The sequence below is a fragment of the Pithys albifrons genome, chromosome 1 (assembly GCF_047495875.1).
Source record: "Pithys albifrons albifrons isolate INPA30051 chromosome 1, PitAlb_v1, whole genome shotgun sequence".
In the NCBI taxonomy this organism is placed as follows: Eukaryota; Metazoa; Chordata; class Aves; order Passeriformes; family Thamnophilidae; genus Pithys; species Pithys albifrons.
The window spans coordinates 9,029,321-9,084,617 of NC_092458.1; the positions used below are offsets into that span (position 1 = coordinate 9,029,321).

The 55,297-nt window shown below is 40.8% G+C and overlaps 2 protein-coding genes across 4 annotated transcripts; one reads left to right on the top strand and one right to left on the bottom strand.

Moving 5' to 3' along the window:
* The first annotated feature begins 13,556 nt into the window (after window positions 1-13,556).
* Window positions 13,557-21,935, top strand: RBBP7 (RB binding protein 7, chromatin remodeling factor). Its single transcript, XM_071569509.1, has 12 exons — window positions 13,557-13,702; window positions 14,083-14,227; window positions 16,258-16,400; window positions 16,855-17,028; window positions 17,341-17,456; window positions 18,008-18,168; window positions 18,599-18,725; window positions 18,815-18,892; window positions 19,470-19,546; window positions 19,965-20,022; window positions 20,519-20,629; window positions 21,425-21,935. Exons 1-12 carry the CDS (start codon window positions 13,687-13,689, stop codon window positions 21,491-21,493), a joined length of 1,275 nt encoding a protein of 424 aa, XP_071425610.1. The 5' UTR covers window positions 13,557-13,686; the 3' UTR covers window positions 21,494-21,935.
* A 6,024-nt stretch (window positions 21,936-27,959) lies between these two features.
* TXLNG (taxilin gamma) lies at window positions 27,960-52,747 on the bottom strand. Of its 3 annotated transcripts, none has more exons than XM_071557113.1 (10): window positions 52,603-52,747; window positions 43,167-43,479; window positions 42,407-42,498; window positions 39,063-39,233; window positions 38,151-38,345; window positions 36,636-36,755; window positions 35,561-35,635; window positions 32,835-32,927; window positions 32,205-32,300; window positions 27,960-29,083 (listed from the first exon to the last, which is right to left on the bottom strand). In XM_071557113.1, exons 1-10 carry the CDS (start codon window positions 52,714-52,716, stop codon window positions 28,985-28,987), a joined length of 1,368 nt encoding a protein of 455 aa, XP_071413214.1. In that variant the 5' UTR covers window positions 52,717-52,747; the 3' UTR covers window positions 27,960-28,984. The 3 variants fall into 3 exon arrangements, with proteins under 3 accessions (XP_071413214.1, XP_071413046.1, XP_071413136.1); XM_071556945.1 differs by having other exon boundaries at window positions 28,995-31,214; XM_071557035.1 differs by lacking the exon at window positions 52,603-52,747 and adding an exon at window positions 47,713-47,734 and having other exon boundaries at window positions 28,995-31,214.
* Window positions 52,748-55,297: the final 2,550 nt, after the last annotated feature.

The window sequence follows — 55,297 nt, forward strand, 5'->3', positions numbered from 1 at the left end:
TATTAAAAAGAGAAATCTACTCTGTCCCAGCTAGGTATAAGAAGCAGAGCTGTTAAAACCTGGGAAGCTTTAGGCCAGCTTTAATGAGAGCCCTTCTATTTGCAGACACTTTTTGATGACAGTGCATCACTGCTGTTTTGAGTCAGCCTGAGACTGGTGCACTGGGAATATTGTTCACAGTGATTCAGCTGCAGCGCTGTTAGCAGCTTTAGCATGGACAGTGCTGCCAGCAGAAACCTCAGGAGCAAGGATAACTGGCATGACACTGAGAGCAATACAAAGCTGTTGACAAATACAGCTCTTAGCACCACTGACTGCGCTAAGCATGGATGGAACACCTCCTGCAGCTTGCTTGGTACAAGCATGAGTGCAGAGTCATTCTTTGGGTTTTCAGATTGTCTGGCTGAAGAAAAGAACACTCTGGGAGGTTGCTGACTGGTGCTGTCTGGCTGTGTTCCCATGCTAAAAATACAGTGGAAGATAACTGCTAGTCTTTTCAGTTTTCCTCAGTTTTCCGTGGCTTTTATGCTGTGCATGTGTAGTGCTGAACTGGCAATAGAGCACCTCAGTTTTTCACTCAACATCAAAATTTCTTTGGTCTGGTGCATTTTTGTTGGTGAATGTTTTTGCTCCTAGCTACATTTCTGTGAAGGTGTTTCATGGCCCTAGCAAGCTACAATTTATTTAATCCTAGGGAAGACTTTACACATTTTTTTTCTCTCTCATTGAAAACAATCAACTTTATGGGACAAAAAACCCCAACAAAACAAACCTGTTAAATTTTGGAATTAATAAACTTCTAGCTTTGCATTCTCCATGCAGACTTTCTAACTCCACATTTTGAAAGCTGCATTTCAAGGCAAAAATCAAATATTTAATCCTTTTCAATATGGTAGAAAAGTCAAACTTTTCCCTAAACTATCTCCTGAGTGACTAATGGCCATACTTCTGGAACAGATGTAAGTGAGCAGCATATCTATTCTGAACACTCTTATCAGCACTTTCAAGGGGTTTTGTTAAGATGACAAAAACCTATGGTACAGTAATTACTGTGATGGCAGATTAGAATTCCAAGAGTTATGTGCTTTTTCATCTCAGAAACAGTCGCAGTGATTTAAGAGGCTGCCAATCGTTACTCTCCTCACTGCCCAGATGCAGTTATGTTTTTCAAACCTCTTACAAGTAATGTCTATGTGATTCTAAGCCAATACCATATGAAATCTGGAAGCTCAGCATCAACTGCCTCTCACAGTAATTTGGGTTCCATTACTTAACTACTGGATTTCAAAACAAACTGGCTGAAAGACCATTTTGCTTTACTAATTCCACAAGGAAGGACATGGAAAATGCAGTTATGTTCACCTCTGGCAGAAGGAAAACAACAAAGATTTGTTGTCAATAACAATTTGTGTTGTCACAACTATTTCTTTACTGAGTGTGTATCTCAGACCTACAAGTTTTACTACAATTTTGCAAAACAAGTAAATAAATGCAGAGTTAAACTCTGCAGCTGATCATCAAGTTAGTTAATGCACAAACATTTTTTTAAGTGCTGCATAATTTTAGTGACTACTAACTGCTTGCAAGCCACTTAAATAAACAATCAAATAAACCAAACCTTTGTAAGAGTCATAAAAGAAAAACTACTCCCTTTGGCTCCACAGTCCTTCATTACTTGGCTAGATATATTTGAGAACAGAGCTCCATGAGACTGATTCAAGCCAGCATAACAAATTCCATATTCCAGATGACAAAACATTTTCCATCAAGTTATCTTTCAGAGGTAGTCCTCTTTCATATTGGCAATTCCTGTCTTGTGACTAAAATTTGTTAAATTCAAACTGAGTACTCTATTTTCAGAGATAATGAGTGTCAGTTTGAAATGGTCGATAACCTGTAATAACCAAGACAGTGTGAAAACCCAGTGTGCTTAATGTTAGGGGAAAATAATGAAGTATAGATTTTAAAAGATCATTATCAAAACTTTTTCATGTGCACTAAAAATGGAGAACTTGGAGAAAGGTATGAAAGGTTTAATTTTATTTTTCAACTGACGTAAGATAGCACATCTGCACCACTGATCATATGCAGCAAGAAGAAATAGCTTGGAATATGTATTTGAAAGCTTCCATTAGTCATTATTAAAGTATTTTTGTACCCTGAGTGACCTGCTGAAAGAACTCAGTTTGAATTGTTGTTTTTTGGGGGACTTGGCTTTTTTTTCAGTTTTGCCAATAAAGAGTATTGCTTCTTCATATAAGCTTTGTATCTTTATATAAGCTGAGAGACATTCACCCACCTTGTCCTTTGGGGTATCATGAGGAACACTGGTTAGAAAGCAGGATTAGTAGCCTCCGGGTCAAAGGCAAGCATCCAGGCATGTGAATAGACCTTCTGTTGACTTCATTGCAGGGTGATAACTAGTTGCACTCCAATGATGGCCCTTGAGGTAATGCACTTGAGAGCAACTCTGGCACACAGCACAGTTTTCTGGGGCCAAAGTCCTGGATCCTCAGTCTGGTACAGTCAAAGGTACTGTGAGTTTCTTTACAGCCAATGTCAGGAAAACTTTTTCTGCTATTACAGTGTATAAAGCGATGTAACAGAAACACTGGAATTGGTCTGGATGGAAATGTGCACACAAAAGCACCAGTAGAAACAATAGAGCAAAGCAGCAAAGCAGTAGCACAGTGGAAGAGCCCCTCCTCTTCCTGTTATCTCAGCATTGAGTCAGACCATAGTCATAAAGATACGTGAAATGAAGAAACAGAAGAGGCAGCAGTCTTCTTGAAGTCTTATGGAGGATAAAATAAACAAGGATGTGAGGCAAAAATATGGACCCATAATAACTGTTGATGCCTAGACAGTATAAAAACCTGTCCAAATCAAATTTATCATCACCAGTGAAGAAGAACCCAGGAGATGTAATGAGAACCTGAAAGCTATTTGCTGTTGCCATCCATGTGACATACAAGTGATCCTGGCAAAACTGTTCAGGCATGCACTTGTCTCAGTGCTTGCAAGTATTGTGGGCATGAGAGTGGAAATGAGTAGAGTCAACCTACTAAGGAGATTGTAAATTAAAATCATGTTCTACCTGTCTAAGGTACTGTACTATCTTTTGTTGTACTAACAAACTACAAGGACTGTGTATCTCCTGTGGCATAATATTTTGCCATAGGGCGGTCCTGTGGTGTAAAGGAGAGCACTCTGGACTCAGAATCCCAAGGTCCTGAGTTCCAGTCTCAGTGGGGACCGTCCCCTGGCAGTTCAGCCTCCCTGCCATCCCATCCCATCAGATCTCGGATGCTCAGCAGGGTCAGCCCCGGTTAGTACCGGGGGCTGTGACAGTCCCGAGGACTTCCCTGTCACTGTCCAAGCTCGCTCGGCCGTGGCAGATGGACCTCAGGACTTAAATGGTGGGGCCAGTTCTGTGCACGCTGTGCCTCACCTAAAAAATCCACTGCACAGGCTGGAAGGGCACGTGGGGAGAGCCCTGCCCAAATCTTGGCTCGCAAAGTCTGACCATACACATATATACAATATTTTGCCATGGACTTAACAGCTTTGCTGCTGTCTTGAGCTGAATGGTTCAGAAATTTGGATTCTGTTCTCACAACACTTCATCTATTTCATATTTCAGTAATTGTGGGCAAATAGAGGTTTTCCAATATAAATAGCAAGTCAAACTTAGTTAATGGTTCTAAAAGTGAAATCTGATGAGTTTGGGTGGAAATGTATGGCATGATTTCTTATGTATAATAAGAGTTGGCTCTGGTAACTCTGTTATCCCTTGCAAATCAATATCCTGAATTGGTGTGGTCAGTTCAGATGATACTACCATACAGCTGTGTATAGCAAAATGGCACAGAAATTATCTCACAGTACACCCTTCAGCAAACAAACTAAGCCAGGACATCACAAGAAACAGCATCATTTAGCTATGAGATATGGTTTTTTCACATTCTTTTGCTTGTTCTTTCCATATCTGCTTCTTTCTGGGGAGAAAAGGACAATTTTGGTGGAAAGCAATGCACATGCACACACAAACCCAGTTGTTTTCTATTTTTTAAAAATATCTGGACATATAGCCATTCTCCCATTTCCGCAGAACTCCATAGTATCAAACCAAATATTAATTGCTATGCAGTATATTCACTAACTTTTGTAAGGAGGCTTTTTTTCTCTTAGCTCAGCAGCAACAACTTTTAACATAATTTTTTTCTGTTAATAAGAATTTCTGAAGTGATCAAACATGATCCAGTCAGCAGACTGGTCAAAGACCCCTTGGAAGTTTGTGCCTTATGCAGAAAGATCACCTAGTAGGCATTATCAAGGTCCTGCTGCATTCTAAACACAAAAAAAAGAGAATCCTGAATAGCATTGCACCTTCCTGTACAGCACCAACTCCCAAACCAGCTCGCTGCCCAGCACTTGCAAGATTTCAATATCAGCAACTGATTGTTCACTCTCCTCTGAGACAGTGTGTACTGTGGCACTTCTTCAGGCTTCCTGCAAGCTGCTGTTATACCAGAAATAGGAGGGACAAGCTGATGTCTGAAAAAAAACAGGCATCATGGCATATTATGACACGCTGCCCTACTCCACTCGGAACAGGTCTTTACAAAGACTTAATTTTGTATTGTTATGTGAACAACACACAAATGCTATTATCAGTTACTTAGAAAAATATTACCTAAATATAATGTATTTTGAGGATTCTGTTATATTAAAATAGCTTTATTGTCTTCATAGCACATTTTAAGTCCTTCTAAGAATGAATTACAAGTGTTGTGTGACTCTTGTAACATGGGATTTAGTATTATCACTTCTTAAGAGGAGGGTTCTATGCTTTTATTTGTGGCATTACTTTTTTTTCCTACTAAATGTCCATGTTGCTACTATTTGTATTGTATTACAAAAGCTTTGTTGAATAAATGTGCCTGGGATTTGTGGTGAAAAGTGGTGAAATTTATTGCCCTTAATTCTTGTGGGAGTTCAGTCCCAATGAAACTGGGATTCTTCTGCGACCACACCCTCTGACCACTCCCTCCTACATTTATAAGCCTTAAGACACAGCACTAAAGAGAGGCTGTGGGTAGCTGTATCAGTCCAAGGAAAAGTCTGAGGGAAGAACTAGATTTCACCTCTCTGGAGCCCTCCTTTTCCTTGTGGTTTATTGTGAGAGTGTGCTACATTACCTTTTAACAACCTGTGGTAATTCTTCTCTTCCCTTTTCCTGAGTGTGTGGAGACAGGGGAATATTTCTACATTTCAGTCCACCAGTTCAACTCTTTGTGTTTCACATGTTACTGAATATTTCTCTTCTGAACTCTTCTGTGGGATCTGAGAGCGTGCTAGGCCTTAATAAAACACATACAAGATCAACAGTATACTACCCCTAGATACTTCCATTGTGGAGCCAAGTAAGTGCAGAGGAGAGATTGATGAATGACTCCATGGCCACACATAGGAAAGAAGGAAAAGTGTTTCCAAATGTTCTGTTAAAACCTGTAACATATATTTTTAACTCTCACATTTCAATTCAAAATCCCCCAAGACAGAATTTCTGACCTTCACTATCTTTAACTGTCTTTCCATATGTGCTACTGCCAAAATGCTGAGTAGACATTTGAGATATATATTTTCAGCTTACAAGATGCTTATTATGGGTCCAGAAATTTTGCCCTGGAATAGTTGCATTTCACTACAAATACTAAGCAAAGCATATAATTCTACCTGAGCAAATGCCACTGAGGCATTACAGATAATCAGATATCAACATGCTTAAGAAATAGAAGCAAAGAGCACTTGAAAATCTATCAAAAAGCTGTATTCCTGTCAAAAAATATATCAAAGAAACAAGGTAATTTATGTCTACCACTAGCAAGTAGTACCATGCAATAGCAGCATATCTCTACAGTAAAACAATTGTTTTTTAGGACCTTGACTCCATGCTAAATATGTTGGAGGCAGGGGAAGGGAGAGAGTGTTAATTATTTTAGATTATCTTTTGTATGGTTCTGTACATTTGCTCCCTTCACTGGCAGATGGGACATATTTCTGATTTAGTTTCACTCAAGAAGGATCCAATTCATCTGCTCTGTGACCAGTCTGCAGTGTAAACCAATGTGCTCTAAGTGGGGAGAATCAGAAGGTTTGCTTCAAAAGTTCACTTCTGGTACAAACGAAAATGTTAATGATAACCCCAAAAGACTTACACCCAGTGTTCTAAAACAACTCTTTTAGGAGGTAACCAATTTAAAAAAAAAAAGAAAGCCTTATCTGAAAAGTTATCATCCCTTTTTCCCCCCCCTACTTCCTTGCTTCACCTGGGCACAGGTATCCCATAAGCATTCAAAAAGCCACTTTGTGTCTCTTAAATTCAAATTTCAATTATCTTTCTATATTTTCTCTGAAGCCAGGGAGGTTGCAACCTGAGAATTGCTTATTTTGCTCACCAAGAATTGTCATCTTGCACAGTCCCATCTTCCTGTATCCAACTGTCTTATTCTCAAAATCTAAGAATAAGACAGACCTTCAGGTCAATAACTGGCATTTTCCTGAGGTGTCTGCAGGGCGCTGACAGACTGAGGTGCTGACCTGTGACTGTGGTATGCAGGTGTAACAGGAACAAATAACTACTAAGAGCCATTCTGACATCCAATGTCTGCATCTGCGTCACTCCTCCAAAAAAGAAATGGGGTTATTCACGCCCTCCTTAACCTCCCATGTGCAATGTGTTTTAAAGCCAGAGAGAGCCAAAAATTACTTCTCACATGGTATCATGTAGTGTGTACTTGTCTCTCTAAGCTTCAGCAAAAAAACACGTCCTTCTTTAGAAACAGGGCAAAGATGTTATGTTAAAAGTCAGTTCTGATTCCCTAAATTACTTTGGACAAGTTACTTAGGCCCTGTTTACATTAGATTTCCAGCTGTATGGAGAAATACTTCAAAATATGAAAGCTTAGATTTTTCTAAAGCCTCTAGTGTTAGGGATTTCCTCAGCTGATGGATGCTTAATCTCAGATACCTTTTAAAGAAGTTCTCTGCAGTATCTCAAATCACAAGGTGCTTTTAAAATTCAGGTTTTATTTCATTTGATCCAGTTGTACTGCCTCTCAGCAAAGGAGCAATTTTGTTAAAACCTTTTTCCTTTAAGAAAGTTCTTTGAAGAATATTTTAAATGCATGTTAAATAAGGTTTTAAGAGTGTCCCATGACACTGGGAGTTCCTTTACTCATATTTAGCTCACTTGTCTCCCCCTGAAGTCCTAATTATACATCCCACTTATAATAGGAACTAAGTAAAAATTTTCAAGCTTTCCTTCCATGCCAGTAAACAAAAGCATATGAATGGAGTTTTCACCTTCTTTTTTGGGGTTCTTCATCTGCAGGAGGCAGACAAGTGGCAGAGACTCAATAGTACTAGCTGGCTGTTCAGGGAACTGAACACTTCAGACACAGCAGTGAAACAGCAGTAGAGTGCAAACATGACATTGATTTGCATGGTCTGTGGTGCATTCTCACAACTGGTGCAAAGTAATCTGAAACCAGAACCTGAATGGAACCTGAATGGAGCTGGAAACACTGTTCTCACCCATGGCCATGTGTGCTCCTTGGTACACGTTTCAGACCAGGAAGACACACAATGAGTATGCTGAACGTGATCATCTATGGCTGAAAAACAAGTCTGCTAAAAAAAAATAAACCACCACTGGGGACCTGATTCATCTCCCCACTGACCTTGTGGATGTAGCACTGGGCAAGGCAGGGGCAGAAGAATGGTGAGCAAGAGGGGAGACCAGGTCTACTCCTTTTAACATTATTACAGCCTTTGGCTTAAACTGTTCATAAAAAACATACTCTGACACATACTGCAAAATGGCTTTGACAGCATTGAACTGGCCCCCAAGGGATATAAGACACTGTTAATTGCAAGATATGTTTAAGTACAGTACTGACTTGGCAGGGAAGTGCCACTATCTTTTTTTCTCTCACTTCTGAACACATGGCTATGCCACTTTATGTGCAGACACTGCCAGGAGTAACCAGCAGAAAGAGCAGCAAAGTTTATTTGCTGGATGCTGTAAGATGCTTGGATACCCACCAGTTTTAGAACCAACTGCAGAAATGTAAACAGGCACCTACCTGGTCTTGGCAGATCTTCTACCTGCCTGCTCCTTCTTTCCTTACATGTTATCCATAACAGGCTGGGAATCCACAGTTCATCTGGCCCTCGCCCCGCCTCCCAAAGTAAAAAGCTGCACAGACGTCTGATGCAATACTTGTCCAATAATACACACTCTGTGCAGGAATGTGGTTCTCAGTATTTAAAACCTTTGGAAAGAAGTCAACACATAAAAGTCAAGATCTCTAGAGCTTCCTAAGACTGCACATGAGGGTGTTCTGCCATAATGACTGAGTAAATCAAACAGCACAAACAAAAATCTTCATTACAACAGTAACAGATCAGTGAGCTGAAACAACTCGGCATATTCCTGTCTCAGTGGATTCACCTCTGAGATGTGCAGAACCTTGAAGATAATGCTGTTATTAATTGCTTCAATTCTCAAAAGAGTAGAAGTGAAAAACACAGAAGGAAGACATATGGTGACCTCAGAGAAGTCTCTGAAAGAGAAGGCTAAGGAGCTCAGGTTGGGAGAGACATTCCTGGAGATTAGAAGGCAAGAGCAGAGATCATTTTCCTTCATTGAATACTTGCAGAGGCTTTTAGGCCCTAGAGTGGAAGTTGAAGAGGAAATGGATTATAATAAACAACTCCCTTTCACCTTCTTTGGCACAGAAGGCTTAGGCTTTCCTGTGCTTCACGATGCTTCAGCACATCATTGAGAGCAGCAGTTTGCCTGTACTCCTTTCCATATAACTGAAAACAGCAGCTTCTTGATTACAGTCTCCTCTGATTACTGTGACCCAGACACGGGCTTGAACTACCCAATTCCTGCTCCCTAAGTTCCTGCAAGATCACAAGGAGGAAGGCTAGGGCAACAACTAATGAGGAAGTCCATTGAGCCAAATGCTGGAACCTTCAGAAGTCAGATGACTCCTTCCACTTTATTGACAATCTCCCTGCTGGCACTCACTTAAGTGTTTGTACTTCTAGGAAAATAGATTGTTTGTTGTACAAATTAGCACATCTGCTACTTCTATCTAAAAGCCAAAGTATTTTCTGCTGAGCAAATTATACTCTGCCATTTCTTTTAATATCCTTACAGGTCTACAAACTCCACATTGGGCAATAACCTGTCCAGGCCAGAGGCTGCAGAGCTACAGCAGACTATACAATGACAACACATTTTGGAAATACATAGTGCTCAAACCAGCACATATTGCAACACTGTTTCATAAGATGAGCTGTTGAAAACTACTCATGTATTTCCCTGCTCTTCTGTAATTCAACCAATTCCTCTACTCTGTGCAAAATTAGCAAAAGTGTCCCAAGACAGTTGCATAAATGTTGATATTTAATTCTCAAATAATTTATGGGCCATTCTTTGTGAAATTATTTTAAAAAAATCCAAAACAACATAGAAAATGCTAAGCAAATGCCATGCAGCACAGAAATACCCAGCAAGCCCTGTTGATGGAGCGTTGCCCTGTCCATGCAAACAACAAAAACAGTGTTCACCAGGGCTGGATTTATTAATCTTAGTTTAGTGTAGCTTTAACATTACTTTAGGATGGGAAGGAGGGGCTGGTTATGCAGAACAAGCTTAGTTTGTACCTTACAGCATAAACATTCAGCATCAAAGGTAAAACACTGTATATTCCTGAACACCAAAGGAAAGCACAAGACTGCCAGAGGATTTCTTCTCATTTGCAGAATGAATTTCGGTGCAATCTGCAGTGGTCAGCTGGAAGTGTGACAAATGGTGCTAGTCATCCAAACCTTGCAGCTCATGAGTTCCTGCTACAGCATTCTAATGGTGGGAACAGTCCCACCTACAAAGTGCAAGAGGAGTATTTGTCTACAATGCTGGATAAAATTCCAGGGAGTCATGCCTTTCCCTAAGTACTGATGTTCCTGCAAATGTACTTTATTCATTGCAAAGCAAAGCTGTCATTTGCACGTGGCCAAGCAGCATACAGATGTTGCACATCAGGATAAAATGCAGCCAGTGGCTATTTAGAAGTGAGCCACCAGAGATGTGCTGTCATTAGACAAATCCCAAACTGCACGTCACAGAGAACAAGTCCAAGATGCTGCTACAGCTCGAGATTTTTTGTGACAGCACAGTATTGGTTAGGTGTGATTGATACTGGGGACTTCAGGATTGCTGGGTAAATACAAAGAAATATTGGGAAATATTGGATGAGCAGTGGGGAAAGTAAACATGGTCACATTTCAAGAAGTTCTGAGTGGAGGTTTGCATCAATTAAACCAAGGTGTTCTTTTCTTATCTATGTTTGATGAAAATGATGCTTTATTTCAAACAGGGTACTGAGACTATGCAATGATAGCAGTTATATGAGAGAAAAATAAATGTTGAGGGTTCTACTTTTCCAATGGGCAATTTTGAGTTTTTGTGCAAACTTGATTTCCTTTATATACATTTCTGATTGAGACAGCCACTCTCAGTAATATCTACACCTACTTGCTGCGTTGTGCTATGAACATCTATCAGCTCTGCATAACGTGCAAGACACACACACAACAGTGAGCCAGCTGATCCTTTGCAGAGTAAGAAATCACCATACATATCTTCAAGCTGAAATTAACAAGTGCATATAATTCTTCATAAGTATATCTGGCAATTTGGAGCACTATGCAGCACATACAATTGAGGAAGCAGGAGATGGTGGTTTTTTACTGGCATGAAAATGCAATATTTCATGCTTAGGTTTGACAGAAGTATAGCTTAATAAAAATAAAGCTTATGATTCAAGTCACTCTTTCACTTCAAAACTAATTTGTGGTACATTTTACACATACTGCAAGTGATGAACAACAGGACTGGATAACTGCTTTCCTTACAAAGTGTGGGAATCAAAGGATGTGTTTTAAATGTGTGGTCACAGATGAGACCGTGCTGATGAATTGCAAATAACCAACATAAGAGTCAATGATGTGCTGTCTTTGATAGATGTAGTATTATAAATTACCTTTTCCATGACAATCTCAACAGAAGAGCGCTTAATATCAGGAGTTTTGGTGCACAGATTTAAATGAAAAGAAAATGTGGTTGTGTGCAAGTGTAATTGTTAACAAGGAGAAGAGAATTGTGCTGCTGGTCACTTACCAACTATTTTGACAGCTAGGCATGACAGGTTTTGTTCACCAAAGCTAGTACTAGTTCTGGAAGCCTACTACAATCCAACTCGATTTCCAGATCCTAAATAGTCTGCAAAAATTTGTGGAGGGTTGGGGAGTAGTTTTTCACTTACAGTTCAGCCAAGCCCTACATGACATCACTGAAGGAAAATTTTGTTGATCATTTTGCAAAACTAATTCACATTTTCCCCATCATAAGCCAGGTAAGCTGTGGCCACAAATGGTATTTACAGCAAAAGCACAAAGAGCATCCCATGCAAATGCTCATACAGGCTTCATCTTTCAAGGGGACCGTGTAATCACCCTTCAGTGAGAGCTAACAGAGGTCACTTGAAGCCAGGAAGGGTGACAGAGATTTTCTTTATGCAGTATCCGAGGTTTAAGTGATCAACACTCTTTAGCAACACACATGCTCTGAAAGGTTCAGTCCTCACTCTCAAATGTTTTAGGAAGGCCTCAGCACTTTGTAGGAGTAGACACATACTTGGCAGCAAATTCCAAAGCAACTAGTAAGCATTGCCAAAGGGAAGCTGGTGCCACATCTGGCTTGACCAAGGTCCTGTGTCTGCATTAACACACTCACTCATCTATTCCTATGGAGCTGATTATAGTACAGCTTCCAAGTAATTTAACAGGATTCTCATTTTAAGTAAGTTATGCATGGGTTTATTTCCAGTTTGTGCAGGTTAAGGATAAGATTAATATATCGTTATTTAACTTCACCGAGAGATTTCTGGTTTTAATATACTGGCCAGAAAAGCAAAGTTCATTGGGGAATGCTTCCTCTTGGAGGACCTGGCTGCCTTCCTCAGCCTTCTTCCACAATTCCCAAGCTACAGCCTTTGGCTGCTATTACCAGCCTTGGATTCTCCTACACACAAACATTTTCCGTAACTAGATTCCTTGTTTGAAAAACTGGAGACTAGACCATAGAAGGCTCATCCCATGAAGAGTGTTCTCACAGAGGGGAAATTAAAATTTATTGCCAGCTATTATTTGTTTGTTTCCCTCTCTCTCCTGCCACTATCTGTAGCTGAGCACAGTAAGCTCCACTACAGAGCTGAATTCCTCCCCCTCTGGGACTGCAAGCATATGAGCCTCAGTGATACAGGATTCATCTCCATCAAATTAATACTGAAGCAAGAATTCATCTGAAGACTCTAAGTCACAACATGGCAAGAAAACACATACAATTTGGAGACAAAAAGTTCCTTAGAATCTTTAGGGACATTTGGGAGAATCTAACCTGATTCCTAACTGCCTCTATTTCCATTGCTATGCTGGAAAGTGTAATTAGCTGCCAGAAAGATCTACCCTGGTTAAGGCAAACACTGTTCGCTTAAGCTGAATTGAAATCAGTTAAAGTAAATCATAGAACCAGAGAATGATAGAATAGTTTGGGTTGGAAGGTACCTTAGGGATCATCCAGTTCCAATCCCCTGCCATGGGCAGAGACACCTCCCACTAGACCAGTTTGCTCAGAGCCCCATCCAACCTGACCTTGAACACCAGGTCTTTTGTTTGTGATGGGTGAAAGGAGAGATCAGCAGGACTGGGCAAGGGATTTAAGCCTGTATGTTTGATTTGTACGGGGGTAAGGCTTTGTGTTTGATTTGTACAGGGTAAGGCTGGGTATTTGATTTGTACAGGGTAAGGCTGTATGTTTGATTTGTATGTGGCTGCTCAAACGAAGCCATTGTCACTTGCCAGAGGATGACACCACCACTGATGCTGTTAGAGAGCAATAGAGTCAAGTAACATTGACATTGCATAACTGGTGGTTCAGTATTTCAGTTCAGTGCCTCCCATGCTGCAACTGCAACTAAAACATAGTTCAAACCAACATTTCTTCCTGAAAATTAAGCAACACTCAGCATCACTGCTGAACAGCAGCACCTGCTGAGCTGTGGCCTCTGTAACCACTTCTACTGGCAGAGTTATTTACCCGCCCGTGACTGGGGGGCTGGAACGAGCTGATCTTTAGAGTCCCTTCCAACGCAAACCATTCTATGATAAAATGTTTCCATAATTTCTAGTTGCGAAGTGGGATTAATATCTAAGTTTTTCATATGATTTAGGGCGTGTTACCTCAGACAGTTAACACCAGTGGCCTAGGCCGCGCTGCTTTACCTACAGCCCCACCTCGCGGCCACAACGCGGCAAGGCCGGACCGCCCTCTCCGCCTTCTTCTTCCCCTTCTCCTCCTTCTCGACCGCTCCGCTCCGCCCCAACCCGGCTCCCGCCCGGCCCCGGCCCCGGCGCCGGCGCCGGCGCCTCCTTCCGTCCCGCCCGCGTTTCCAGCGGCTCGTCCCGCGCTCTTCCCTTCCCGCCTCCTGCGCTCTTGGCTTCCCGCCGCTTCCTCCGCTCCCCTGGCGGCGCCGGGTCTCGGTCGACATGGCGAGCAGGGACGGTAGGAGAGCCGCTTGCTGTCACCGGCCGGGCGGGGGGTGAGGGTGTGTATGCCCGGGGATGGCGGGGCTGGGGCGCTCCGGTTCCTCCCCGGGGAGCGGGGCTAGAGCGGCCGCGCTTTCCCTCCCTCCCTCTCTCTCTCTCTCCCTCCCTCTCTCTCTCTCTCCCTCCCTCCCTCTCTCTCTCCCTCCCTCTCTCTCTCCCTCTCTCACAGCCTCTCTTTCAACCTCTCTCCCTCCCTCTCTCCATCACCCCCTCCGGCCGCCCCCGGTGGCCCTGCGGGACCCCCGCCCCCCGCCTCCTACCCCGGCATGTCCTTGGCCGTGACGGTGCCCCCTTCTCCCCCCTCCATGCCGCGGTTCATCCCTTCCCTTCCCGCAGTGCTGGAGGACACGGTGGAGGAGCGCGTCATCAGCGAGGAGTACAAGATCTGGAAGAAAAACACCCCTTTCTTGTACGACCTGGTGATGACACACGCGCTGGAGTGGCCGAGCCTCACTGTGCAGTGGCTGCCTGATGTGACCAGGTGAGAGAGGGGACGGGGACGGAGGACGGGCATGGGCAGGGGCCGGGCAGGGGTCAGGCAAGGGACCGGGCAGGTGTCGGGCAGGGACCGGGCAGGTGTCGGGCAGGGACCGGGCAGGTGTCGGGCAGGGGCCGGGCAGGTGTCGGGCAGGGGCCGGGAAGGAGCCGGGCAGGGGCAGCGCTCGGCCAGGGTTGAGTCTGCAGCGCCCCGTTCCACTGCGCCTTTCCTGTTAACCATCTCTGCTCAGCAACCTGGGGGTGAACACCACGCCGGACGAGAATTACTCGGGTTAGCCTACTCTTCGTGAGCTTCTAGCACCTTATTTTGCTTACTGCTTTAAAAGCCCCTTGGGTATGCAGAGGCATTGAGGAAAAAAAGTCTCAAGCTGATGCTTGACAGAACCCTAGGTTAGCCTAGCAGAAGTTGTTGTGAGGTGTGAACAGAGAAATCTTTCTCAATTTATTGCTAAATAAGAGATCTAGCACTCATCAATAGTTAATTCTGATGAGATAAATCTACCTACTACATTAGCTTGTTCTTGGAAGACTGTTTTTCCTCATGTGCTCAACAGATTACTGTTCTGTCCAAGCAACACTGTCTCTGGTGTTTTTTGTTTTTTTTTTTAAAGTTTCAACGATAAGTCTATTATTCTAAAAGTGGTTTTTCATGTCCTGGTTCATTGTTGATTTCTCACATCTTAAGTTTCCCATTCTTTCACTTTCCCCTGAAAATTGTGGGCTCGGTGGTTAATTTCTTTAAAGAATCATGAACATGGGGATAGAATCTCTTATGTGCCAGCTACTACAGGACTTAATTTGTTGCAGTAACTACTTGGGGCTCCACTGAGGTAGTGGGCAAGGACTGAGTCCTGTATATTGTTATAGACTGGATTGGAGCTAGGTTTTAAGGTATCTTACATGTAAACTTCTTGTTCTTATCAGAGGATGTTCTCTTTCTTCTATAAAATTCCACCTTACATATGTGATGTGTGACTTGGTGGTGAGATGATCACTTAATTTGATATACCAGAATGTTTGGAGGCAGTGCTTTGATGTGAGCTAACTATTCATGGCATGGAGAAAATGAAGTGGGGAGTTGAGGCTGTGGAGCCCTTATGAGGAACACTTTTGCTTGCCTCATGTTTTGTAGATTGGCTTAATATTCAGTTTAAAACCTGACATTCCCAATTATCCAGTGTCAAAATATGTAAGCCATTTAAGGCAAGGACTGCCTCTTTGTACAGCACCTGACATGATGGGAGACCTGTTCCTAATGCAAGTGCATGTGCATTGTGTGTTTCTTGTTTTTTGTATTTTTTCCCCCTCTTAACATGGAAGTGGTGTAGTAATACTTATTGTGGTTTATGATTGCCCAAATGTTTCCTGATTGCTTGGATTCAGGCAATATAATTAGTTTGCTGCTTTCAAGATGGCAGAAGTTGCTTGGTTTTGACTGCTCAAATTTTTCCTTTCAGAGATAAATGGTACTGACCATGCAGCCTTTCACTTTTAACTAAATGTTGCATTTAAGCACTGGAAGAGAAATTTGATTCTGGTTAACTAGGATTTGTACAGTATTAAAAAATGAGTATCTGAAATAAAAACTGGTAAAAGCTTCTAAGAGAAGTAACTAAAATGGGTTGTCACTTGTCCCCTCAGTATTTGTGTTTTATGGAAAGTAGACCTGATTGTTTTCTAAATCAATACTGTGAGACTGCTAGGGAAGTTAGATAGAAGTAGGTATTGGCGTCACCTTCAACTGTTGTGCAAACTGTAACTGTCCCTTTCAAGGCACAGTGGCAATGTTTACTGGCTTGTTTTTTTCACTATAGCCTTGCTGTTTGTATCTCTGGCTTGCTCATGTCAGAGTCTAATTTGCTGTATTGCACGAGTCTTTGCAACAAAGGTAAGGATTTCTTACACAAGTGTCTCCTGAAGAGATTTGGATCTTCAGGGTTGTTGATGCTATGGTTATGAAGCTTCTGGAACTGAGCATGTGATTTTATTCCTTGCATTTATTATTCTAAACAGGCCAGAAGGAAAGGATTATGCTGTCCACTGGCTGGTTTTGGGAACGCACACGTCCGATGAACAGAACCACCTGGTTGTTGCCAGAGTCCAGATTCCCAATGATGATCGGTTTGATACTTTGCAGTGTGACAGTGAGAAAGGAGGTGGGAATGCAGCATTCTTAGATTCTGCTTTAGCAGTATGATTACTAGTTGTTCTCATAACGATGTTCTAATTTTCTGTTAAATACTAGAGTGGACATATCCTGACCAGTCCACACTAATCATTAATTGTGACTGAAGAGAGGAAACTTTTTGTTTCAGAAGAATTTAAGTGACATTGTGATACACAATCTCTACTAGCATTTCTTACCAGCTCTGTCAGTTGTGAAAATTGCTACATTTCTACCTTAAATAGAGACTAAAGCTCTGAAAGAGGATTTCAAATATCAGAAGTGTTTGTGCTGTTGTGTTGCATGCCAAGAGTCTTTCCTGGTCTTTCTTGCATTTGATAAGATGCTTACCTCTGTTTCTTGAAGTGGGGAAGATTCTCTGAAATGCTGCTTCAGCAGTCTAAAACAATTGATGTGGTAAACTGCCATTTTTCTGACAAATGTAGAGTTTGGTGGCTTTGGATCTGTGACTGGCAAAATTGAAATGGAGATTAAAATTAACCATGAAGGTGAAGTGAACCGTGCTCGTTACATGCCACAGAATTCCTGCATCATTGCAACAAAAACGCCGTCTGCTGATGTGTTGGTATTTGATTACACTAAACATCCTTCAAAACCAGGTGGGTTAGACTCCTCAAAGTAAATCAAAATGCCTCTTGTCATCAAGGGGTAAACTTTTGTGTAACTGTGACTGGGAGGAGGGTTGATGGTCTCTGGAACCCAAATGAGAAGGCTTGCATCTTCAATAACTTTAACTGCCTGGTTATGCTCAATATCATGAGAGCATCATGATAGAAAGCAGCACTCTCTGAAGAGCTTCAAGTATAAAATATAATTATTGCAACAGAAACAAAGTTCTTGGGTGGTAATGATGCTCTTTTGGATTGATGTGCAAGGTGATGCTAAATGGAAGGCATATTTTCCTCTTTCAGACTCAAATGGAGAGTGTAATCCTGACCTTAGATTAAGAGGACACCAGAAGGAAGGCTATGGCTTATCATGGAACTCAAATTTGAGTGGACATCTTCTCAGTGCATCAGATGATCATGTAAAAACCACATCTTTTTCCTTACTTAAAAAACCCCAAATCCTCTTAATTTATGCTATAATAGATAATTAGAGAAAGTCTGGTGCAGCTGTGTATTGTTATGTGGGAAAGCTCTCACCCATTCTGTAATTCTGTTTCTAAAGATTGTCAGTTGGCTTTAGGCTGTAATCAGCAGGTTCTTTGTAAGGTTCTTAATGAAGTAAGAACAGTGTTTTTGTAGTTGTCTGCTGGAAGAAGCCCTTTAAACTTGGTTGGGTGGAGACCATAAATTAGTAAGACTCAAAGATCAATTGAACTAATTGCTTATAAATTTCTTTGTGGACTTTTAAAGTGTAAATTGTTTTTGTGATTTTGTAAGTAATCATTGGACCTCATATTTACAGAAAACTGATTGATAACTTAGCTCTCTTCCCACTTACAGCATATTAAGTTTTCAAAAACACAGAAGTGCTTCAGTTTATCTATCTGCTTATGTGTAGAGTGTGATTGATTATTTGTTTGAAAGATGATCAGTCAGAGTTTGCATTTCATCAAATGTAACTTATTTACAGACAGTGTGTTTATGGGATATAAGTGCTGGACCAAAAGAAGGCAAGATTGTTGATGCAAAAGCCATCTTTACTGGGCACTCTGCAGTAGTAGAAGACGTGGCGTGGCATCTGCTCCATGAATCTCTCTTTGGATCCGTGGCGGATGATCAGAAGCTTATGATGTAAGTTGGGTTAGGTGGTTTCTGGATAGTGACTGCAGTTTGCTGCCAGTGGACGTAGTCCAGAGCACTGGGATAAAAAACCCCAGAATTTTGGAATGGTTTCATGTAGCTCTTTTAGGCAATTAACTGCAATAATGGTGCAGAATCACTTAAATCTTCTAGCCATTTACGTATTCACATCATTTGAAAAGAAGCTGTAACTGATACATATGTCAGCTTCCTGGTGGGACCTGCTCATGTACAACAGACACAAAGTACTCAAGATTTGGGAATGAAAACTGTAGCTGCAGAGTCAGGTTTAGTAATAGTGTAGTCTACTTAAGTAAACTAAGGTGTAGTGAAGGAGTACCTACTGTAAAAACTTACATTTCTTTGCTCTCCCTCTTTCCTCCTTGTCCCTAACCCTCCCCCAAACCCTTCATTGCAACAGTTGGGACACAAGATCTAATGCCACGTCCAAGCCAAGTCATTCAGTAGATGCTCATACAGCTGAGGTCAACTGTCTGTCCTTCAATCCTTACAGCGAGTTCATTCTGGCAACTGGTTCTGCTGACAAGGTTTTTATTTGTGTATACTTTAAATTCTTATGTATTCTAGATGAAAGCCATTGTAATAAAAACTATTTCTTGTTTTTTCTGTGTCCCAGACGGTGGCTCTGTGGGATCTTCGAAACTTAAAGTTGAAACTCCATTCTTTTGAGTCTCATAAAGATGAGATTTTTCAGGTGTGTAAACTTCTCACAACCTGTGGGAAAAAAAACAAACAAGAAGAGTACTGACTTGGAAAAGAACATGCAGTTTTGTGTTCTTGTAACACAAATAGATCTGTTGAACCAAAATTCCCTCTTTTATGTTAAACAATTACACACAGTACCACATAGTCTTTTTCTGCCTTTCCCCACCTGACTTTGAGGCAAGTAATCAACAACATACTGCTAAAAAAATATTGGGCATTCACAAGTACCTTTGATCCAGGTAGAAGGTTTCTCTAAAAGGATGTGCTATAGAGAGGACTTGGGTTCAGAACTAATTTTGTGAACTCTGCCTCTTTAATTAGGTGTATGTAACAGTGACTTTTTTTTAGACATTTCATAAAATATGGTAAATTTGTAACAGTGAAATAACATCTGTTCAGTTTGAGAAATCTTAATACTTGAAAGCAGTCTGTTTGAGCTATTGGATACCCTTTGTGCTGGAAAAAACTGATTTACAGAGTGTAGTTGAAAATTAGTGGCCAGGGTGCTGGTTTTTCAGGTTATGCTTTAGAAATCAGTAGCTGCTTCTCTTGTTTTCTTTCAATAGGTTCACTGGTCTCCTCATAATGAAACAATTCTTGCTTCAAGTGGTACTGATCGTCGGCTTCATGTGTGGGATCTAAGGTGAAGAACAGTTTCTTTCTTTTAGTATATATGTACAGATGGTTAATAGAAAGGGCTGCAGGCCTACATTATTGGGCAGATTTGATTTGTGCTGTTCTTTAGCCATGCTTGCTTGCTTATCTCAGGCTCAGTCTTTTGTGTAGAAATGGAAACAGCACAGTACATCTAATGTTACTTCTCCATCAGGATTTTTGCTCATAGTATTGTTTTCTGGTGTCTTTAGTAGGAAGTGATTTCTGCCTCCATGTGCTTCACAAGTTAAGATTCCATTTCAGTAATGACAGTGCCAAACAGTTGGTGTTTTACCTGAGGCTTAGAGTTATTTCACAGTGAGAAAAAACAAGAGCAAAATCAAGTACCGGAAACAAAGGCCAGAAACTGTCGTTATTAACAAAAAGTATGAACTACTTTCTTACAGTAAAATTGGAGAAGAGCAGTCTGCAGAGGATGCAGAAGATGGGCCTCCTGAGCTGCTGGTATGCTTTCCTTTGGGTTTTCAGTGTGCTGATATGCTGTGTGGCAGTGTGATGCCTTGCCACTGGGCTGCTACAACTGCAGCAGTTCATAAATCTTTTCACCTCCCTGGTTTCATTGCTCTAACTTTCTGTAGGTTTCCTCTGTTCCATTCTGAAGGTTTCCCCATTTCCTGTGTAACTCTGGAAGTGCTCTTAATCAGTGTGGATTTCACAGCCCAGCCTTGTGTGAAGGGGCACCATTTTGAGGATGTCAATTGTTGCTATAATAATACAAACTATTGTCTCAAATGCTTTCTCAGCAACTGCATCTGTGTCCATAAGCCATGAATGGGAAGTGGTTTCACACACACCTTCCTTGGTCTGTATTGTGAACCTCTAGTAGCAAGTTTTTCTGTGTTAGTCATTAGCATGATGAATTTAACTTCAGAATCTTGGATTTTAACAGTTTTCTCTGTAGTTGAAATGGCTTACTGAAGCTTGTGGGTTTTTTTAACAGTTTATTCATGGAGGACACACTGCCAAAATTTCAGACTTCAGTTGGAATTCTAATGAGCCTTGGGTAATCTGTTCTGTATCAGAGGACAACATAATGCAGATATGGCAAATGGTGAGTGTCACAACAGCTCTTGAGTTGCTCTGAAGCTTGTTGCATAAATGAAACTGAAAAGGCTTCTTCTTAGGCAGCTTTTGCCTTCAAGGACTGAAAGTAGTCTGTCCCCTGTACTTGTTACTCTCTAATCAAAGTGTATAAGACCTTGAAAAGAAAACCAAGACTAAACTAACTTGAGTAAATGCAACTGCTATTTAATTCTTGAATCCACATCTTAGGTACTAGTTAAGAATAAATGTGGCAGTTGTGAACTTATATCCAATATTAGTCAAGACTTAATCTTTTCCCCTTCCCTATGTGTTGGCTGTGAATAAAGATGCCTTTTTTAACTCATCCATTAGTTCATATTTACGTTACAGGAGATTGACCAGATATCTTACAAATGTGGAATAAACTAAGTTGGGGATAAATTAAGTTTAAAAACGGTGATGGACTTAAATGTATGTCACAAGTCAGGCTTCTGTTTTTTTAATATCTGTTCCTGTTCTGTGTGTTCAGACTGAGGCTGAAATAATTCCAAATAAAATGTTCATAGTCAAGGTAGAGGTTCAATGGCTAATGCTTATGCTGTTGAAATACAACAGCGCAGGAAGGCAACTGCCAAAATGTAGCCACTGTGTGGCCATTCCTGAATTTGGCTGCCCTTCAAGAAGAGACAGGCAGAAGGGCCCTCCAAGGAGGGGATGATGGCTGTGCCACCATGGTATCAAAATATTTTTCTGTATGAAGTATAGGAGATTGATAAAAAATTATTGTGTCTACCACTTGTAATGCAAAGTTTTGTGTCTTCAGGCCGAAAACATTTACAATGACGAAGAACCAGATATAGCAGCAGCTGAACTGGAGGGTCAAGGAACATAACTTTTCTTCCTCAAGGAACTGCTGGGACTGACATAGTAATGTAATTTGACTGCTGTATACATAAAACAAGGCCCTTAATATAAAACAAAATAAAACCAAATAAAACAAACAAGCACTGGGCAGAAGCATTACATCAAAGCAAGAATGTTCTCAATTGGAAACAAAAAGCTTCTATAGACAAGTTGGCATACCCTTGGTTATCTGGTTACTTTGAGCTGTTGGATACTGTACAGCCATTAGCTTTAGAGAAAATAAGAATGACTTAATACCAATGTCTGTATTTTTAAACAAACTTAGGAGGTCCCTGTAAATAAAACAGTCAAATCCTCACTCTTCATGTAGAGAAAGTGTACAAACCCCCACCTTTGTATTAATATGTAAAAAGAGCTTTTCACTTTTACACACCACTTTTGGATTGGCTTTGCATAAATAAAATGTATTGTAAAAAAGTTTGGTGTGTTTAATGTGCATTGGTGCAAGGTGAATACCTTCTTGCCTGAACATAATTTAATTGCTGTGTGGTGATAAAAGTATATATTTTTTAGTTTATAACTTACCCTAGAGTTAAAGGTCTGGAAGATGAGAGTTGTCTTGATGCAAAAAACGTTGGAGTGTGTAACTTCACTTCTTCACAAAGGGAATGGATATAGGAAGAGATTTGGGAAATCCATGGAGAGTGGCGAGTAGAGTATAAATCTTGAACAGAATCAAATAACTTCTTCGGGTTTGGGTAGTTAATGGTTTGGATTTTGTTGATTTTTGTTTGGTTTTGGTGTGTTATGTGTGTGTGTGTTGGGTTTAAGTGGTGGTGGAATCAGTGCCCTGCAACATTTTCCTGGGTGCCCCAGTGCCAGTGCCCTCTCAGTGAATTGGTGTCACCTCTGTTTGGTTAGAGCCTTCCTGGAGTGTTTTTTGGATGAAAATTGAGGCAATTGGGCAGGTGTCTAAAATACATAAATATCTGAACAAATACAAACCTACAGTTTGCTTCTAAACCTCAGGCTCACTGAAAAGCTGGAGAGTTTGGACTGTGTAGAAGTGAAAATTCTCCATATTTCTCATGGATCTACTGCGAAGTTACAGATTACCTTGGGAGCTGTCAGTCAAATGTAAGTCAGTGTCTAACTGGAGTTTAAATTAATGCTCTTAGTTACCTGCAAAAGGCCTTAATTAAATGAATTGGTGGCTGAAAAAATGACTTGGGTGACCCATACTGAAAATGCAATTTTGTTTTTCATTGAAAATGTTACTCCTTTATGCATTTTTGCTCTCCTCTCTAGTGCAATTGCAACAAGTTAGTAGGTGACTGGGCTCACCCTGCATATCTGAAGCTTCCTGTGCAGGGTCTGGCTGGGATGGAGTGCATGTCCATCCCAGAAGTGTATATGGTGCTGGGTGCTGCTTGGATTTATGGCTGGAATGGTGCTGATAATGCACCTGTGTCTTGGCTTTTGCTGGGCAGTGGTTGCACAGTGTAGGCTGGGGTTTGGCATGAGGTGGGGAGGAGACACACAGCAGGGACAGGTGACCCGAACTGGCCAAAGGGATATTCCTCACTTAAGATCACAGGCAGCAATAAAACTGGGGTAGAGGAGAACAAAGGGGGCTGTTTGTGGTGGCTGTTGCTTGGATGCTGGCAGGGCCTTGGTCTGTTTCTGGGAGGTGGCCAGTGGTTTCACTTCCCTCTCACCCACCTTTGAAACTCTTCCATCTGTACCCATGAGATTTAGATTCTATTCTCTTCCCCACCCTGCTGAGGAAATGCAAGTGACAGCAACTGATAAGCAATAAGACACTGAATTCAGAGGTGGTTTTTGGCTGGGCACTGCATGGTTTTGACAGTCATTCTGACATGTGCAGCTCTTGAAAAGTAGGAAATGGGGATGTCAAGGGCCTGACTTACTGAAAAAACAAAAGTGCTTCCCAGGGAGCACAGTGGTGGCTCCTCCTGGTACAGATAGTCTGTTACATGACCCTTCCTGCTGCTGGTGCTCTTCAGTGCTCACTTCAAGGAGACCTACTGGCTGCTTGGCACCAGCATGTATGGCACAGCACTTCCCTGGAATTGGTAGCTTTGTGTGTCAGTTATGGTTGGGGTTGTTCACTGAAGTGTCCTTACTGCCTCACTAACTGAAAGGGAGTAGGAAGGTGGAGTGTACTAATTGCACTGCTCTTCTCTGCTTTTCTTAGGCTACTTATTTTTAATTCCCTGCCTGCTCTTACCAGGGGCCCCGCTGCTTTGTAGGCACTGACTCAACCATGCATAGACTTGTTTCTCTCCACACCTTTTTCAAGAATGGTTCCTATTAAAAGTGATTCAGGTAGGTGGAAAAGAATATTCCCCCGGAAGGCTGATGTTGTTGGAGTTCTGCAGGTGGGTGGCAGCTGGACAGGATGTACTGAACAGCATGAAAGGTCCTACCTGCCAAAGAACAGCCTGGTCACTACTTGATTAACCAAGGTGTGGTCCAGCTGGTGTTCTTGGGTGTGAAAACACTAAAATGCCATGCACAGGAAGTGGAAATGAATGCATTCTCTAAATATGGGTTGGGTTTGGTTTGCCAACTGCCCCTGCCAGAGGTAGGGACACCTTCCACTAGAGCAGGTTGCCCCCAAACCCTGTCCAATCTTGAACATGTCCAGTAATGGGCATCCACAGTTCCTTTGGGCAACCTGTTCCAGTGCCTCCCCAACCTCACAGTAAAGAATTTCTTCCTAATATCTAATTTAAACCTGTATTTGTGGGGTTTAAAGTCATTACCCCTCATCCTATCACTCCCTGTGCTTGTGCACAGTCTCTGTGATACACTGTGAGAAGGTTGTGGATGTTCTTGGTTGTCTCCACTCAAACATCAAGAGGTCAGATGTGGAGCTGTATTAGTCACTCCCTGGTAGTACCTTGCATGTCCCACAAAGCCCTGTTGCTTCCCCATAGAGCACAGAGGAGACAGCCAGCTGGGGCCCAGGGATGATGCCAAAAGGCAGCAGGAACAAAATGAGAGCATAATTTCTTTAACTGTACTTACAGTTCAAAGTGCTGCAGTAAATACAACTTCTGCACTGCTTTATTCTCCCCGAGTCTGAATTGTCTCCATAACTGTTTGTACACAGAGCTTCCTTCAGTAGCAGCAACTTCATAGCAGCCTTTTTTAGGCAACTTGCGGACAGCTTGGTCTCACAGCCAGTATTTAATTAGGAGAGCCTACATCTTGTTGGCTTAAAGCTTGCTACTGAGTGAGAATGTGTGGCTGGGACCAATATGTTTTTTCATTTGCATTTTTTTAATGCTTTTTTAATTGTCTGAGTAGCATGTTTGTGAAACATGGGAAAGGCTATTTGGCTGAGTGCCTCAAGATTTTCATTTTAAAAACTGGTGCCCCCACAGGAAGCAGGTAACTGCTTATGCATTGCTGGTTTTTAATAGTAAATATAATGGAAGTTGAAGTGTAAAAAAAGTAATAAAACAGTCAACTTGAACAACAGCTCCAGCAATATATTTATTTATTGGATTAGACAACAGTTACTTCAGGTGTGCTTACACAGTACTCATGGAGCAGATGTAGTTCAACACGTTGGTACATGCTGGGGAGAGGAAACACCATCAGGCTTTCCATCCACTGCCTTTCTTTTCAAGAGGATTGGGTACAAGAGCTTTGAGACCTACCTGTTTTGTATTGGCTCTTTCGAGAAGAACAGTTATAACAAAAACCACAAGAGGTAATTTAAAGTGAAAAAAATGCTGATTGAGAGTGACTTCCTCACTTGAGTTCTCAACACCAACATCTGTATTTGATGCAGTGTTTCAGCATAAAGGGTACTTTTTCTCTTGAAGGCTTTCAGCCTGCACCAAGGCAATCTAAATTCTTTCATCTTTTTACTGAAATAAAACATGAATGACAGTGAAAGTATAATCTACATTTTAAACCTGCTATTTTATTTCAATAGATCTGTTTTTCCAGAAGTTGAATGATAAAAATCTTCAGCCATGGCCTCTCATCAGACCAAAGCAGCACTTCTGAAAAGCAGCACTCTTGCACTGTGGCAGAGTGGTCTTTTACTGCTAATTAGGCCAAGGGCCATTACTAGTGTATGTCACAAATTTTTGTTCCCACTCATCTCTAAGAACATTCCTGCATTTTGCTTCAGTGTGACAACACCCAGTTTGACCTGTTGCTTTCTGGCCACTGGTAAGTCCAGTGTGGTGAGTCTTCATAGTTCTCACAACCATCAGCTTCTGTCCCGTGGCTTTCAAACCCAGAGCTTCCCCCAGTTTAGGCATATGCAAACACACATAAGTATTCCAACTACACTGTTCAACTCTTCTTCCTCTTTTGGATCTTTCCTTTAAAACACCAATTGTGCACAAAATCCATATCCTGGAGAAAAAAGTTAGAAGAGTCAGTAACCACCTGCCAGGGAACAGCTGATGTGCAATCAAAGCCAGCAAAAGCTTTCATGAGCAGGATATATAAAGCAGATAACATGACCAAGATCAAATGGTTTTATATGAAAATAAGTTTGTGTGTGTGGGGAAACCAACCAAAGAACTCCAGCAAATTTGAAGAGTTAAACACCAGTATCGTATCTTGGACTTTGCAGAATTGAGGTAGTTATTTTGACTCTTAACATCTGGATATAGATTTGGTGGAAGTGGCAGTGAACTACATCAGTATGGAGTATCTGTCACATGGCTGTAGTTAGATTAGGTTTAAAAATGAATGACAAATTCATCTCCTCTGCTTGAACACGTAAGATGGAGTATTAAAAATTAGAAGGTATTTAAATAGAGGTTCTAAGAGGTTATATTCTTGAAGTAGAGTGTTCTTGGCATAGTCTGGAATTACACAAAGGCCTGCTTCAACTGTTGCAGTCCATCAGACAGGCACACCCCAGGTGCCTGTTTGAACAAGAAATCCAAAACAATGTGAGACCTCAAAGCTAAAGTATAACAAACAGTTTTAAAGGAAATTAAAATAAAGTCTTCACAGGCAGCACAATATTCTTCAATTACTTAGAAGTTCAGGCAAGATGGGTGCCAGAGTCATCGAGATCCATAAAAGCGAGTACAGTTAGATGGGACCGAGTTAGGCTGTTAGAAGGAAATACAACCTTCCTTCCAAGAAGGAATGTCTAAACAAGAGCAAAAAGGGGAATTATCAAAATTTAAATGTAAAATATAAAGTAAAAACCAACCAAAGCAAAACCAGAATGGAACAAGAAGTACCTGTGAGGAATAACTTGCTAAAGGTCTAGAAGCAAGTATCTTTGAGTACATCAAACACACACGCCTGGTGCCCTGGCAGCTGGGCTGGAGGGCTCAGAATGCAGCTGGTGAAAGAGGTTCTCCCCTCAGACCTACTCTACCCAGAAGTACAGCTCAAATGTGTGTGTGCATGTGCATTAACAAAAGAGCCTTAGCACCTGATTAAAAAAGGAAAAAGCCAGAATCCCCAGCTATTAACTGCAACCAAATCTCCCTCTAGCAAAAGCTTGCAAATCTGACCAGTTTTCATAAGGAACTGGGAAGTCTAGGGAAGATCCAAGGAAGTAGTAACAGATTTGACTCCTGTATCAGCATGCAGTGGAAGGAGAGAAATAGGAGCAGAGGCCGTGCCCTTTGACAAGACAAGTTTCAGATATGAGGAAATACTTTGAAGTACAAGGAGAGCATCTACAACCAGGCAGTGTACTTAGATTTCCAAAATACCTGGCACAGCTCTACAAAAGACCTTGCTCACCTTTTATGCAACAGGTATCTTTAAACAAGTTAGCAAATTCTTTTCAATTAAAAAATTAATGCTATCTTCAGTGTCACAGAGACACCAGAGTATGTTTTTGTAGGGCAATTCTAAATGCTACCTAGAAAAAACAGACACAAAGGAAAACTGAACTCGAAACCAGTTCCAAAACAAAACACGTTTAGGGAAGCTGCCAAGTGCTAGGGAATATGCCAGGAATGACAGACAGAACGCTTTCCAGTATTAGGAAACTGGGAGAAAGTGTACATTAGTAACAATTGATCCCACAGAATGGGGAGCACTTGATGAACTTACTGGAAAACCTCATTTGTAACATAAACCCCCATATTTTTCACACTGCACCCCATGGAACTATGATGCATAAATTCTGGGAGACACAGGACACAAGTAGAATTCAAAGCAGCCAGGCACAGGTTCAGCCAGAGCTCCTGCCCTCCCTGCTCTGACTGACCCTAAGGTGAGGTGATCACAGAGTGCAGGACTCACCCCTCAGCCTGTGCCATGCCAGGAACTACTGCCAGGAATGTGCAAGTCACCAACACAACCCTGGAACAGCCCCTTCACAGGGCAGCTCACTGGAACAATACGCTTGAACTCAAATTTCACATCTTTTAATTTTCACTCTTGATTTTTCAAATAAATACAGCTTCAGTAGATTCAGTTAGAAGACATGAATATGATGTTAAAGAAAAACTCAGAGTCCAATATATTAAGCATACTTATTTACTTAATCTATACAGAATCGAGTAGATAAAATTTCAGATTCACATTAGTGAAAAATCTCTACAAAATGTTTTTGAAAAGCAAAACAAAGACTGCCTGTTCATTTATCATTTTTCCTCATGAAAGCAGACATGGGTTGTAAAAATAAAGCAGTGTGTTTAGCACAAACTAGATTTCTGCATCACTTTTTCACAGTTATTTCCATCTACAGTCCAAAGAGGTAGATTTTCTGCAACACCTGAGAATTGAACTGTAACGTAACCAGGTGTAATGAAAGGAAGGATGAAACATTAGAGATACAGCCCTAACTTACTCGTGTATGTATACATGTATTTGGGTCTTGAATCGCATACAATTTAGCTTTTCACAGCTTAATTGTGGTGAAACTGTCAATCAGGCCTCCAAGTTTTAACAATTAAACACACTCATCTCAGGCTACATCAGTTACATCCCAAGTTAAACAGTTTGTAGTAGTGGGAGAAAGGCAGTAATACAAATTTACTTAAAAACCCTACTGGAGCCCATTTGGCTGCAGTCTGGCAGTGCAATAGCCTGCAGTGTGGCAGATCAGTGACAGTGCTGAGCTTAACCCTTGCATCAATTTGTTTTGGTATTTTTTTTAACAACAGTTTTTAAGCAATGCATGAAACTCTGTCGACTGGTTTCAGGAAGCAAAGTACAGCTTGCCTTGACCAGGTAAGTTGCTATGATATGGGTATGTTGAGGGTAGGAAAGAAAAGATATCCCCATTTTAAAACCCTTTCCCTTGGGGCACTCTGCTTCATTTACATGTTTAGTCAGTAATAGATATATATTTGTATTGCTGTTCTATACATCTGTCATTTCTCAAAAAAGCCTTTAAAATATTCTTGCAGCAGGGTCCAAAAATTCACTCTTGCCTCCATATAGAACGTGCACTGTAGAAAGAATTGTTCAGGATACAAATGTCCAAATAATAAACTGTAAAAACAGAAAACTGCATGTCCTACCTTGCCAAGGGTATGATGCATCAGATGCAAAGTTTTTCACCTTTCCTCAAGAAAATTACTTCATGCTTAGTGTTAGCTGAAAACCAGTTCTCGGAACAACTACTTTTCCAAGCTTGATTCTATAAAGCAAGTAATTTGAACAGCAAGTCTGAAATACTTCTTTCCAGTTATTTTTTTATGCCGTGGTTAAGCATAATCAACATTTCAAAGCTCTGAGTCTAACTTGACTGACTGCACATTGCTATCTTTTTTTCATTCCTGCATTGTGCTTGGATCACAAACACCAAACCCACACAAATCCAGGAGAAAGATGGCCAGCTTCCCATTTGCTCCATTTCAGAAATGTCAGTTTTGCACAGTTCCTCTTAGTGGTATAAGCTAAAACACATTTATTAGGCCTTACATAACCTTACTCTCTCTCAAAGACAGCTATGTTATTTCAACATCCATTACTACATGAAAAGGATTGGGAGCTCAGTGCAGCCTGAACATTCAAGTAATTTAGCCACTGAACTGTCAAGGGCAATGGGAGTGGGAAGCTTGTTGAGATGTGCTTGATTCAGAAATTCCCTCCCAAGTAAGTGCAAAGAACTTTAAGTACCAGAAAAGGCTACACATGTTCGTATTTCTTAAAATGACAGCAACCAAAACTAGAGAGTAAATGCATGGGAACTAAAGTTAAGGACAGCTTGGACTTATATCACATTGCCTTGCCAAAAGTAAGTGTTGGTCCGAGTTTCTTTCAAGAAAAGTCATAATGGGGTCTCAAATTTTCCAAGAAAATATGATATGGTTTAAGGTTAACAAGAAAGCTTTGCTTGTGGTATGTTAGTGTAAGAATGTGAAGTACCATCTTTACCAGAAAACCTGACTGGGAAGGCACTCTGACAACTGGGACAGCTTTGGGGTTGAATATGCAGGAAGTTCCACACCGTATTTCAGGAAAAGTATGTCAATCTTAATGTTCAACTATTCTCAGTATATGCTTACTCAAATACATCACAGTCCAGCTAACAGAGAAAGCCTATTAGCCAGACTTATGTCTTCTACACCTCCAGCAATGTCTGTTTTCCATCCCTTCAGATAATCCAGGTATTTGCTCAGACAGTACTCGATTTCCCAAGTCAGGATAACTATGTGCAGCTGAGAGGGAAGAATATAACCAACACCTGTGCAACAGGCTCCACAACTGCAAAACCCCACTTGGTAACATTGCTGTTCATTTTCTCACACATTTATACTCAACATGTTCACAGGCAGGGCAAACAGTCCAAACTAACCTTTATGACACAACCCTGAGACATCTGCAAAAAGCTGTACACCCTGTTTCACCAGCTGCAAATTATTGTATTTCAAAGCTGTTTTTTTCATACCACAAAGGACATAAAACCCTTTACATGTATCTTTTACTATATTCTGGACCTTTACTTTTTCTTTCATATATATGGAAACGTACTAGGGGGGGAAGCTGACATTTTTTACTGGCCATGAGACATCCTTATGTAGATAAAAGTTACTGAAAAATCGGTAATCTTTAGTAGACAGAGCATGAACAAAACCAGAGTGCTGTTCTTCAAAACAAAGATGTGACCTGCTGTCACCATTTTCCCCAAACGATGTTCTATCTGTACACAGTCTTCCATGACAGTGATTTGTGTTGTGGGGAGGAAACACACATGCATCCTTTTATGGAAAAATACTTTCTTTTAAAAAATGAGGCAGATGTGCAACACAGTTGTGGAAAATTTATAGTTTAAGCTATTTAAAGCTGCTATGCAGCTTCCTGTACCACATAAGTCCAGTAGTTCTAAGAAAATACAGATATGGTAGAAAAAGTAAGAAAATTTTCACCACAAAACCAAATAGTTACCACCAACAGAGAAAGTTATACACAAAATATATCTCTCAATACAGTGTTTACACTTCATTTTAGTCTACAGATTCAGTGCCAGGAACAGGACTTGTCGAGACAGTCTTTTCGGAGCTATTTGCCGCACATGATTCTGCATCGGGTTGGATTCCTTGTTCCGTGTCAATGGGACTCCCCAGCTCCTCGTGGGAATTGAGCGTGCAGGACTGCAACACCTGCACAGCTAGATCCACATCTGCTTCTCTAAGGGAAACCTGCTCCTTGAGCACTTCCACTTTCTCATTCAGCTCGTTCCTTTCCGTCTGAAGGGCCCTGCACAGCTTCTCCAAACGCTCCAGTTTTATTTGAAAGCCTTTGTATTCTTTATCTCTTACAGTTTTCTGAAGGACAAAAGAAATAAAAACTGGAGGTTTTTTTCCTAAATTAATGGAAAGAATCACCACTATTTAATCCTGAATATTAAGCCTTAATTAATCCAGTTGGTCAAATTCCATCTGAACTGGAGCTAATTTCCTCAGAATACTTCACCTAACTACACTTCAGATGGTTTGTCTGAGCTGCAGTGGAATGGACACTTAAAAACCAGCAATGAGGACTACATGGGTACTTAATGCTAACTGTAACTGAGGGCTGGGCATCAATCAGGACCCTGATATGAAATGCCATAAAGCAGCCAATTACAACCCAGATAATGGCAATTACAGGGAGGAGAAGGGCATAAAAGTATGAAATACACAATCCAGCAGCAGAATCCAGGTCAGAAGGTACCATACTCCTGGCTCTAACTAACTCCCTGTAAGAACAGAAGGTAAGTGGTGTTTTAGCAGAAGCTACATGACCCAGCACAGTTTGGCAAGGTGACACCTCACAAACCTGAACTAGGCCTTAGACAATGCGGGCACAACTGGACTGCACTGCTCTTGCCAGACTGCAAGTAAGTAATGGCACTTCATGACCTCAAAAGCAGCAGCAATACAAGAAAACAACTGATCCCTTACACATGGGTTAGTTCCTCATGTCAGTCTTGTATATTTAAAATACATTTCTATTGCAGCACTGGTTGAACTTTGCTGAGCATATTAAAATTCAGTCAATCCACTCAGCTCATATGATTTCATAAACATTATCCCACCAATTAAACAGTAAGCAAAGATGAGGCTCAATTTTTTTGTGCCATTGGTTTAGATTTACGTAACAGCCTTCCATTTCCCAAGCCTGAGGAGAACAATACCTTACACAATAGAAAACACAACACAGACAATCTAAAAAGAGGCTGTGTATTATTTCCAGTTCTCTAAAACTGAAAAATTATGGAGTTCTCTAGGACTCAGACTCAAGCCAAGCCATACTGCTGCTGAAAAGATAATTACCTCTTCAGCCATTTGCAGAAGAGCCTTGTTGTTGTTTTCCCATTTGGTACGCCACACAATGGTTTCCTTTTCCAGTTTCTTAATCTTCTTTGTCATCTACAAAAGATAAATTAAACATTTAATTTTGTGGCTTGTGTTGCAACGTAGGTGGTTTTACATGAGTAATTAGACTTCTTAGCCTTATTTTCCAAGTCCAGTTTGAACAAGTTATTTTGGAAAAGTGTTTCTGCACAAAATCAACCCCACAAATACAGATTCTGCATTCAAAGAAAACAAGATTGAGTCTTACATGAAACAGACTAGCAACTTTCAAGTACAAATAACAAAAAGCTCCAGGAAAAGAAGTTTTAAAACATTGAGCACAGAGAATGAGAAATTAGAATTTATGTATTATCCAAGTATGTAAAAAAACAGAAAAAATTACCTTTCTCTTCCATAATATGACAAATTCTTATGCCCTGTCTTATGATTCAAATTAAATGTCAAAATACTCCATATATTTTCAGAAGGTAAACACAAAATCTAAAATGCAACCCACTAACAGCATGCATCTCTACATGAATTTTCTATAATATTTCTGTATTACTTCCATATTTATGTATTACTTTTTATAGGTAATCCTATAAATACCTTCTCCATTTCTTGCCTGAAAGTTGTAAAGAGCTCATTACTTTTTGCCATGGTGGTCTGGAATTCTTCAAACTTATCCATATAAAGAGAAAGCTGTTGGAAAAGAGGCAGGAACATTAATCTGAGCAGTGGTATACAAAAATATTAAGGTACAAGGCAAAATTAAACTGGAAGTAGTAAAACATGAACTTATTTTTTTTAGCTATCCTACCATTTCCATTTGAGGAAGATGCAGAACTTTTAAAAAACCATGCTATTCAAATGATATGTGAAATAGAGTTCTGTGTTTACTGAACAGCAAGACACTGACATAAAAAAATATGTTTAATAAAGTGTCGAAAGACATCACAGTTCATCATTACCTCATTTTCACTTCCCCACTATAAAAAAACCTATCTGTGAACATCCACATCTACAGGAAATTGAGCACATGGTTAGTGAAATTAAATACCTACCTTTCCACCTTAGCCAGCCAAAGCTAATAACCAAGACTGGCACAAAATAAACATGATTGATTCCTGAAAGCAAAATATGCATTCATAACCAGTGTAATCTGCCCACTGAGCAAAAATCATGGGAAGTGAATATTGACAAGAAATTAATGTAACAGTGAAGAGCATTAACATTTGAAAACAGAAAAACATTCTGCCCCGCACCACAAGGTCAATCACCAAGAAAAAAACTGCAAAGTATGTTTAATTATATAGTTTTAAAAAATGTTTGATTCTTATTAAAACAACTTAATTGGTGTGTGATTTTATGTTTTAAGAAGACATGACCATTTAGTAGCAACTTCGTACTTCCACTGAAGAGTAATCAGTTCTCTCAATTCTTACATGAGGGGTTGCAGGAAATAGAACTCAGAGCACAGAAATACTGTATTTTACTCTATTAGCAAAGGAAATTTCATAAAAGGAATTAGCCCAGCTTGTCAGCAGTACATCAGGATTCTTTGCCATTATTGTCACTGAACATTGTAGCTCATCTAATTCTACAAAAAATATTTGTCAGCCACAGGAAACCACAAACTATACTCACTGTAACTATCAAAAAGCACAACAAAACAGGCAGTAAGATTTAAATAAACAGTAACCAACCATGAGAAAAAATCATAAAGCACTAAGCGTGGCAAAAACTCCTATTTGGAAGTATCTGGATATTCATGAGTTCAAGTCCAATGGAGATGTGTATGATTACATTTTACTACACACATACACATGCTTTAAACATATCTCTTGGAAATCTTAGAAAAGAATTAGGCACAGTAAGTGTGAAAAAAAGGACATGGAACAGCTTTCAAAGAGACTGTCATGGTTTAAGCCAGCTGGCAACCAAGCACCACACAGCTGCTCACTCGCCACCACTCCCCAGCTGGGTGGGATGGGGAGGAGAACCAAAAGTGAAAATTGTAAGCTGAGGTAAGAACAGTTTAATAACTGAAACAAAGTAAAATATATTAATAATAGATGGTAATAACGATGATAAAAAGCAAAAAAACAAGTGATGCACAATACAGTTGCTCACCCTGCTGCTGATACCAGATCCCATCCCTAAACCCCTATCAACGCCCTTTCAGTTTATTTACTGAGCATGATGTTCTGTGGTGTGGGATATCCCTTTGGCCTGTTGGAGTCACCTGTCCTGGCTATGCTCCCTCCCAGTTTTTTTATTTTTCTGTGTACCTCCTCACTAGCAAAGCAGAACACACACAAGAGTCCTTGGCTTAGAATAAACACAACTTACCAACAGCCATAACATCAGTGTGCTATCAGTGTTATTCCTGTAGTGAATCCCAAACAGAGCACTGTACCAGCTGCTGAGAAGAAATTAACTCTAGACCAGCTGAAACCAGGACAGAGACTTTGTACAAAACCTCAACTGAAGCAGTAACAGACATACAGTGAATGGAATATCTACTGCTTCTCAGGTGCCCCGATGCTGTCTGAAACCACCATTTCCATGTGCCCTACTTGATGAGCTCATGTGTGGTTAATGACTGCAGGTGATCCAGAACCAAACATCAAAAGCTGGACACCATCTCTCCTCTCTCAGAGAGGTTTCTGCTGTACCATTTACAATTACAGAAAGAAAGTAATTTGAAGACAGCAGGGGTTTTGTGTGGACAGAGATACTCAGGTTACTAAATCTGAGTAACACAGGGATAAACGTGATACTGCTTGCTCCCAATCCTCCATCCTTCCAGGATGAGACTGAAACAGTAAAAACATACCCTAAAACCTGCCTGGGTAGAAATCCCCACCCAACTTTTGATAATCTCAAGGGCCTCTATGGTATGAACAGCTACATAAAAAAAACAAAGATAAAAAGAGTGAACAAGAGCTTCCAGACAGGTCAAGCTTTCTTAAACTTTTCTTCTTAAATTTTCCTATATTCTTTATAATATTAATACTATTAATTTTAAAGGACACTAACTCCAGAAATTCCATGTTTAGCACCTTTCAGTAATAGTACTCTCCAGATATATTAAACAGCAAGTACAAAACATCAAGTCATTACAATTTATACTTCATGCCTCACTGCTGAAGAGTTACCTTCCAGAAATACAATTTATGATTTAATTAAAAAAAATACCAAGTATTTTTCACAAGCACTTGATGAATGTTAAGTTTCTTTCCAATGTTGTGTTATGTTCACTACAGTCACGAATCTCCTGATATCTTCTATTCAAAACTGTTACTGAATATCTCTCCATTAAAAAAAGATACCTGCTGCTTCAGCTGAGCTTCCTGTTGCTTCATCTGTTCACATTTGTGTCTGGACTCTGTAGCTTCTTTTAGCAGCTATAAAAACAATGCAAAAAGCCACATAATGAAAAAAGTATTCCTAAGAACAGCTTAACTTGATCTACGATGAAAAATGAACAAACCTTAACATCACCCAGGGGCTATTCAACTGTGTCTTCTCACATGGGTTTTTTTATTACTATACTGTACTTTCACATACAAAATTTAAAGCATGTTTTGGCACGCACAGATTTTTATTGAGACATTTTTCTAATTGGCAGCACGAGTCAATGTTTCTATTTCTGTAGCAAGTTTGAGCTGCTAAATTTATTAACAGTTCATTAACAAACTGTATGTAATTTATAACTGTTTCATAACCTAATTTATTTTCCACTTTTGTTTTTCCAGTCACTAACACTACCTTTACAGACTAGTTCAAATAGATTTTGTTTCAACTTGACACCATTTTGTAGGTTCATCTTGGAAGAGATTTTCATCAGCTTATGACTCAGAAATGATGTTCAAAAAACCCCAACAATCCAACAGTGAATGATAATTTTAATTATACAGAAAAAGCAAGGCTTTTGCCTAGAAGTTAAAGATGCATTGTAAGAAAACTCCTTAGAAGGCTGCAAGTAAAATGCTGATTATCAAAACACAAATAAAACATCACCATAGTTTTGGGCGGGGGGGAAACAGTGCAGAAGAGCACATGCTTTACTCTGCATTTGTTATTTCTTATAGCAGAAATCCAGAGGTTACAACTGTTGACTGTAAGAAAGCACCTTTGGGGTTTCAGCTCATTTCCCAGTCTAATTAAAATCTAAATGATGTTCAGCACATTTGCTGAGAAAGGCAAGTAATGTTACAGTTTGCATTCTTAGTATGGACATTAATATTCTAGGCATCATACACAAAACTTACATTTCAGTCTGATTGTTAAAATCTATCCTAACTTTCAAAAGACAGTCATTTCCATTGGCTGTATTTGCTTTAAATAGTGAAAAGTCTGGTTTGGTGGGTTTTATTTCTCCTAAAACACAAAGAATTCACTTACAAACTCCCGTTCTCGCTGATGTTTTTCTTCTGCTTCTTTAATAAGTTGGCTAGTTTGCTGAAGTTTGGCATCCACAAGTTGCTGCTGCAGTTCCTTATGTTTGAACACTTGATCAATATGCTAAAGGAAAAAAGAAAATCACAGCAGTCAAATATAGGCAGTGTGCTGGTCAGTGAAGGCAGGTGTAGTGTTTGGAGAGATACACATTGTTCCCAGTTTCATGCAAAGGAAAAAGTGGCAAGAGTGTTTTACGTGCCTTTCCTCCCCCCCTCTATCTCCACACATTGTAACTACCTTTTCTTGCCTTTCCCAGGAGCCAGGTGACTGCTTTTATCAAATTGAGCTAATACTGCCAATCACTTCAGACAAGGCATTTCAAAAACCCTGTAGCAAGCAGTCCACATCCTTATTTCTCAAGTTAGTTTATCTACCTCTAACCCTCACTGAACTTTGTTGCATCTAAAAGCTCTAGTTCTCATTATTAAAAAAAGCTGAAAATAAGCAAAGTTTGGAAAAAGAGTTTATTTAACTGATGAAATTCCACAAATCACTGAATTTTTGCAGTCTTCCTATCTTTTCTCTTCCCCACAGACTCTCATGGTAGATACAAACATTCCATGATCACAAAAGGTGGGGAACTAGCCTATAGAGAGCTTCCTAACTGAGATTTAAAACAAAACAAAAAACCCAAAACGAACACAAGCAAAAAACAACTCCCCAGAAACAGCTGAAAAATTATACTCCAAACCTCCTGTGCCAACTAAGAACCAGCCAACTAATCTCTTATCTGTAGAACTCCATGGAGCTCAGCTCTCTCTGGACAAGGAGAATTGGCTGTTTTCCACCACTGTAGCTTAAGCAGCTAGCTCACATCCTGGTGCCAGTTAAAGCCAGCTCAGTTAGCCCTATGGCAGATGCACTTCCATGACACCAGGCCAAATACATTCTTAAAGCACAATAGCTTATTTGGATGCTATGCCAACAAGAGCAACTATGTCCACAAAAAAGCTTCCCAAGAAGACCCCAACCTTAATGAATCAAAAGAAATAAGACTTTTATATCCCCTCCCATTATGACGAGAAATCAGTTTTTAATTACTTCAACTATTAATATATATGTTGGAAGTAACCTTTGGAAGCCACTTAGTCCACTCAAACCAGGGTCAACTTCAAAGCCTGATCAGGTTACTCACACCTGGCCCAGGTGAGTTCTGAATACCTCTACAGACAGAGATTCCACAATCTCTGGGCAACTTATTTCTATTTGATCCCTTTTACTGTGAAAGACTTTTTCCAATGCATCTTGAACTTAAGATATTCAAAACTAGACAGGAAAGGCAGATAGTGGGCCAAACAGTTATTAAATTTTTCCCAGTAGTGAAGTAAAAAGAATAATGTAAAAAATTATATATACAATGGCTGTAAATCATGATGGGTTTTGCTTCCCTTTTGATAATTATCTGATGCTTACAATCAAGGAACTAATAAAATCCCATTAGAATTATACTGTAAGCACCTCCTCTCGCAATGCATACTGTTCAATGAGCTTCTTCAGTTTTTCCCCCAGTTCAATGTTCTCCTGTCGGAGCTTGGCATTGTGTATATCATGCTGTTCCAGTTGAGCCTGAATTTCATTCAGTGTAATCTGGAAGTGTGCAGTTGCTTCTTTCCGTCTTTCTTCTTCTTCACGGGCTTGCTGCATGTTTTCTTCCTTTCATGAGAGAATATTAAGTGTTTAGGTCAAACCATAAGTATTTTTGAGTCAGAAACAAGGGTAATAATTCACTCCTGTACAGTTTCAGCTTCTAAAGTACTAGAACTAATACAAGCCACAATCATAATACACTATTCTAACTACCCATGTAAAGTGTGCAGAATCCAGAAATTCCAAAACTTTTAGATAATCTTGTCCTTACCACTACCAACATTACTGAGAGGCTGGTATTAAGATGCTACATAAATACCTTTGCAAGTGTCAGAATTACTTAGATACAAAAAAGAGCATTGATACCATAATGAAATTTCCTGCAGCGATCACAGATAAGAATCTCTTGGCTCTCTTCCATTTCACTCCCATCCATTAAATTGACAGAATTAAGCCTTTTTTGACACCCTGCCATTTCATGCTGCTATTATGTCACTTGTGCTATTTTTTTCAGCAGTCATCAGCACTGCTCCCAGAAAGAAATATGACTGGATCAAATATTGCAAGTATAAACTGGTTTGAGGGGGAAAAAAACCCAGTGAGTCAACTACCCCTGTATTCTTTACCTTAAAATGAGATGCACTTATACCACATGCCACTCACCTCCCACAGGTACAGGCAATGGGCAAAGTGGCAAGTAAAAAGCAGCAGTCCTGATTTTTAGCAGTGATCAGTAAGTACTTCCACCACCAGCAGCACTTTAATTTATGTAAACAAACTAACCTTCAAAGTTTTGTTATGACGCTGAAGCTCCCGACAAAGAGATTCCAGTTTGCTACGTGCCAAAATGGCCTTGCTATGCTCACTCTGCAAGTGGACTTTCTCCTTCACAACCTGTGCTTGCTTCTTCTGCAGTATCTTCATCTGCTTTTGAACATTCCGGCTCTCCTCCAACTAGCATTAGAGAACAAATTTGTTAAATAAACATAGCTGAAGTTATCTTTATGCATCTAGATGAGCACACTGAAGAAACTTTTAAACATTTTGGATGAAAATAAAGAAGTTAAATTTCATCAAGACCCCAAGCTGATCTTAAAGAGAAACTACCATCACACTACAGATAATTCTAAATGTATAAGGACAGAAGATGAAAATACACAAATTCCAAGTTAACAAACATTTGCCTTTGAGGAACAGGCACCTGTTGTTGACCGTGAGCTATCAGCCTGCATTCAACCACAGGGGTAGGAGTAGCCCTGTGAAAGAAGGACATTGCAGATACAATTGAAAACCCACTGAGATTGGCTCTTCAACAAGTCACAACTTTTCTCACTCTTATCTAGACGGTACATACAGCTGTTTATCCAACGGGTCTTGTTTTTACTATCAAAAAGAAAAACCACAGAACTGTGCAGAGTTCCTTCTTGTCAGCATGAACTCCTACCAAGGCAAGCAGTAATCGATACAAGGTTGTGAAACACTGTGGTATTTTAGAAAGGAACAGACAAAACTAGCAGCCCTGACAATTCAAGACAAATAATATTAAAGCTACACAGCCCACTCTTTGCCTTAAGAGATCTGCAGTCTCAAACAACGTAAGCAAAATTTTTGTTCTATTTCCTTGAGGTTGTTTAGATGGTAGATTATACACCTAAACACTGTATATATATTCCAAAATCTATTCTATTGCTATCCAAGAAACAGAATCAAGAGAGCAAGTTCCATTATATGTGATTTTTGGGCTCCCTGAGAAACCATATTATTTGGAGTCTGTTCTAGTGCAAAGAAAGTGTTATGCTGCTCCTCATTAGACAGTGCCTCAGCCACAGGAAAAGAGGACTGACAATGAGGAACATAACTATGACAGAAGAATAATACAATGCTGGCTTTCTGAAAGAGCTCAAAATAATGTTGAAGTACAGAAGAAAGAATAAATAAAGACCTCTATGACAACAGTAAATTAAATGTTTATTTAATCCAGTTAAGGGAATGTTTTCACATCCAAACGTAAAAAGCCTGTTCTTGTGGCCAGAAAACAGCACTTGAAGTGTGGGCTATTTGAATATCTCTGAAACTTCAGGCCTGTAAAAGTATGCCAGTGTGAGCCATATCACCAAGGATGCAAACCCTCCTGCATCCCAGACTGATCTCCTGATAGATTCCAAATTAGGAAAAAAAAATTGTGGAAGATCTTTTGCCAGGAGAGAGGCATTCCTACCTTTATTGTACAGTCCTTTTCATGAGACACCACTGAAAAACCTGACAGTGAGCTTTAAAGATGAATCTTTAAAAAAAGAAAAAAAGCATTGTAGGTGCACTGTCATGAACAGTTCAAACCTCTTCTGGCATTAAAGCTGACACCTATGCCAGTGGTTCACCACCACTTATCACGAAGAGAAGAATGCATCTTACAAGGAACACAATCAGATCCATCCTAAGCTTTCTAAGGGGAACAGGGGTATCTCTAAGGCTCAAGTAGCTGAAACAGAGCTATTCTTATATCCAGACAAGCTCCCACCCAGCTTCCCAGCCATTCTGAGCATCTTGGGGAAAGCAAGTGGTTTTCTACAATGGTTACTATGTATGGACTGTGAATGCCTATTCTGCCCAGTGACTATGGATCCCTTTCTGGGAGGGCAAAAAGCACGATCCCATCTCTTCCGATTGCAAAGCTTCTTGAAGGAAATTACAACAATTCATCTGATGTAGCTGCTCCCCAGCTGTTTTGAGATCTTTCCTTCAGCTATAAAACTCCAAGTCAGGATAGTGCAAACTGTTTTCTTTCTGCAGAATTGAGGGATTCATGCTGGCCTAGTTCCTCATGCAGGTAATCATCATCACCACTGCGAGCTGACATGAGAGCTCAAATACAAAAGGCATCACATGCACAAGCAACTGCCCAAAAGAACCAACTCATTTTATTGCATTTTGCTCTCAATATCAAAGCCCATTTTTAGATGGGCTCCCCATCCTTGAGTTGCACTATGGAACTCTTGCTGTTTCTCATTTAAATGAAAGTGACTTTTTAGAGAAGCTCCTGGTTTTGAAGGAAATGAACTCATGTGAACAAGAGTACGGGAGAGAGAGCAAGGAAAACAAAGCAAAAATGTAACAGACCTCCAAGGAGGACTTGGGATTTCCTTAACAGAACTAATTTAAATCAGTTTTTAAGTAATTAATATTGCCTCTGTGAGTAAAAAGACTACCCACTAGATCAGCTTTAAAGTTTTGGAGACATTATTAATCTCAAAGGAAAAGAAGTCATGCCACATTGTGCAGCCATTATGTCATTTTCAGAAACATTTGGATATGAGACATTTGACATCTACAGAAAGAAAATCTTATGCTTTTGTCAAGCTTTTCAATTATCTCTTTAGTTTGTATTCCTTTTATGATAACAAATATGGTGGGAACACACACACAGACACACACACACAGACACACACACACTCTGTTTCCATTCCTGTCTGTCCCTGTCTCAAGACAAACAAATCAAGTGTTGTCATCTCCAGGAACATTCTGGGAAGTGAAACTTAATGAGCCTTCCCTCTAAGCCCCCCAGTTTTGTGATCAATTAATTTAGAGAATAAATTATCATTTCACCCACTTGAGATAGGAATGCATTTTATGAACTGCTTCTTTTTCATTTGTTACTGAAGAAACGTAGACTTTTCTACCCATTCCTTTGCATCATCAGGTAGCACAAAGCCAGATTAAACCTAGATCTTTCCAATGTTCCCTATTCCCCCAAAATCACTGAGTTAAATGTAACTGAATATTTTTTCCCCAAAATTTCTGTATGACCGTATGTTCTTCCTCTTTATCCTACAGGGTGTAAATTATAAAACATTAGCAGAAAAACATTATCAACAGAGAAAAAAAGGAAAATAATTACTAGCTTTTCTGTAATCCTAATATTATGCTTCAACATTGAGTTATCAAAACCTATTTTTTTTTTGGCTTTAGGCAGTCACATAGAACTACATACTCATAGTCAGCTTGAGTGTCCTTTTTTTTTACCAACACTATAAAATATTCAAAATCAATTACTGTCCTTTTTTAGTTGTAGCATTCCACAGTTCATATTAACACATGAATAACTCCTGCCATCTTTACAAATTACTTACCAGATCAGCATACTTCTTGCACAAAGCTGCCAGCTTTTCTTCTGGAGTAGAAAGTGTATTCAAGGCTTGCATTAGTAATAACACTTCTTTTCCTATTAAATGGATGAAAGACAATGATATTGAGGAAAAAAACATACCAGAAAGGCAGCTTGTCTTTAGAAGCAAAATCCATGAGAAATTAGTGAGTTAAGTTGTTCTCTGGTTTGATAGCTGCATAATCCCAACTGATAACAAATGGGAAGTCATCAGAACAAGAATAAAATTGTCTTGCCTTATGTGCCATTCAACAACTCATACAGCAAAAATTATTCTTAAAATCACAAAAATATTTCTCGTTTATAATAGGACAGATAAAAAGAAAACATTTTAGATTTAATTTTTTCAAATTTAAGTTTTGGTATTAAAAGATAATCACACAAATGTTTTTAAGAAGCATTTGGAATGTAATTATCAGCTGTGCTTTGGCAGCATTGAACACCAAAATTCCATATTCAAACCAAAAAATTTAAAAAGTTGATTAGTAATTACTATGTTGTTATTATTATTAAAGTTCCAATAAAAATAGCATTGCCAGCTGAAGGAATCTTACATATCCATTACGAACTGTCTTTTCCTAAGCAGAAGTGCAGTTTCTCAAAATATCCTGTTAAAGGTGACAAGTTTTTGGCTACAGAGTAAATTTGAGACAAAGAGCAAACGTGTAGCTATTTGACAAAAATATTAAAGCCATTTAAAAATCAAAATGCAAAAGAAGACACACCCAAAGTTTTCTCCTTGTGTTTTTCACTATCTGGATCTTGTTGGCCATCAGGTGGATCCGTACGCGCTTCTTCTCTTCCAGGAGTATCCTCACGAGACTCTTGGGAGCAGCACGTGGATCCCGGGAGCTTCCTGTTCTTCGTGATACACTCAGCTTCTTCCAACGTGCCTGTGTTTTCCAGACTGTAACAGTTGGACTGTGCACTCTGCAGCACTGCATCAGATAATTCATTGCACTTGCTCTTCCCCAGCTGGTCCTGGTTATTCATTCCCATCTCCTGTGATCCAACTTCTTCCATGGCACCACCAACCACCTTCAGAACAGAAAGGAGAAAGTGAAGTAAACAGTCAAGCAAATGTGTTTAAAATGAAAACTGCCAGCCTTCTTTTGCATGGACAAAAAAAGAGAAAAATTAAAAAAAAATCACCTGCTAGGAAATCTCCATAAATACATTGCTTCAGTGACACAGAGCAAGAGCTGAACTACTTCAATCACAGTGCCAAGTATGACTGTCAGGTTTTAACTGGAGAATATTGGCTGTTACTATAAAAATGACAAACAGGACCAGGAACACATCTGTTTTTGAAATGGCAAATTTCTCATCTATAAAATCACCTAGAAAAGTGAGTATTAACTGGCTTCAGATTTGGAGTCCTCCTACCTATGATTTTTAACAATACATTATTTCCACTCAATTAAACAGAACTTTCTCTAAAGACTTCCTAAAATGCAAAATATTTAATCATTTAACCAGGAAGTTAAACATCACCAGTTGTTTTAATTCTGCTGTGATATGATCATATTTTAGAGTAAAACACCTGATGTTCTTGATATAATGCTCTATAGCTTATCAAGCTGCTACCAGACTCCTCTCTCAATCACCTGAACAGTATTCTCAATGCCTCAATTACACTTAAGGCTGGTAAGAACCTTGAGGGTGTTTGGTTGAGTGTGTTTGTTTTGTTCATTTGGTTACACTGCAGAGGCTGGGACTGTGTGGAGGTGGCTGGGTATTTTTTTGCTGTCCATTTTCAATCCCCCCTATACAACATGCACTGATAGTTAAAAGCATGATAGACAGAGCTGAGCTCACTTCACTGCCAAAGTAAAGGGATCATTCTCATTGATTTATTTTTCTAACTGAAAGTAAGTTTCCTTAAAATCATAAGGAATTGTAGAGACAAGGCTTGTTTATATGCAGAGTTTTGCTGTTTAAGTACAAATTAATTTCAGATTATCTTACATTTTCATATTAAAAAAAAGTGCCAATTCTTAAAGCCAGGAGTTTGCACTGGGTTTTATACTCTGCACAGGACTGTTTTCCTCTTCAAAAGAAATTAACCAACATCAAAGGAATGCAGCCAACACTAATATATTGTGAGATATCTTTTGACACCCAATTTGTTCAGCATGCTTGAAAGAGTTATTTAAAAATCATTAAACAAATATATCATTTTTCCAATATTAATGCCTAACAGCTTTGTTGTTCTCTATTCTTAAAGCAAGTCCCTTGCTCTAGACCTTATCTCGAGGTAGATCCATCCTTGAGAAGATGGAATTCACACAGGATCTTTCACAAAGGGCAGTAAGCTTTTTAACTGCAAATAAGCTGGATAGATATTAAGGAGCAACTTCTGACTTACCAAGGAAGATTGACAAGGCATAGCTCTTTATAAGTGTAGAAATGACGCACGTGCTTTATGTATGTGTGTATGGCCAAACTTCGCAAAGGAAGATTTGGGAAGGGCTCTCCCCACGTGGGTGTGCCCTTCCAGCCTGCGCAGTGGATTTTTTAGGTGAGGCACAGCGTGCACAGAACTGGCCCCACCGTTTAAGTCCCAAGGTCCATCTGCCACGGCCAAGCGAGCTTGGACAGTGACAGTGAAGTCCTTGGGACTGTCACAGCACCCGGTACTGACTGGGGCTGACCCTGCTGAGCATCCGAGATCTGACGGGATCGGATGGCAGGGAGGCTGAACTGCCCGGTACGGTCTCCACTGTGCTTTATGGACAAATATCAATGCACTGCAGTTTTATTGTCCAGTCATATCAGACAACATACTTGATAAATGCCTACAAAGGTCATGCAGTAATTGAATTGGTGTAACAAACAACCAATTTCAACATTTTATATCTCTAAAAAGTCAACTGTAAAATGTGCAGTTTTTTCATTAGCTTGTCTTAAATTGTGGGTCTTTCATGGGCATGGGAAAGGTTTACCCCCCCTGCATGTTTGGGGTCAGCTAAACAAACAAGAAGCTTCACAAAAATAGACAAGAAATGTGAAAATAGCACAGCTAACTTAGGCTTTCTGTATGTACCAATGGTTGAAACCAATAAAAAGAATCACAGAATCAACTGGGTTGGAAAAGACCTCCAAGATCATCAAGTCCAACCCTTGATCCAACTCCAGTCTGTCACCGATCATGGCACCCAGTGTCACGTCCAGTCTCAGTTTAAAAATCTCCAGGGATGGTGAATCCACCACCTCTCTGGGCAGCCCATTACAATGCCTGATTCCTCCCTCTGTAAAGAATTTTTTTCTGATGTACAACTTAAATTTCCCCTGGCAGAGCTTAAGTCTGTGCCCCCTTGTCCTACTGCTGACTGCCTGGCATAGATATACCGTAAATCCCATGATTCATATAGTAGCCAATGTGTCACATTAAATCGACAGGAGAGGGAAGACCAGACTATTCTGAACACGACATGATACCAGAGCAACAGTGGTACCAACACAAGGGCTGAAACTGGCAGTTTTTCCATCACATAGAACATAAACTTCTGATGTGAATACTTGTGCTGAAGAAGTCTGGCAAAATATAGGGAAAGTCTGCTCTAAACTCACAAGTTTCTGGTTTGGCACAGCATTTCCAGACTTTGATATCCATAAACAGACTTGAGAGTTTCTTTTTAAAAGCAGAGCGCAAAATTGCCAGCAGCTCCAACAGAAGCTGAGAAGGCCTGACTGGCTGTGGTTACAGACTGAACAACAGCAGTGCCCAAGCAGCTTTGCTATCATTTTATTCCCCTTTTTCATACCCACCTCCTCTGTGCTAGCAACAACATTCATGGAACTTGTTTTAACACAATTTACAGCCAGATCAGTTCCTCACCCCAGTTCATTGCACAGCAATAGGCAATCCTGCCAACCAGGAGTGCGAGCAGGATGATTGGAAAGAAGCCAAAGCATGAGAGTCACTAAAAAATAAAAGTCAACCTAAGCCCAGTCAGAGCACAAAGAACCAAACATAAAATACCTTATCTCACCACAGGTACACAGTTAACACTGGCTACAGAAGTACCAGAACACTGTCAAGATGTTCACGAGAAGCACTGTTTCAAATTTAAACTGAAAAATTTTCACTGGTTATTATCTGAGAAAATCCTGTCATTTCTGGGGGAAAAAAACCCAACAAATCTGGGCAGGGGCATACACATATGACCAGAAAGTCATTACACATCCATCTCTCTTCCAGCAAACCATCATAGTAACCTGGACATCAATTCAGGGTTGGCAATTCACATGCATATTCTAAAGCATCTGGAAGTTTGACGAAGTGAACACCAATCTCATTAATTCAGCAGAGCTTTTTGTTGAAGTCAAATTAGGTGTCAGTTCAATTTTTTACTGACAATAAAAATTTCCAAACTCTTGAATATTCTCTATCCTTTGTCAAAAAAACACCAGGATTTTTAGAATTTCACACTCATTCTCTGAAGTCTAGCAGAGAAGTTAGAAATAACCTATCAGCACACTGAACTGAAGAACAACATTTGCCTACAAGTTTCCTGCATGTTTGCAATATATTTGAAAATCATAAAGATGGTGAAAATATAGAACTTTCTTGCAGCTTTCCAGAGAACATGGAACTAATCCAAGCTTACTGGCAAGCAAGGATGTTCCCTGCAAAATTGAAGCTCAGTGTAGCAGTAGACAGGTTTTATAAAAATATCCAGTTTTCTTATCTTAAATATAATTACAAATTGCTGGCCACAGGCTGGAATACTGTATCTAAAGAAGTGGTTCCACCAGCAGCTAGGTTTGGTAATATAATAAAAAAACCCCAACTCAACACACCCCAAAAAACCTTCTTAACCTCTATCCAGTTGTAGTCCATAAGTTCTAGCAAATGTGACAGCACTGGCATGACATATTAAAATTATAATTCATTTAACCTAGATTAGAAAGTGTGTGTTTTTCATTTTAAAAAACAGAAGTCTGCCATTGCCTGACACAGACCACAGGCACTAATAGCTTGATGACATCCTGATTAGGACCAACAAAGAATTTTCTACAACAGATGTCACTTCAGATATTAAAAACAATAACCAGAAGTTTAATAAGTAACAGCATTCTTACACTTAATGCTATTATTAAAATATTAACTGCCGGTAGTTGCAGATTTGGTCTGCATGAAGCTTCCAGGTGAAGTCCAGCAATAATAAACATCCCACTGAGAACATTAAGTACCAAATCATATTAATATCAGTGAAATTGCTCCCTCCTTATTGAGGCAATGGTCAGAACAACCCCAAATCTTACCTCTTATCTTTCCAAATGTGTGCTCATCAGACTAGTGAACTTCTCAGTTTAACATTCCAGCCAGAACAGAGCATTTCCCACAGCACATTGTATAATAGTGCTGATTCAGTACTGACTGAATAAAAACAAAACTACCCCAGCAAAGTCCTTCCACTGCAATCACTGCTACCTTTTCTAGCTGCTACCACGCTCTCTCAGCTTCCAGCCAGCTTCAACCACAGGTAGCTCATAATCCGACAGAACAGGATCAGATTATTATATGCCTAGAAAGATTTCCAGAGAGGCAAAAAGAGTATGTTGCACAGGTAAAGTGCAACTTTGTAAGATCATAAAATAATTTATCAAAATTCAAAACTCTACCATTAAAAAAAGATATTTCCTACCTACCTAGCTGTGAAACCAGCTATTACAAGACACTGACATTTCTGAAAAGCATATAATCTTCAAGCTATTTAAGGCAGAGCTTGAGGATGACTGTAGGAAAATTACTGGTAACACTGAAAACTTTGGCATGAACAGGAGCAATCAGTCTTCTGCTCTGCTCTCTCAACTTATACCCTGATCAAAAAAGGTGCACATCAGGAAAACTTTACTTACTTCATACCTAAAAGATCAGAGTACAAACCAGATATCCTGTTTATGATACTGGCTATGACCACAGGAGCCTAAGCCAGCTTTTGTTCAAGCAGGACTGCATCAGTAACATGCACTGCACATAAGGATAAAACAGACACCTGGGTAGAACTGGCCCTACCAGCACAGCACAATGTGTCAACCAGACTTTGTTGTTCTATTACCTACACAAGTCTGTAACACACAGTGCTACCTAAAAGGGACTGGCTAATTGCCACTATGTGCACCTGTGTTCCATACTTCCCCTAAACCACCTGAAAACACTTCTCTGTACCTTTTATTAAAAGAAACCGTAACTTCAGTAGCTACACCAATGTTCTTTTTCTCCTGTATGTTACCCAATTATCCTAAAAAATACAAGCACCAGAATTGATCTACCAAAACATCTGCACAGCCATAGCAGCAGTTGGCCTTTGCTGTGAAAAGATGCTTGAAACTGTAGCCTCTGGAATTGATAATACTTCCAAGAAATATCCTGGAAGCTTTGGAAGAAATGTATGTACATAAACCAGATTTTCACAACTGTAAGAGAAACTCATTAAACAAGTAAATACAAAATCATTTGCTCAGCGTCAGGCTCCAAAAAATACACTCTGAATGACGCTGTTCAGCTGACTACATTTTCAAACTTACTGCATGTGCAGCAGGACACAAGTCTTATACCCCTTTATCCTGACCAATTCCATTAAAACAACCTGTAGTAAAACAGTATGTCTTATTTATCATAAACGTTTATGGTTCCTAACAAATTTTAGGCATCCTGCATCCCAAAAATTTACTTTTCCTGTTAACAGAGAGAAGCTTACTTTGAAAACATATACGTAATATACTTTTCCTCAGTGAAGATACTCAAGAAGACTTTATGTAACATCACTGTATCAACTGTGGAAAGATCAGTCATTCTTGGTATCAATTTTACTTCTAACTTCTCCAGGAAAACTACCATTTTAGGCTGTCACAGAATTTGAATTTTATAGTAGGTACACCTTCATCCACTGGTACACACACAATTATTCAGATGCATGTGACCACAAGACTAGCTTAGTAAGTTATTACTCCATGCAATATCTGAATGATCATGCAGACTAATTATACCTTTCTGAAAACCTAATGGCCTCTGAGGTGGCTTCCTCACTGAACAAAGACCTTAGTTGTGAGATCTGAGTCATTTCAAGCAAACATCTCCCCCTGTTCTGTCATTACATTGAAAACTACGTTCTATGCACTCATTTATCTACTTTAAAAACACTGGACTGAGGCACCTGCAATATTGCTCATCACTAGTTTCAAAGCACTACAAGATTAGAAGTCCCAACACAGTTGAGGACAATTAAGAAATAACTTACTTCCAAAATTTTGTATTTTGCCTTTATAAAAGTTACTACAGATTTAATGTTAACAGTTCCACTATTAATACTCCTGGCTGCACAGTTCAAGATGTGGTCTTTGATATGGGTTCAGACATGCACATTCTCACATGACCCCTCTGCTTATAGTCCTTCCCTTTTTCTGTTACCTTTACCACACTTTTTTCTTGCTCTTTCAGTGGCCTCATGACACAGATGACAAGCCTGCTTTTAAGAAAAGCTTTTTCATTTACCTCAAACACAACCACAAAGGGGGAAAAAAACCCCTCTTCCCTCATTTAGCTTAAGACATGAAAACACTTCAGTGGTGCATCTCTCATGCACCCGGCCCCAGGCCCCAGTATGAGCTCAGAAATGCTTGTTAGGCCTTGGCCTTGACAAAAAGCACCTGGGCTGAGCTCCTCTGGAGCTTATCAGAAACACTGTCTGCTCCCAGGAACCAGTGCTGTCTAACAAGCTCATGGTTTTTAACAAACAGCCTGGGAAAGTTACTGTTCTTACCTCAATAACAACCCAAGTGAAACAATATTTTTGTTTCTGAACCTTCAAGGAAAGTTATCGACCGAAACTGCAGCCAGGATGAAAAATTATTATGACTAAAGCCCCCTCTCTTGCAACCTTATAAACAGACGTGCTAAGAGAGATCTCTTGAGTTCTGCTGGACCACAGTGGGCTGTGGCCACATCTCCCTCTGAGGGGGCACCTCTCAGAGCCAGCAAACTCCTTGGAGCACCACTGCCAAATGCTGAGGAAGGAGTCTGGGCTGATACCACTGCTCAAGGCTCCACTCTGCTCCTGGAGAACACAGAAAGGCATCTGACGTGAGTACTTCCCTGGATTTGAGGGGAATTTTTCACCTTGCACATACTCTTCAGATCTGTGTGCATGCAAGTGTGAATGTGCTATAGCAGCTGTACTGAGAATGTGTGAACCTTGGAGATTCTCAAGTACTTCAGATTTGTAAGCGAGGCCTGGGAGTTCCTCTTGTGCTATAGTAAATTGTACATTTTTGTTAAATTGTTTAACTTAAGCTATTGATTAAGTGCTGCTAAAACCTTTGGGCCTAATCTGTTGGTCAAGTCCATGGCTAAGTTTGGCAGGAGGATCCACTCTGAGCCTTGTGGCTCAACAGGGGGGTCTCCCTTACTCTTTTTTATCCCTACCCTTTCCAATCCTTATCATTTCTCCCCCCCTCCCTTCCCCAGCCTCCAAATAGATAATTTTGGGTTGATTTTAGTTTAGAGTGACTGATTTTAGTAATTTTTTTCTGTGCTAACCACATAGTAAGTAGTAGAGGGAACTTTGCCAGCAAATTCTGTCACCCTTTTACCTTTATATTAAACCTCTTTTGCCAGTGATTCCTTGAGTGACCTAAAAATATTCATGACAAGCACTTCCTGTAATTCTAGCAAAAAATTCACTGTGGGAACCCAAAGCTTATATGGAAACTTTCAGTGCATTTACACACAGGGCAAAGGGTTGCACATTTTGTCAGCCTTTTTTTAATATAAGCATCTGAGACAGGTGCTAATTAAGAAAACATTTAATATAGCATGAATCACTTCTGCCAATGAGGTTTCACTTCCTCTTTACTATAAACCAAATACTTCTCTAGTCATCCACAGTATGATTCTGGAACAAGCAGGGTAGACAAGTTCTGAATTCCCAATGCAAACAGGTCACAAGGAACCTAAAAATAAAGAAGCTCCTGTGTATCAAGGCAGGGGGAGGGAAATCTCCAAGAGTGCTGAACGATTTTTAATTCACAGAAAAAAGTTCAAAGTAAAATTTGCTTAACATTGCCTATCACATTTTATCTCTTCTAAAAATTGCATTTCCTTTGACTGTAAATACTTGAAATAATAGGGAATGCAGGTTTGTTCGGTGTTTTTTTCCCCTCTTCTTTTTTAAACATCATCATCATCTGATTTCACAACAGACATTAAAGTTACTTTCAAGTCACTTCTTAGGAAAGATCTTGAGAAAACTTATAGCAAAAGACGGTGCTTTTCATTGAGGAAAACTAGCTCCGTGGTCTCCCAGACGTCTAACAGCCAAAACAAACAACCAGCGGCACCGCAAAGTTACTATTTCTGGGATGTTGTTATCCTTTGCACCCACGGAAAAAAGTTACCGCAAAAAGCCACTTGAATTTATGTAAGGGCACCGGATGATACTTAAGCAGCACAAGAAATTAGCAAGGCGGTTCTGTCACATTAAACACCGAGTGGGTGATATTACATAGAGCTGTTGAATTACAGCATATTTTAAGTTTCTGCTGTTGCGCGACCAAGTACGTGTATTTCAGTCTTTTCCTACATGGGCGCGCAACCAGAAATTACTGTGAAATCACTGGGGACAGCGCTGTTTTCAGTTTGGTTTCGGCAGAGAACGGGACCAAAAAAAAAAAACACCACCCTTTTTTCCCCCTTTCGGAGGGTGGTAAAACGCTCCCGCCGCCCCCGCGCGGAGCCCCCTCCGCTGCCGCGGGGCTGGGCACGGGGGGCTGCGGCGGGACCGGGGGGCGGCCGAGCCCCCGAAGCCTCCACGTGGTGCCGCCCCCGCGGGCCGTGCCCGGCATGGACCGCCCCGAGCCCCCCGAGCGGTGGAGGGGCCGCCCCGGCCCCGCGGGGCGAGCGCCGCTCCCCGGGGACCACCGCCGGCACGTCCCCGGCCGGCACAGACTCGCGGCTGCCGCGGGGCGTCCGGGCTCGGCGGGAGCGCGGACTGCGGGTCCCGGGAGCGGCGGAGGCGCTGCCCGCTGCTGCCCCGTGCGCCCGGGCCGGGCGGCCGCGTGGGGACGGGGCAGGCGGGGAGCGCAGCGCCGCACGCCGGCGGGAAGGGGAGGCAGAGCGCCCGACCGCCGGGCCCGACCGCGTCGCCGTCTCACCTCGGGGCTGACGCTCGGGGCCGCCGCTGCCTGGTCCCCGCCGCTCGGACTCGGACTCGGGCTCGGGCTCCGCCGGGTCGGTCCCGCCGCGCCGCCGCCCCCGCGCGTCGCCATGATGTGACGGCAGCATCCAAACAAGTGCCGAGCGCGGGGCACCGGAAGTGCTCCCCGCGGCCCCGCCCCTCTCCCGGCCGCAGCCAATCGCCACTCAGTTCTGCCCTCACGTGGGAGAGACCACGCCCTCCCAGGCGCGGGGCGTGCCGGGAGCTGTAGTCCCGCCCTGGAGGGCCGGGGGCGCGGCGGGGCCGCGGGTGAGCGGTGTCAGTGGCGGCCGGTCCCGCCCTGGGTCCCGCCTACCCCGTCGCTATTCCTGCCTTGGGCACGGCTTTGAAGTCCGCGCCCGCCCAGCGGCGTGGCCGTGACGGGGCAGGGCGCGGGGCGGTGCCCTGGGGGGGTGGTGGGGTCAGCAGAGCCCTAAAAGGGGCAGCTGGTCCGACCTGCTCGGGCCGGGCACCCCAGAGGCGGGATGGAGTCCGGGCGGCCCTTGGGAATCTCCACTGTGGGAGGCTCCTGGAGGCACTCGGTGACACTCGGCGGAGCTGCTGCTCCTGCAGGAAAAGTAGGGCATGTGTGCGGGAGAGGGAGTTGCGCAAGGAAGTTGTGGCAGGAATTGCTGTGGCAGGAATTGCTGTGCAGGTGTAGCCGAGGCCGGGACTGACTGCAGGGAGCGCATCTCCCGGAGGTGCCGGTGCATCCGTCGGCACGGGGGGCCTGGGCTTAAGGATCGCTCCTGTGCCCCCCGCCCGTGCCAGGTGCACGGGGGAGCTGCGGGTGTCGCGACCACTGTGGAATAACATAAACAGGGGCAAGCAAACAGCCTGGAGATACATACATTTCGGCTTTCCAGGGAAATAACTTACCCACTTCATATATGGTGGGAATTTTAGAGTTGCATAATAAAAAGTACCACTCTAAACCTCCCTAAGCACTTAGTACTTTAGAGAATAGGTCAAGTGTCAGTGTTGAATAAAGTCGCTGCAGTGAGGCAGTACCTGCTTAAATTATTTTGTCCTTGTATCCTAAATCTATACTTGCCAGAACTATTCAACTGTTGGAAGATGAAAAATAATTTTACATTTTTGCATATCATCCTGATCTTCAGATGCAGGTTTTCTCCTACAAAATAAAACACTTGTTCTTTTACTTACATGCATAATAATGCTACAATTCTTGGATAAAGAAAGAAGGACCCTCCTCTTCCCCAGCAGAATTTCGTTGTTTTAGGAGTTTGCTCATGCATCCCTTCGTTAGAAAGCAGCAAGAGATATATTCAAATATGCTCCATTTGATCCCAGGTTGGCTCATGCAACCCTCAAATAGGGCTTGAACATTACTTGTAATTTCTCCCAAGCATTATTTGAAAGTATATATATGTAGCAAAACATAAATTACTTTTGCACTCTTCCCCTTTCAGGCACTTTTTGGAATAGAAAGAAGATTATTTACAAATATGAGCTACTTAGAGAATGGAATAAAGAACCACAGAGCTGTTGCTGGCAGCAAGCCATTACTGTAATAAAATTAATTGTGAGGCCTTTTTTAAGGAATTTGGGTGCCAAGGAGGTCAGCATACATTGTGCAGCAGAAGCCATAGTGTCAAGGGGGAGTCTCCTTCAAAAACTATCAGATGTGAAAGAATTTATTTCCAGCAGTAATTCTTTTCATACATGAACTGCCTGGTTCTGATGCAGTGACACAGACCAATTGCAATTGTTTTGTGAAGAAAGAACTCTCCCTAGTAAGTCAGTTTTCTAGAAGTTCTTTTCTGAGGATAGCTGATGAAGGCATAGTGAGAGGTACCATCAGGTTCACAATTCAGACAGAGATATCTGGTGCACTGTGTGCCTGCTGTGCTGTTGTCCTCTGAAGAACACAAATGTGAAATTGTAGGGAAAAAAATTATTTCCAATTACATTTATGATCCTATCCCTATGTCTCTTTGTGTTTCTGTGAATTGCTTGGCCTCAAAAATGCACTTACCAACAAAGTGCATGTCAACAGTACCGGAAATTCATATTCCACTCTTGCAAGTAAGTACACGTACTGAGAGGAGGTTGAAAATGTATTTTCAGTTGTGCCCTGTTAATGACCTTGCTAGAGATTGCTTGTGCAATCCTGCACACCAGAAGCTGCCAAGTAGGAGTTCCACCCAACTGGCCATTGCCAAGAAGGTGGAGTGGTCTCGTGTTTTGACATGCAAGAAGCTGAAATTTGAGGAAAATACGTTCTTTTAATTTATTATTTAGGATGTAACTAAGTATCCATTGTCAAAAATCTTTAGTCATCAGCTTTTTACAAATTTTGGGGGTAGTTGATGCTTATGAACGTGGTTACCACCATACTCGAGTAGTCTGACTTCATGAACTCTGCACATGTATCAGCCAGTCTGACATCTGTCTGGGGCACTTCACCACCCTCATTGTGGGGGACTCCCAGGCAACGGGGTGAAAAAACTAGATCTTCATTATGTTTTAATCAGATCAGTAAGGCAACAGCTAGAACTAAATCATAGAATCATAGAATCGATTGGGTTGGAAAAGACCTCCAAGATCATCGAGTCCAACCCTTGGTCCAACTCCAGTCCATTTACCAGATCATGGCACTCAGTGCCACGTCCAATCTGCATTTAAAAATC

What these genes read in the sequence shown, in the direction of transcription:
- TXLNG (XM_071556945.1), bottom strand. Translation starts at nt 52,716, where the DNA reads ATGGCGACGCGCGGGGGCGGCGGCGCGGCGGGACCGACCCGGCGGAGC. An exon ending in GCAAGAAGTATGCTGATCTG is followed by an intron (nt 39,234 to 42,406) that starts GTAAGTAATTTG and finishes CTCTAATGCTAG; the next exon opens with TTGGAGGAGAGCCGGAATGT. An exon ending in TCAGGCAAGAAATGGAGAAG is followed by an intron (nt 32,301 to 32,834) that starts GTATTTATAGGA and finishes TATCTTTTGTAG; the next exon opens with ATGACAAAGAAGATTAAGAA.
- RBBP7 (XM_071569509.1), top strand. An exon ending in GTGTGACAGTGAGAAAGGAG is followed by an intron (nt 16,401 to 16,854) that starts GTGGGAATGCAG and finishes TGACAAATGTAG; the next exon opens with AGTTTGGTGGCTTTGGATCT. An exon ending in ATAAAGATGAGATTTTTCAG is followed by an intron (nt 18,893 to 19,469) that starts GTGTGTAAACTT and finishes TTCTTTCAATAG; the next exon opens with GTTCACTGGTCTCCTCATAA.